Below are 67,238 nucleotides of genomic sequence, written 5' to 3'. Positions count from 1 at the left end.
GAACAAGTCACTCGATGTCACAGTCCCTTTCACTAAGTGCATTGCTGCCAGCATCATTGTAATCTACCATGTAAACAGATGAGCAACTGAGCAGTGTTGTGGATATCGCAGCTCTCAAGGACAAAAAGTTATATTTGTCTGCTTTGTTTTTCAGATAAAACTCCAGATTTCCTGCAGTGTTTGATCCATCTTGTTACAGTTTGCCTGGAGAGGAGTACATTGTCAAATGCTTCTTTGAGTCCATCAAACAGTCTTTGATAGACTTCCCATCAGAGAATAGCTTACTGTTCTTTTTGTGATTTTAGTGGAAATCACAAAGCGGGTCTTGGCTGCTCCATTTCTGGATGTGTACTTGATAAAACTTGATAAAAAGTCCTTGTTGTTTTTGCAGTTTTGCAAGCAAAGCCAATGATATTACAGCTCTGCAAGTTCTTGCATTTCTCTGCATGTGTAGTCTCATTAAAGACGATTCAAATTGTAATCGCTAAACAAAGCAATCTGTTTTCCACAAAGTAAGTACATGACTTTACCTCTTGACCTCGGTAAATGAATACTTAAAAGTCCATGTTCGTTAAATACTCTGCATTCAGATCAGCTTTTAGGTCTGGCAAATGCTCATAAATGTGCGTTCCAGTGCATTTAGAGTGAAGCTGACCTGTATTGTGATTTTCCACAAAATCACAGAAACAAGCCATTCTCTGATGTGGAGTTTATCAGCTATTGTTTGGCGGCTGAAATGGGACAAACTGCATGATGTGTACTTATTTAAGTCTGAATCCTAATTTCCTGTTGGGCTTTTGCAGATCTGTGACAATCATGATGACAATATATAGGTTTAGAGAATGGTCAGTGACCATCTGGCAACTTCTGGCCTAATGGGCAAAAATGCATATTCCTTGACCAGTTACAAGTGGTTGTTGCAGGTTGATTCCAATCGCTGGGAAAATGATTGCTAAAGTGCCATTCACACAGATCTACAGACCACTCAGTTACCCCCTGGGAACCACCTATCAACAGGGAAAAAATGGTGCATTCCCCAGTCAAACTCTTTGCCATTGGTTTGGTTGTTAGCATATTACTGCAGTTGTAACTTGAATGGATGTGGCAGACCTGTCTACAAACACTGGCGAGCTATTCTCTGAGCTGTGGTGAAACTGATAAAAGTGCAATTAAAAACTAGCAATGGAGACTGTTTGCCTTCAAAGTAAAAATTCTGCCCTAAAACACACTTGTTAGTTTGAAGGCAAACCTCTTCCATTTCTGGTTTAAGTTGAGCTTTTTCAAGTAGTAGTAGCCTGAGATTAACTTCAGCAGAGGTTGAGGTTTTTGAGCTTGTGGCAGCTTAGGTGAAGCAAATGGTGTGAGTTTTTTTATAGCATAAGCTTAGATGAATGTGTCCATTCTCCTGACCTGTGAATGTCATTGTGATTCAGCTCTCTGTAAACAGCGGCTAAAGAATTTAGCTCCTATGAAGCTACAAATTAACAGGATGAAAACTGAAAAGTGTTTGTGAAGACACACAACAGACCATGACTGACACTTGGTCTCTGACTGATTTTCATTGATTGTTGCTATATGCAAAGTTTTTGCACGTATGACGAGTGTGAGAAAAAAAGAAAGAAAGAAAGGAGTGGTAACTTGGCAGTGAAGGCTTGAGGAAAAAAACAAATCTTCCTCAGGGGTTTTCATAGAGTTGTTATGGCCTGTACTGACGCTCATTAGAGAAGACAAAGACAAAGATGCTATTAAAATCTTTAGATCCTCCTACTTTAACCATTCCTGGGCTCTTCCAGGAATGGTTCAGTTACTTTCCCAACAACTGATTAGTTGGTATAGCTGGTGATTTCAGTTGTGCTGATTTCTAATCTCTATCATATCGAGAGGCCTGTACTATGAAGCAGGATTTCATCTTATCTTGGTAACTTGAGAGTTAAACCTGGATTTTCTGTACTATGAAACTACTTCATTTGTCTGGGTATATCACCTATTATTCTCATCTCTAGATTAGAGGTTAACAGGTACAAAATCTTGCCTATCCAGTTCTCAGAAAAATAGCTTCACAATTGCTGGAAGATACTGCAGGCTTCTGTGTGCAGAGAGTATGACAGGGCTAAAGTTTTTAATGGCCTTTCAAGTAGTTCTCCTTCCCTGATATAAAGTTTCTTAGATGGAATTTTATTCCTTGATTGATTCTTTGAGTACAAATAGATTTGCATGTAGACTAAGCCTGCATTTCAAATCTGTTTTTATTTTTATTCTTTACTTGCTCTCAAACTGATAGACACCACTTGGGAGGCAGCAAAAAGAATAGGTGTTGTCCAGTCTTACTGACCAAAGCATGCAAAGCACTAACATATTGATACAACACTTTTAATAGAAAACTATTTAAGAGCTCTCTTATACTCATACTGATCTCTGAAAAATAACTGAATAATTCCTGGAAGACCCTACGAATGTTGAGAGCGCCTGAAGGGTTTTTACAGGTCTAACAACTTTAAAACAGCCTATACTGACTAATTGGTTTTCTGTAAATAGCTTTCCATTCCAATAAGATCCCAGGAATGGTGAAAGAGTGGAGGATCAGCGTCTGCTTCATAGTACAGGCCTCTGTTTGGGAGGAGGTTATGTTCAGAACTTTTGGCTTAATATCGGCTGAACGCGCCAGATTTTCACAAATGTTCTTTTTATGGCATGTTTGAAGTGCAGTATAGATTCTGTGCTTGGCAAATACTTTTTTAGTTAAGCAGCTTGTTAATCCATAACTTACTAGCATCACAAATGAGGCCAAGTTGTAAAGTTACAGCAGTGGAGGCTGTGCCAAGCGTTGTCACTGGAATGTGAGAATGCTTGGCACAATGCTTGAACGCACAACAAGAAGAACTATTCAATCAATAAAGTCAGTTTAAACTTTATCTAAAGTAATTTCCACATCTCCTTTTTGTTAGGTTATGAGACAATATTAATGTGTAAATGTATCAAGCTTTAAATTTCAGAGCTGACTTATTAGAAACAAACAGCAGCGGTTCCAGCTCCTGGACACACAGAGCTGTCCGACAGTGGCTTAAAGCCCCAAAAAAGCCCCAAAACTATATACTTTAAATACGGCCTACAGTTAAACTCATGGTGATTTTAAAGGCCTGGAAGGTTTGCTGCTGACTGTCCAGCCAGCACTGACACAGAGAGGTGAGCAGTGAGGGAATAGGACTATGGTTGAATGTCTGGCTCAGCTCCACACCGATTGGTTCTTGCTTTCCACATAGAAACAGGGGAAGATTTGTCACTGGCTTGTAAAGCTCGGGGTTGGTTTTGTTGCCAGAGAGGTGCTGGAAGGATGCCAGCGTTCTTCTTTTTTTTTCAACAAACTCCAGATGTTTCTGGCCACATCAATGAACATTTTACAAGATAAAATAGAAGTTAAAGTTCTAAGCATCATCAGATTATTTTTAGTCAAATAAATAATCAGTAAGATGTTTTTTTCCAGAAAAAAAGGTAATTAAGGACAGAATTCCTGCTGCTGGCCAAACTAGACTCTGATTTATTCTCAGAACCTTACACTTATTGATATTTATTTTTATTTTCTGCAGATAACATACATGACAAAAAATGTTCCTGTAAATGGCAGATAAAGATATCAGTGCCTAAAAATCTGCACACTAACAGGAGGAAAATAGAAGTCTTTGTGAAGGTACACAGCAGACCATGTCTGACGCAGGACAAACCATAGCCAAAGGGAGGCCTGACATCACTTTTAAAATTCAAGGCATGCTGTCTAAACAGGTGGAAATGTTTAGTGTAGCCTGCACTAGTGTAACAGGGTAAACCGGTATTGTGTGTACATTAAAACTGGCAGTGATTTTGGAGCGTGTATGTGTTCCACTTTTGCAATGAGCCAATGGCTGTGGTTGGGCGGGGTTAACTAGAGGCAGGTGTATCTATTTGTACTTCTACTTTTATATACTTATACCACACACTGCAAACACTGCTGTCACATTTTGTTTTTCTCTGTACAGGTATGTTACATAGCCCAGATTTAAGATGGTTTAGATTAACATCAATGTGTTTATAGCAGATGTTCTTGGACTGTGTGTTTTGTTTCTTCTGCAAATGGGATGCTATATATTATATTATAGCTGGGACTGTTTCTGTTGACTATTTTTTTCTAATAAATTATATTTTAAAATATTAATGAGAGTATGTCATTTTTCTGCCCTCAGCTGAGTCTGTGTGTTACACCAAAAAGCAATTATGATAAGTGATTTCCATAAGGCCCACTAGATTTGCACTGCAGCTTTATTTTAAGGTACTGATTAACTACAAGTGTTCTAAACGTGTATGCATTTGTATGCTGATTGGGGAAATAACATTATTTAATTTTCTCTGGAGGTCCCTTGAAGGTTCCGCAAAACTAACCTTGAGCAAATGTACATTCAGAAAGTGTGTGTAATCAGACTAGTAAAATGAATCTGTAAGCATGCGAGTATAATGGCTGAAAAGCCTTAAAGTTTTGCATTGAAAATGCAAACAAGTCACCAGTTGCAGCTCACCAAGCTTTCCAGTTGGCTGGCTTTTTATATGTAACATTTGCTACACTTCTGTGGCAGTTCCACAAAATTTTTGTAGTAAAACCAGTTCAGTACTGTCCAATCAACACATGTACAAGTTGGTAATGTAACTGTTTTATAATATTACCTTTAATTTATCCAGCTGTAAATGTCACTGAGATTGAGAATGTCCTTTTCAAGAGTAATGTCAGCAAGAAGCGAGCAATAATTACAAGTAACAATTGAACATAAACACACAAATACACATGAAGCTCATTACATCCAGTTAAAATGGGTACAATTCAAACTGACCTAAGAGACTTTGGCAAGCTGTATGTGTCTTTACAATTCAAGCAACCATCTTAGAGTAGCAGCACACAGTCCACAAAAGCAGCAGCTGACCACTGAAGAATACTGAGAGCAGCAGCTCTAATCATCTAACAGCTGGCTGACTGCTGGAGAGCCTTGGATGACAAGGCTCAATTGCACAGCCACTAGCTCTGGGAGGAAAACCAACACCGATAACTAAATGTAAATATGCACATGAACAATCACAATATGCCACTTTACATTAAAATTATCTATAACATCTATGTCTTTTTACTTATTGTTTTTTTTTTTTTTAATTTGACTAATAATGGGCAAAGCCATGGTGTGCGAGAACACGGTAGCGTTATTAAATGTTAAGAAAAATAAAGCTGCCCACATAATCGGCACTTTATTCACACCGAGTAAATAAACAGTTTCTGGACTTTAATACACAAGAAGGTAAACTTTAAGTGGCCCTGTCTCCTGACAGAAATATTTGCATAGCCCTAAATCATAAAAATATAATAATCATAAAAACAGATCTCTTGGGGCCCCCTCCTGGCAGGTTTATGTAAATGAAGAGTGAGATGAAAGGTCACACAAACTCGTTTCCTGTCTACAAACAAATTGTTAACTGAGAGGTAGTAGCGCACGAAGGAAACACCAGCTTAGTCTTAGAATAGTGCCGACTAGCCAAAAGCAGCTGGCTGACCATCTGCAGCATTGATATAATCTACAACTCCAGAGGCAGCATACCATTGGCCACTTTTAGATCTTGGTACTACTTCAAACTCGTAATTACTGTTTCATAGTAAACCCTTTGGTTGAAATTTTCAATAACATCACAAGACAACCATAAAAACCAGTTAAGCTGGAGGCCAGCCCTCATCACTCAGTGGAGGCTAAACATATACAATTCACTTTTGTTACACGCAATAGATAATCTTGGTTTATTTTAGTGTTTTATTTGTTCTTGAGCAAACTGTGTTGGTTGAGGTGAAAGTTAAGCTTCATAACTTTATGATTTTATTTGACTTTATTGTCTGAAGTGCTGTCAATATATTTTGAATTGGATATTTCACTTGTCTTTATTCCCTGACGTACACGTTTTACATTTTTTAAAGGGTTTTTTAAAAGTATTATTTCATTCATTTTTTTGTTTTATTTTAAAAGTTTACAGTGCTGTGAAAAAGTATTCACCCCTTTTCCGACTAAAAAGCTGTCCAAACCTACTTGGGGCTATGAAAAAAATTAAAATAAATAATACCCCTCTCATGAATTAACGTTGATTAGAAAGCTAATTTCCATCACCCAGGCCTGATTACTGCCAGGTCTGTTAAATCAAGAAATCACTTAATTAGAATCCATCTGACAATAAAGTAGACTAAAAGATCTCAAAAAGCAACACATCATGCCATGATCTAAAGAAACAGCTGAGAAACAAAGTCATTTACATGTCTGAAAATTGTTTAAAAGCCATTTCTAAGGCCTTGGTACTCCAGCTAACCATGATGAGAGCCGTTATCCTCAATTTGGAACAGTGGTAAATCTTCCCAGGAGTGGCCAGCCTACCAAAGTAACCCCAAGAACGCATCAGCGACTCATCCAGGAGGTCACAAAAGAACCCAGGACCACATCTAAAGGACGGCAGGCCTCACTTGCCTCAGTTAAAGTCAGAGTTCATGACATAACAATAAGGAGATTGGGAGGAACATGACATGTATGGTAGAGTTTCAAGGTAATCATTCAAGGTAAAACGCACTGCTAACCAAACCACAACCCATCTTGATGATCCTCAATACTTTTGGAAAATTATTCTGTGAACCGATGAGATCAAAGTTGAACTTTGTGGAATGTTTGAGTCCCGTTAAATCTGGTGAAAAATAGGACAGCATTTAATTAAAAAACAAAAACAAACCCAAAACATCACACCAACAGTAAGACATGGTACTGGTAGTGTGATGGCCTGAGGTCTGCTTTGCTAAAGCTGTAGTTACTTATTATTTTGCAGATTCAATGGATTATTATAAATGAGCTATCAGCAGTATCTAAGTAACACCTGTCATCGATTCAATTATTATGGTCCAACAACACAGTGTATATGATTCTGTCAGTCATTCTACATAATGAGTACATTTACTTGTATTTTTATAGCTGATCCACTACAGTGGTGTTACAACTTTAATTTAAGTAAATAGTTTGGGTGCTTTCTTCCACTTTGAAAGCAACATTTACCAAATCAAATTGGGTTTAAATTCTTGGGAAGCACCATATTTCACCACAGCTGAATGTCTGTCTCCATCTCACCATCTCCCTAAATCCTTTCTCCCACACCAACACTTTGCCTTCACTATGAAATTTTGTTATGGTCCTCCTCTTTACCTGCTCCATATTCAACATCCATTCTACAATATATCCACTGTCCCCTCCCCTCTGCACATGTCCAAACCATCTCAGCCTTACCACTTTGACTTGCCTCAGAGGCTCAACCTCAGCTGTTTCATTTCTTACCCTGTTCAACCTGCTCACAGTGCATTTGCAGTGAATTGTAAATATTAGTCAAAATGAAATTAAGCCCAACAAGGAACTGAAGGACACAGTGGAGCTGAGCTGAACTGTGATGCTCCCACACTGCTGTCTCAGTCCTCGGGAGTCTGGACTCCCCTGAGAATTTACCGAGTTCGAAGGAGAGAAACGCCCGTGTGATATTTTTATCATGAGAAAACAAGACTTCCGCAAAGTAACTCAAAACTCTACTACGTGTACAATGTAACTATTTAAATGACGTCAGAGTCGCTTAATTTATCCGCTCTTTGATTGGACGGTGTGTGTTTACGTAGCAACGGGCCGGAAGATGTCGCTCGGGCCAGTCCTAAAAAACTTCCGCCTTAAGTTGTAGAGAAAACACAGCAGCTAAAAAGGCTATCGACGGCGTAACCATCCCATTTACGAAGTCAGACAAAAGGTAGATACCTGCTCACATTTTTGACACATACTGTAATGTACACATTTCTCCTAAACCAGCCGGTTGGCGTGTTTTAGGATCTCAAAATATATAAATCCAGAAATTACCAGAGCTAGCACGGAAGCTCGGCTCTTCACTGCTAGCAGTTCGCTACCATCGATATGCTCGGCCATAGGCCTCAGGTTGATATCTTTACGGGTAGATCGCGATAAATATAATACTATACCCACCAGTTTGTTGTTCTGACTCTTGATTTTAACAGTCTTAAGAAAAATAGGCAGCACAATATAACGTCTACTTTATATCTACTCGGTTAGCTACGTCCAGTTAGCCGAGTCTCAAATACCTGGGCTTGTATACATCCAGTAAGCTGCTTAAGTGGTTGGGTTTGCCAGCTACCATCGCGTTTGGTTGAAAAATAATAATATTAGTCTAGTTTATGTCTTTGAAAAAAAAAATCTAAACATTTTTTTTAATGTAAACGTAATGACATCGAGAGGTATTTGGCTAGCCTAGCTGAATACCCCAAATGGTATTTAGGAGGCTAATGTCTGATCTACACCTCCAAACTTTTTTTTTGTTGTTAATGTAATTCCTGTCATTCCTTTTGGACTTTTTACATATTTTGATATGAATCAACACAATTATGAAACGGGTGGTGTCTTGCTTGTAATAAGCACTTCTTAATTCCGTCAACTGTCATATATTTACGTTGCTGTTTGGTCATTGAAGGTTTGCTGTCATCAACCAGGTAACTGTGCCACTCCCCTTCTCCAGACTCACAAAAGAGCAGTGTTTGAATGGCAATGGCAGCTTTATTTATATAGCAAATTTCCTTGTACGTAAACGTGCTTAACACAAATGATGGAAACATTAAAAACCTGTGTAGGTAGGTTTGACAGTCTCTTAAGGCAGTCAATATGGCTAAATAAAACTTTATGGGAAAACCCAAGGTTTTGAGTCAGCGAGCAGCTTGTTCCAAAGAACAGGAGCACAGTAGCAGAAAGACCACTCGGCAAACTTGGATCTGATTTGAGAAATATTTAAAAGATTTGCACCTGATGACCTGAGAGGTTTGATTGGGTTAACATTGAGTCAGAGATAGGGAGGCAAGCCATTGAGAGCTTTATGAACTAATAGAAAGCTTTTGAAATGACTTCAGTATTGGTCAATAGTATTAACTACTAACTAATAGTAATATGGTCAATGTGGTTTTCTTTTTGTCTGAACATTATAGAAAATGCTAGTTAAACAGTATTGAGTCGGCATTGCAGAATAAATATCTGACATTAATGAATTAGACATTACAGTGCATAAATACCAAATACAAATAGAGGTTATAAGGAATGTGTCATAGTGATTTTATAAGGTATATTTATTATATTATATTTATTTCATATGTTTGTTAGGGTGTTGAGAAGTTTTAGTTGTGGATCTACTTTTATAAATCCAGTCTCTTCGTTTACACTGTTTTACTGTCTCACATTTTTCTTCTTCAGGCTACTGTACTCTGGAGTTTGGGTGGTTTTGAGCGTGTGTGTGTGAGTGTGACTGGTTGAGTGTATGTGTGAGTGTATGTGAGCTGCAGATTCTTCCTCACTGTTACAACCAGAGCTGCTCCTCCCTGGAGGATGACAATGGAGGAGATGAAGAATGAAGCGGAGACAAACTCCATGGTATCCATGACGCTGTACGCCGTGATGTATCCAGTTTTCAATGAGGTAAAATATCACATGCTGGGGACAAAGGCGCTGATAGTTTGCCTGGACATCCCCCTCATCAGGAGACGTCCAGGGAAGCTATCAGCATCAGCATGCCTGTATGAGAAACCAGAGACCCAGTAACGCATTTGAAAATGTATCCATATAGCAGGTGATTATAATAATGAACCGGCATAGCAGAAACAAAGATGCATATACAGTTCTGTGAACAAGTATTTGCCCACTTCCTGTTTGTTTTTTGTTTTGTTTGCATATTACATACAGTTACATGTTTCGGATGAACAAACAAATGTAGATATTGGAAAACGATAACAGAAGTAAGTACAAAATGCAGTTTTTAAATGATGATTTAATTTATTAAGGGAGAAACTCAACTTTGATTAACCACATTTTTTGGAAAGCTGAGTAGAATGTCACTAGCCACACCCAGACCTGATTACTTGGTGAATCAAGAATCCCTTAAATAGAACCTGTCTGACAAAGTGAGGTAGGCTAAACGATCTCGTAAAGAAACACATCATACCAAGATCTTAAGAAAGTCACGAGATGAAAATGTCAGTCTGGAAAGGATTATTCACTTTCTAAGGCTTTAGGACTTCAGTAAACCAAAGTGAGAACCATTATCCACAAATGGAGAAAACATGGAGCAGTGGTGAACCTTCCGAGGAGTGGGCACCCTATCAAAAATACCCCAAAAGCACATCAAGGATGTATCCAGGAGGTCAGATGAACCCAGAACAACATGAAAAGGACTGCAGCCCTGATTTGCCTCAGTTAAGGCCATTTTTCATGTTTTAACAATAAGAAAAAATGGCATATGGGAGAATTTCTAGGTATAAACCGCTGTTGACCAAAAGAACACAAAGGTTTGTCATGTCTACCAGAGTTTTGGAAGGTTTGAGTCCCGTTGCATCAGCATTTCATAAAAGAACATCATATCAACAGTAGGGCTGCCACAAACGATTATTTTGATAGTCGACTAGTCACCGATTATTTTTGCGATTAGTCGACTAATCAGATCATGCATCCATTGGACGTAAAACGTACAGCTTATTGCACCAGCATGCATCTGCTCTTATATAACTATCATTAGCTTACAGCTTTAAGTGTTTAAAGTATGTGCTAACTAAAAATAAAGACAAGATGATAGTTTATTAAATTTTAATGAAATTTGCAGATTGTTTCGGTGAAGTTTAATAAACTCCTTGCTATCTAAAATATAACGGGACACCGGAGTATATTCTCGAGCATCTCACACTTCTGATAACCAGTTGTCTGCTTGGCGTTTATTCAGCTGTGTAAAAACTATAACTTTAATCTCAGGCAAACCGATTTACTCAGGAACAAATAAAATACAAAAAAAAAGCCAAACAATAACATTTTTAAGTTATCTAAGTGACTTATGCATGTTTAACCTGAGTAGCGAAAGACGGCGGTGGGTTTGAAAACGATTTGCTGGGAGTCCGGTGTTCTCAGCGGCTCTAGTGAGCCTTGCCCCCGGCTAGCTATCGAGCTAGTGGGTAACAGACGTCTCCGAAAACTTCGGAGCGCTTTTGAAAATATGTGGTGTCTTGATAAACTGAGCAGATATTTGAGGTTTACACAGCTACATTCTCGCCTGAAAATATGTTAAACGTTTATTTTGTGACCCAGAAAGAATAATAAGAGTAATATTAAAACTAACTAGCTGCCGCCATTGTTGACAACTGAGCTGGGCTGCGTTATGAATTCTGGGACAGAGCTACTTCTTCTTCTTCGGGGTTTAACGGCAGCTGGCATCCTTGTACATGCAGTGCTGCCATCTTCTGTTTCAGTCCGTTATTACACTCTTAAATCCTGCTACTTATTCCTGCGTCTTTTGGGATCTTACAAAGCTTCAAACTACGCGTCGACTATTAAATCAGTCGTCGACGATTTTGATAGTCGACGTAATCGTGACTAGTCGACTAATCGTGGCAGCCCTAATCAACAGTCAAACATGTCTGAGCTGCTTCAGGACCTGAATAAGTTTCTGTAGTTGAGGGAACCACAAATTCTGCTCCCTACCAGAAAATCTTGAAGGAGAATGTCCAGCCATCAATTCATGCACTGAAGCTCAAGCTCATAAAAGCCAAACAAAAAATAAAATGTAGGTTTTGTGGTGGAATTGTCGAGACTTTAATCCTATTGAGATGCTTTGGCATGACCTTAGACAGGCTGTTCATGCTTGAAAATGGCTTACTTAAAAGAAGAAAAAGGAAAAAAATAAAGAAGTTTTGCCCAAACCTATTAGGTTTAGGGAGCAATTACTTTTTCACATAGGACCAGATGGGTTTGGATTGTCTAATAAATTGAATCTTGGGTTATCTTCGTCTAATATAAAGAGTTGTTTGATGGTTTGAAACATGAAAACATGACAAATATGCAAAAAATTTACAACTCAGGAAGGGAGAAGTACTTCTTCATAGTGTTGTATATATATGCCTTGTCATTTGTTTTAGGCTGCTAAAATGCACTTCTGTGATAACCTCAAGTCTCAGAAACCAGTCTGTGTCGTTTTTATTTTTAGTCATACTTGGCAGAGGTAGTGTGGAGATATTTGGGTTATTTAAAGTCAGACAAAGAAGCAGAGCAGCATACACTGCAAACTGTTGAAAGCATAGATGCACGTAATTCCATAAATAGGTTTTACCATCTGAGGCAGTGCCGTCCTTACACCATTAATTTGCATTATACGTACGCGTGTAATGCAGGTCTTTACCATTCATGTCATGCATTCTAAAGAAAAAGCAAACCAACACAGTGATATCTTGAATGTAGCAGCCCACTTTACTGTCAACAGGGCTGCCACGATTAGTCGACTAGTCACGATTACGTCGACTATCAAAATTGTCGACGCGTCCTTTGAAGCTTTGTAAGATTGCGAAAGACTCAGGAATAAGTAGTAGGATTTAAGAGTGTAATAATGGCCTGAAACAGAAGTTGGCAGCACTGCATCTACAAGGATGCCAGCTGCCGTTAAACGCCAAAGAAGAAGGAGAAGCAGTCCCCGGTATCGTAGCTGTGTCCAAATTCAGCGGCCCCATCCTTCGGAAGATGCATTTGTAGGCTGTCCAAATTCGAAGACTTCTCCAAATGCGGTCGACAAATGCGTCCTCCTTTTTCCCAGATTTGAAGGATGGGTCAGGTGTATCTTTCGTGGCCCAACCTATCCCAGAATTCATAGCGCAGCCCAGCCAATTCCAGTTTCCAACAATGGCGGCAGCTACTTAGTTTTAATATTACTCTTTCTGGTTCACAAAATAAACTTTTAAGATATTTTCAGGCGAGAATGAGCTGTGTAAACTTCAAATATCTGCTCGATTTATCAAGACATCACATATTTGCAAAAGTGCTTTGACGTTTTCAGAGACGAGCTGACCGGCAGGACAAGGTTCACTAGAGCCGGCGGGAATAGCGAACTCCCAGAACAATGTTTTCAGAAGGCCCACAGTCTTTCCCTACTCGGGTTAAACATGATATATAAGTCACTTAGATAACTTAAAAAATTTGTTGTTTGGCTTTTGTCAGTGTTTTATTTGTTCCTGAGTAAATCAGTTTGGCTGAGATTAAAGTTATAGCTTTTACAGAGCTGAACAAACATCAAACAGAAAACTGATTAAACAGAAGTGTGAGATGGTAGAGAATTTACTTCAATGACCTGTTATATTTTAGGGAGCAAAGAGCAGATGTTAAAATTTTAATAAACTATTATCTTGTCTTTATTTTTAGTTAGCACATACCTTAAACACTTCAAGGTGTAAGCTAATGATAGTTGTATAAGAGCAGATGCATGTTGGTGCAATAAGCTGTACGTTTTACGTCCAATGGATGCATGATCTGATTAGTCGACTAATCGCAAAAATAATCGGTGACTAGTTGACTATCAAAATAATCGTTTGTGGCAGTCCTAATTGTCAAACACTTTAATGTTGGTAAGCACAATAGAAAATGTTGGATTTAAGCAGCTGATTAAAGTCACTAACTCTTGTTACTAGGTCCCAGGACGTAAACATTTCTCTCAGATGGCAATTTCTCATCTATACACAGTGTCCACAGAAACGGCTGAACAGCTCTTATACTTCATTAACACAGAGGTTTTATGGTTAGGTCATATATGCACATGAGCCTCACTGCCCACTTCAAAGAGACATTTCTGGACTTCTTGTACCTTCTTTTTTTTCTTCATTTGTATTTATTTATTTTTTTATTGTGTCAGAGCAAAAGCAAAGCGTAATTGAGTGAATATGACGCTTTTAGTTTGTTCTCCTTTGTTTACATTTGAAGGTTTCTTAAATTTTCCACGAAGAGTGTTCTTAATTTTTAATTTATTTACTTGTGGGGTTGTTTCCCAACAATGTAAAACAGTTTGAATCTATACAAAATATGTTATACTACTTTTTAAAAAAAGATTTTTAAGTGTTGATACCTACTTTATTTATTTGGAATTTAGTTTTTCCACTTTGTTTGCATTCTTTAACTTCTTTGACTTGAAGCTTTTGCCTGGTTAGAATTGACTTTATTATATATACCTGTGTCGTGTATTTAAATACAGTTGTGTAAAGTTTTACAGTATATCATGTGTAACATCAGACAGAAAATAAATAATATTTAAAGCAAAATAAACTTCATACATCAGGAGTAAAAAGGAACCTTAAAGCTAGAATGAAACGGTGGCTTAATTGATACTAATATCGACTGATATGGAAAAGATCAATGTGATCAGATTATTTTTCATATCATCCAGCCCTACAGAGTGGCTGTGTTTTTACATAGAGCCCAGCATTCTGATTACACTCAGCTTAAAAGCCCAAACATATTAAATATGGTCCATATACAGAGGCTCAAAACTTCAGTCCACGTCAAAGGGGTGTCTAAGTGTTTTTATAAATGTATCAAAATAAAAATTGTTTTTTGTAAATGATTAAGTGATTATGTGCTCTCCTTTGATGACATGATAGATACCCACCTACAGGGAGCTGATCAAAGACATACCAAAACTAAACTTATTTGATGCTTTTCACACGTAACTACTGTTAAGTTTAACACAAGACTGTATAAACCTGACCTGACATCTTTAATCAGACTGCTTTAATTTAGGATGAAAAAAATGTGTATACATAACCTGTGATGGGCGCAGCATGTCCAGATTTGGCATCAACATGTTTGCTTTCCCCCCTTTTTAGCTGGAGAGGATCAACCTATCAGCAGCTCAGACTCTCAGAGCAGCCTTCATAAAGGTAAGACTGTGTATCAGGCAGAAGGCCCGAGACATGAAGTATTGCTCACACCTTCAAATTTTGCGTCATCTTTGCTTGTTATACCTAGGCTGCATTCCAGCTCGCGTGACACATTGCAGGTGCATCTGCTTTTTGTCTGATGCCCTCACCAATTATGAGTTTGTTGCTTTGGCAGAATAACAAGAGGCATGTATTCTCCTTGACTGGCGTGATAACAGGGTCATTGCAAAATGTGTGTCTGATGCAAACATACAAAGATAGAAGCTGCGTAAGAGTTGGATGTAACTTCTGTTTGACTTCTGAAGTATATTCAACCTGCATTCTTTTTAATGACCACCAGGGGGCAATCCATGTGGTTGCAAAAGGATCCACACCTATAGAAGTCTGTGGTAAAATGGTCTTTAGATTTTATTTTTCTGATGAGAGTGTGGGTTCAGTCACTCACTTTGGGTAATACTGAATAAAAAGTTAAGTCAGTTTTGTAAATTTTCATTCTAATTGTTAGATATGTGTATTATCCAGGATATGCTCATTGGCTAAGGGCAATTTCTATTGTTTTTAACTCGGAAGTAGTCAAAATCAGCTGTGTGCTTATCTGATTTATTTGTTTATTTTTGGTGAAATACAAAGTCCAGTTTTTTTCCAGATTTTATTTCTACTACCTTTTAATGTCGCAGGATAGGTTCTTTTTCCTCGTTGTAAAATTAATTATGTTACTGCTTTCATTTGTCTGTATTTTTCCTTTTGTTTGTTAGAAATAGAGCTGGCCAGAGATGTGGGGAAAAAACTCTTAGCACTCTTACCTTTGTTATCAGTTATGCATTAGGTTTTTTTATGTTCCTTAAACTTGAGCACCTCAGTTTTCATACTTAGTGTTTAAATGAATTAACTCAGCAGGTATTAATAGAACATGAGAGGCACTGATATTCACACTCGTGCTGTGATTTGGATACCAGCCTGCAGTGATCAGAAGAGGTTTTTGTTAATATCAGAGCAACCTTCTGATTGCACTAGGATAATAGAAGCACAGTGGCCAGGCATAGATTGCTTCTATACCACTCCAGATGCCAGTTATGTTAACTGTGTGTGTGTGTGTGTGTGTGCAAATGAAATATTAATAGAGTTGAAGCTGCTTTATCATTATGCAAACCAAAGGGAGATTTGATCCCCTTACAGCTGTTTTACTTTGGCATTTGTGGGGCTTTTGTTCACTTGTCTCTCTGATTAGGCTCTCTGCTGCCCTCGCTGCTTCCTGCCTTGTTGAATTATTCAGGTGGAGAGCTTTTGTACATTCATCTGAGCGCGTCACAGGGGACACCTGACTTTCAATACATTTCTGACTCTGTCCTATGCACCTTCGGCTAAGCCCCCCTGGTGCTTTTATTGGAGAAGACAAACCGAGCGCCTTGTTTGTCTTGCTCACCTCACATGTATGACTCTCCTCTTCTGTCAGGCGGAGAGGGAGAACCCCGGCCTGACTCAGGACATCATAATGAAGATCTTGGAGAAGAAAAACGTCCAAATCAACTTCACTGAATCCCTACTGCGCATGGCAGCTGATGATGTGGAAGGTGAGTAGAGAGACGGCATTTTCACACATGCGCTGCAGCTCTGAAATGTTCTTGACTTCACCTTGTAAATGTGTTATATTCTCAGAAAGGCTTGTGTTGTCACATTATACGTTGACTCACAAAGATACAGTCATGTGTCCTCTAATCTTGCCAAAGCAAACTGTATTTGCAGTACTGACAGCGTGTCTAATGATTCAGAGAAACTTGATCGTTTATCGGGATGTTGTGTTTTAAGTGGGAGAGGTTTTGACTTCAGTCACATATCCTTACCTGGATTATTAAGCATGCACCAGGACATGTCTAATATTTGGTTTAACACTGAACACCTGTTCTGTTCTTTATTAAAGCAAACATTGTTCCAAGACCGTTCCTCCCACGCTTTTGGAAGTTTATGTGTGAAAATGCGTGTACTCTGCAGGACACACCTGAGGGTTGAAACATAGTCAGCTGAGTTTCTAGTTAGAAAGTTAAAACTAGAATTGATACTTCTGTATTTAGGGCAGGTGCTTGCTATTTGTTGTTTACATACAGTCAAATAAAATACACCAAATAAAACTGGATTCCAGATATTTGATTTGCCAAGGACACAATACTTGGTCAGGATTTGATTTCCTTTTCTTTCTTTCTTTCTTTCCTATCCTGTTTTCCATATCCAATTCTAAAGTGTTTTGGTTTGGCAGCTTATGAAAACATAATTCTACATCCCATTTACACACACACACACAAAACAGCTTTATTTTTGCAGTTGATAATAAGACACCTTTATGCAATTCAAAATCTGTAGAGAGCCATGAATTAGTTTTTCTCTCTGGTGCACACAGATGTTTATGAGAGGAAAATGTTTCTAGGATGCTGTGCTGCTTAATGGTATTTTCATGCATCTAATTGTGCTAATGTCAGTGCAAGTATGGGCTTGTGTTGTTTTTCGATACAGCCTCACTTTAGGTGCTATGTTAAGATGCTCTGTTAGGTGCTGTAAATCGTCTAGTCTTTGTGGGTGTGCTAAACACCTTTTTTTTGTGTGTGTGTTTCGTTTTTTTTTTTTTGTTTGTTTTTTTGTTTTTCATCTCACCTGCAGAGTTCATGATTGACCGACCTGAGCAGGAGTTCCAAGACCTAAATGAGAAGGCCAGAGCTCTTAAACACATCCTCAGCAAAATCCCAGATGAGATCAATGACAGAGTACGCTTCCTCCAAACTATCAAGTGAGTGCGAATGTACACACACACTCCACCAGCTTTACAACCCATAGGGCCTATGCAACATAATTCTTTTTGGGGTTTGTTTAGCTTTCATAGCAAAACACTCTTCATACAATAGAAATATTTGCAAAGGCCAAATTACAAATGAAAGCAGAATTGCACATATGCAATCTTACCATTCTTTCTCTCCACACAATTGGAAATGGGCACCATAGTATTTGCATACTACTATAATGCAGGTGTTTGTGGTTGAAATTTTCACTTCCTCTTCCTTATAAGACGCGTGACTCTTTATCTATATATTTAATAACCATTTCAAGAATCATACATTGAAATTTGCTGAGTTGAGATCTATTTTTTTTTTGTTATAACTGTTAATTTATAACAATGCAGTGCTGGATTTTTTTTCTATGCTCTAATAAACGTTATAGGGAGATTGTTCAAAGATGGATAAAAACTGGTAAATATGCTCTTTTATGCTTGCATTCTTCTTAAGGCCCATTAGCTGTTTTAAATTTTCCGTCACATCTTCCAAATGGACACCTTACGCTTTTCCTGTGGCCCTTTTGTTTGAAATTGTGTAGTAAAACACCTGGAAAATACTGCTAAATTGGACGATTTTGTTTTGAAAATTCTACAACAATCATTGAAGACCTTTGGAGAAATATTGAGCAAAATGTTCAAACATTTTTCACAGTGCATGATTCCAGTTTCCTAAAAAAGATTATTGATTTAACACAATTCAGTAGGCTACACACTGAGTTTGCATAAATTCAGTATTGCTAGTATCTGACAGTGTGTCTAATGATTCAGTGAAACTTGATTGTTTATCGGGATGTTGTGTTTTAAGTGGGAGAGGTTTTGTCACTGATTCAAGTGACTTCAGTCACATATCCTTACCTGCGTTGATATCGATACTGTCGATATTTAGATCCATCCAACAAGCTCTAGCAGACACCTCTAATAGATGTTGGAGCTATATCGGGGGAAGGGGTTGAGGTAGTGCTTGATTCCGATTTTATCCTTTAGCTTCTTGGTTGAATTTGCGTTGGAAAAAAAAAAAATACAGAACTCTCACTAGTGTTTCATCTTACTTCACAGAGACATTGCCAGCGCCATAAAAGAGCTCCTGGACACAGTCAACAATGTCATTAAAAAATATCAGTACCAGAATCGCAGAGTGAGTAATGAATACGCTACAATTACTACTACTTGAATTATTTCACATTTTTCCCTCATTTCAAATGGATGTTTTTGCTTTATTTTCTACTCGGCAAGGCCCTGGAACACCAGAAAAAGGAGTTTGTGAAATACTCCAAAAGTTTCAGCGACACCCTCAAAACATACTTCAAAGATGGAAAGTAAGTATGGCACCACGTGTTATGCCTCAGCTAATCAGTACCCTGTTTTTGAAGACAGATTCTATTTTGGACAGAGGTGGAGGTAAATAATAGATCCTTTAAACAGACAAGAAAATGGAGCATTACAATAATCTAAGCAGGTGAAGATGAAGGCGTGAACAAGCTTCTCCAGTTCACTTTTGAGACATCAGTTCTGAGTTTAGCAATATTTTTTAAATGCAAAAAGAAAGAGTGGTTCAAAGCATTTGAGGGGAAAAGGCTCCCTGGAGCAATAGTTAGAAACTCCGTCTTGTCTGTGTTGAGCTACAAAAAAAGAATTTGCTATCCAACCATTAATGGCATTAAAACAGTCAGTTAAAATGGACAGTTTATCCAATTCATAAGGTTTAAAGCAGAGGTGCAGTTGAATGTCATCCGCAAACAGATGATAGATAGTTTTAAAAATACTAATAGTATGGCCGAATGGCAGAATATAAAATGAAAATAATAAGAGACTTAAACAAGAGCCCTGCGGAACGCCACATGAATACCCAGCTAAAGGTCCCAGTGAAACCAAATGTGTTCTATCTGGACCACTCCAAGACAGCACATGTGGTTTACATGGTGGATGAAGATTTGATGATCAACTGTATCAGTGGCTGAGCTAAGATCCAGCAAAACAAGACTTCAACAGTCACCCGTATCTACAGCTATCAGAATTTGAGACTTTAGGGAGAGTTGTTTCTGTGGAGTGTAACATCCTGAAACCACAGTTATCTGGAATATCGGGCTTCTCTAACACCTTGTTTAAATGTGTCTCAGCAACCTTTTCAAATATTTTAGCAATGAAAGGAAGTTTTGAAGAGGTCTATAACTTGTGTGTAGTGCTGTTTGGATAACCCCCTGTTTAAAGCACTTGGGGGGACAGTCTTGCGTCACAGAGCAATTTATGAGTGTGACCACAGAAACCCCAACAGTCAAAAACTTGGGGTTATATGGTTGTGGGTAAGTTGAGGGTTTTATTTCTGTTTTATTTCAGTTAATATTACAGATATAGCCACTATAGAAATTGGGTGAAAAGATTCCATATTTTGGGATGTGGGAGATTGCGATTGAAGGGGCAAAATGTTAACGTTACTGCAGTCCTTATTTGAGAAAACTGGTGTTCGTGGTTTTGTAGGAGAAACAAGCTCATAGTTCGTTATCATCAGATTAATAATACCTAATGCAAAGTGTTCCAAGGTATGACTTTTGTCCGTGCAAACAAAGTGTCATCCTGTTTTGTGTCAACCATGGATAAAGTTGTTAGAGAGGGTCACAGGAGCAGGACTTCTACTCCTGTTGTTTAGATTTGAATATCCTTAACCAATTAGATAAGGGAAGGCAGCTTTTCCACTCTTGTTCCAAAGTTGTTGTTTACTCTGTACTGTGTATGATGTTCTCCAGTGAGTTTTCACAAGCTATAATTTTTCTTTGTTTCCAGGGCAATAAATGTCTTCATCAGTGCAAACCGGCTCATCCACCAAACCAACCTCATACTGCAGACCTTCAAAACCGTGGCCTAGCCCCACACCCCACCCCGACCCCACCCAAGAAACCACAGAGCCCCCCCTTCTCATTGTCCCTTGGGGAACAACTGCTAAAATGGCAGAGGCTTGAAGAGCACCTCACCCATATATGTAAATTAGAGTTGATTTTTAGGGTTGGGGTCGATGTCATTGGAGTCGAGATTCTAGATTCCAGTTCAAGAGACTGAAAAGTGCCATTTGTTTTTTTTTTTCAATGACGATTTTCCAGTCTTGAAGTGGAACTGAACAGGGGCCCAAAGTCTTGGTTAATTGATTTTATTTGGACAGTTTTAATTTATAACCCAAAACTTGTTTGGGAGGTGGTGAGGCGAGGTGTTCATTAAAGACTAATTGCCATTTTTCTAATATATTCATGTTGATCATTTTACTTTTAGCTTTTCAGTCATGGCTACACATCTGAGACTACATCCAGTAGGGATTGTTCTCAGTAGTCTATACCAGTTTTCTCTTCTCGCCTCCTATTTGTGTCATTTTTGCCACGGGCTGTATGGATTGACAGAAGCACCTGGCTGCAGGTCAAACAGTTGCGAGGAGAGGAAGCAGAGTTGGACATTTGAGAGGCAGATTTCGTTTCTCTTTATTATCAGAAGAAAGAAAGCCAAAAGACTTCCAGCACAGTGTGCGCCTTACCAAGTCCTGTAACATTCCCTCCTCTCAAGAGTGTAATGAAGTGGAGCCAGTCCCTGCTGTTGAGGGATGTAGAGAGAAAAGAGTTCTGTATTTAACTGGTTGCAAATGTTCAATAAATAGTTTCCAAATGATGATGCTTTTTTATCTGTGTCCGTGTCCAGTGTGTGTGGGGTCAACTTTTCTGTGTGAGTGGGAGAGGATTTGCTTTGCAGTGGCATGGCCTGAAAAATAGATGTGGTCACATTGTTTTATTCAAAAAAGGATTTTACCATTTCAGAACAATGATACTTTGATAACGGTGCCAAATGGTCAGTTTGAAAATGGTTGCAGCTTTGTGGCTCTGTTTGTTTTCTTTTTTTCCCCACTTGTCAAAACAGGTTTGCTTACATTTCTTTAAGTAGCCTTGAGCCGTTGCTGGAAGAAGATATGAGGGATGGGATTTCTATTAATCTCTGTACTTTCTCAAAAACAGTGAACCTATCAGATCAGGGGTGGGGAACTCCAGGCCTCAAGGGCCGGAGTCCTGCAAGTTTTAGATATCAACCTGCAAGTTTTAGATATCACCCTGGGTCAACACACCCGAATCAAATGATTGGTTCATTACCAGGCCTCTGGAGAACTACAAGACATGTTGAGGAGGTAATTTAACCATTTGAATCAGCTGTGTTGGATCAAGGACACATCTAAAACCTGCAGGACACCGGCCTCGAGGCCTTTAGTTCCCCACTCCTGTATTAGATAAATCAAAGAGAAGCTTATGTGCCATTTTAATCTATATACAGTAATCACCGGATTAAAAAAAAAAAAAAATTCTATTGATGTCTTACAGCATAACGACCACCTAAAAATGTGATCGTGTTATTTACAATAGTTAAATTTTGAAATATTTCTCGGTATTTTGGCACAAACCGTGTAATGTAAATTGCAATGAATTTGATCTCTATACATCCAACAGCCATGACATTTTGATGAGCAGACCCATACTGCAGTTCGCCTGCCGAGATTACATTTGTCAATGTGGTAACAATACTATTATAGTACATATATAGTGTACTATACTGTCATGCTACCTGGCACTTTAATGTAAAGTATTTCCCCAAATTTCTTACATTTCATACTATCCATAAAAGCTTATTTGTAAAACTACTTTTTCCTACAGCAGCTAAATGAAGCTAATACTAGAACATCTTTTTTTAAATGTTGGTGAGTGGAAATATAAAAAGACATGAAATGTGAATACGGGAAAATTATTACTTTTTTTTTTTTTAAGTGTCAACCACCCACAACTGTTAAAAAAAAAAGCTGTTAAAAACCCCTCAAACCCCCACATACATTTTTTTAAAACTGTCTTCTGAATACACACCGATGGCTTTCGAAAAGAATGAATCGCAATTCTCTTTTGTCTTTGTTATACACACTTAAACATTAAATGTTACTGGTGGGAAACAAAAGTAATCATTTGACTTAAATACCTCCAAACCTCAAATAATCATTTGCAGTAGTTACAGAGGAGACCTGTACAACCAGAGGAATACATTAATTCATCCAACCAACCATTCATTCATTTATGAATTCATCCATTCTTCCCTTATCCTAGAAAATGAACCCTTTACAATGTACCTGATTTGCTCACAAAAACAAAGAAAAAAAAAGCAAAGATTTATGGTTACAGCAAAAGGAATGATCACAGTTTGTTAGCTAAAAAATATTTATATAAAAATCTATTTAAAAATATGCAATTAAACAATAATAATAAACTAAAACTTTGCTGGTAGGGTATAATTACATGGCAGCAACTCATTGCATTTAGGCACATAGACATGGTCATGACAACTCCCTGAAGTCAAAACTGAGTATGTGAATGGTGAACACAGGCAATTTCAGTGAATGTGTCATGGTTGTTGGTGCCAGTCTGGCTGTTGTGAGTATTTTAGAAAATGCTTATTTACTTGGATTTTCCTCACACAACCATCTCTAGGGCTTACAGAAAAAGGTCTGGAAGAGAGAAAATACCAGTTCCCTGAAAAAAAAAAAAAAAAAAAGCCTAGTTGATGGCAGAGATTATAAGAGAATGGCCAGACTGCTTTGAGCTGAGAGGAAGGAAACAGTAACTCAGACAACCACTCATTACAACCAAAGAATGCAGAAAAGCATCTCTGGACACACAACACATCAAACCTTGAAGCAGATGGACTTCAGCAGCTGAAGATCATGGGTGCCACTCCTGTCAGCTAAGAACAGGAAACTGAGGCTAAAATTAGCACAGGCTCATCATAATTAGACAAGAAAATTGGAAAAAAAATTGCCGGTTTGGAGAGTCTCAACTTTTACTGTGACATTTGGATAGTAGGGTCACAAATGAGTATTACAACTCTTCAGGCTGGTGGTGGCAGTGTAATGGTCTGAGGAACACTTTCTTGGCACACTTGGAGCCACTTACTACAAACTGCGAACTGTTCAAACACCACAGCCTGCCTGATCAATGATGCTCACCATGTTGATTGCTTTATGATAACAATCACCTTCTGATGGTTGCTTTCAATAGGATAACACGCTTCATGTACCTCAAATCCTCTCAAACTGGTTCTTTGTGGTTATTTGGTGTTGGGTTAACTGTAATCAATACAACAAAAGAATTAAGGCAAATCTGAAGGCAATCTCATGCTGGCAAGCTGTAGCTTTGGAAGTGAAACAAAAACATTTATAATATCATAATATAATTGAACTTTTACATTTCACAGGTAACATTCAGACCATGACCTTTAAACTGTGGGCATCATCCAGGCTCCGGACTTCAAAAGGACAGTAACAATCAACAACAAACAAATTAATTGAAAATTTAAACTTAATAATAAAAATATGAAGAATTTCCTCAGAGCAAAATACAGCATTGGCACAGCAGTTTGACTTAAAACATACCCAGCTGTAAGAGTCAAGAAATTCACTGGCCTTTCATGATTCTTGGTGGCTGGGCAAAAGTGCAAAAATATTTAAATAATAGATACAACGACAAGAAGGTTGGATTCCCAGAGAATACCTGGTGGTTAAAACCTTCATTATGTGCTATATGATCTGTACTGAGGTATGTGAAATAACAGATGATCACACGAGTTAGCAAAAACCCTTAACCCTTTATGAAAAAAAAAAAAAAGAAAAAAAAAAAAAGAAAAAAAGCTGGACATACTATATACGCTTTGGTGATCCTCTAACTCAGGGGTGGGCAACTCCAGGCCTCGAGGGCCAGTGTCCTGCAGGTTTTAGAGCTCACCCTGGGTCAACACACCTGAATCAAATTAGTTCATTACCAGGCCTCTGGAGAACTACAAGATATGTTGAGGAGGTCATTTAGCCATTTGAATCAGCTGTGTTGGATCAAGGACACATCATGCTCTACCTCCTGAGCTACAGCCACCCCAGATAAAAAATGCTTTCCCCCTCTCTGGTTCTTCCAACCTGACGACTGGACAGATTCTCTGGGACGTTATATTGTTGATTTAGTAAATGTTTTTACTCTCTTCAGGTGGCATAGCCAGGACAATTGAAATATTTGCAGTTCTTTAAGTCAACAGATTTATATTAAGGACTATTTAAATGGTCACACTTATATCACACAGTATTAGAACCACTGTGTCCTTCATACAAAAAGCTTGTAATTATTCAAGGTTGGCAATTAAGCAGTATTCAATAAAGTGTAGGGATTTTACTGGCACTTGGTGCAAAATAAGCAAACTATTCAGAAAACAATGACACAATGAATTCACAAATGCCCCTGATTCAAAGATGCACATTCACGATCTGATTCAGTGTGTTTAACAAGTGTCCATCGTAGTGCCTGTACATCTTATCCATTAGTTCTGTGTCAAGTTCAGCATCCCCACCCTCTTCAACACCTTGTCCACATTGGGAATGAGTTCTTCCTGAAAGTCCCACAGTCGTTTATCCACATTAAGTTGCTCCAGGGTTAATGATCCCTGTAGAGCCACGCGGACATGAATGATCCGACAAACATCTAGTGGAACCTTGTAGCGTTCTCCAAAATTCTTGATCACTTCATGGACTGAAGTCCACTCCACCATTCTGTGACACAAAACACAAGAGAGTTAACTGCTTGGAGTTAAGGGTACACCGATTACTGAAGATCCTGCTCTTTAGGAGTGCCCTGAAGGTTCTTTGAAAGTTTCACAAATCAGTCTTGGGGGACCCTTAGTGAATGTTCCCTGGGTTTTCTGGCAATACCTTAAGGGATGATCTCAGAAAAATTGGCAAAAATAACCCTCAGGTTGTTCGGACATTCTCTAAACTGTGACCTTTAGGAAACCCATAGGGAGCCTTCCCTCAAGGTTCAAGGTTCAAGGTTCTTTATTTGTCACATGCATAGTTATACAAGTATAACACACAGTGAAATGTATCCTGACACGCTCCTCAACATGTGCAAAAAAAAAAAAAAAAAGGGGGGGGGGGGGGGGGGTAGAGGAATAACATTATAAATAAATATATATATATATATATATATATATATATATATATATATATATAGTATATACATTGGGTGAATGTGCAGTAGTAGCAGCAAGCAGGTGAATTCTGTACATTAATATGAATAGACATCTGACTATTTTACAGAATGGACAATATAAACATATTTAAAGTTAAGGTTTCTGTTTGCTGGGTTCATGTTTACATTTAGTGTGTTTCGTTAGTCCTGTATGAGCAATATGACACATTTCAAATCTGAAAGTTCAAGTGTTAATCAAATTAGATGGCAACAAAATAAGAACTTTTGTTAAATGTGTTTTGTACCTGGGACTTAAGGTTTATTGTAATTGGAGCAAACTGTCGTTCCAACCAGTTTTGATGTATCTTGTATGGTTATCATGGTTTCCTAGAAGCTCAATAACTAAGGTACTTAATTTTTTTTTTTTTAACTTGCAGTCAAATGTATTATTGAGTAAACCAAAGAACTGTATCCTAAATAGAGTAAATCTTGTGTCTGACAAATTCAGCTTACCTTGGCCGAACTATCATCTTGTATGGATGGTATATGTTTCTGGCGGGGTCCTCCCTGTAGATGTGCTCCAGAATATTAATTCCTGGCACCCCGTTCCACTGACGCAGGTGAAACCGTCCGCTTGGCTCAAAGTGTTTCTTTGGGAAAATATGGTTCTCAATAAGGAAAACCCCTGCCTTCAAATTAGATAAAAACAAGTCAAATACAACTACTTATAGTATGGGATACTGAATTTTTGATGAACTGTATTTTCAAATTCATTACAAGAACAGCCTACATTTGGATGCTGATTTCGGAGCGTGTTCATCAAAGACATCAGATCCTCGTGCTGGTATGGCATTATAATCTCATCAATGTCATTCAACAGGACGTAGCGAGAACGTTCCATTGATCTGTAAATGCACTCATTAAGTGTGGTCAGTTGGCCAAAGTAATGCAAATCCCCTCCATGCTCTGAGTGAAGCCAGCCACGAGATGGCTTCAGATGCTTGTCAATGGGCCAAGGAACCATTTCCACAAAGCCCTCGTCGCTGTAAATCTGCAACAGGCGATTGAGCCCTGAACCACAGCTGGTGTTAAAGATCACCACTCTGTTCACACCCAGCAACCTGGGGCAAAATAAGGCAAATTAGTTCATCGTTGTCAGCAAACAAAACAGATTGCTATATAAACCACCACAATTTTTTTTTTGTTAACAGTTGGTCATTTTTCTAGCCTTACTATTATATTTATACTGTGTTAGCCCGTACCTTTCACAATAGCTTGCAACTACCTGACTGTTAAAATACACAGACAAAAAATAATATTATAATCATTAAGAGTAGTCTGTGGTGTTTCTCAAGTAGGAGGGACACGGTCTATTCCCAACTGGTTCTGAACAGCTGGAAATCCACAGTTTACGGGGCTAAAAATCCATTTTCCTACAGTGTCTGAAAAGACGTACAGCTCCTGCAGAATTTTAAACTGTGCTACCGTAAATATTTAGTGCCAAGTGATAGACTTCTGAGGGGTAAGACACTGCCCAACTACACTTTTTTCCGGCAGCAACAGGAGTAACAGACACAACTGTACAATGTGATACAATCCAGAGACACTGCATTGAAGCCTTTGCAGAGCTTGTTAGGTTTCATACTGTGTCAGGACCAGGTGCTGTTGCACATTTTTCACTTTGTAGCTTGTTGCCGTACTCACTTGTACATCTCCAGAGTCTGTGCAAACTGAAGCACATTGTTGTAGTCGCCAAAGAGGTTAGAGATGCAGACTGTGAAGTCAAACTGCATGTTTTCTTCCTTCTGTCCAACTGTGTCTTTGTTTCTTATAGGGAGCCATTGATGATTAGATAGACTCGCTTTGTCTGGTGTAGTCAAGAGAGTGACATGTGTCGCATTGCAGTTTGAAGGAATCTGACACATGACATCCGTAGTGACAAAAGGAAAACCATAGTTATCTGGATGCTGTAAAATTGTTGCTGCAGTGGTTTTACTTAAATAACCAGCACAGCAGAAAAAGCAGTGAAGGGGTTGGATGGAGTCTCTCCTAAATATGCCAATGATGCGTATATCGAAATTCTTCACTCTTTGGTCCATGTAGGCTGACACCAGTAAGTGCTTGGTATTGTTAAGCGGCGTGATGGTCTGCTCGGATATCCTCATGGAGCAAGCACTTGGTGGCCCAGATGGTTTTGGGATTGAGTTGTATGTGCTGGGCATTTTCACAGTGAAGACCAAAAATAGGAAGAGTACAGTGATGAAGAGGAGAACCAACTTCTTTTTAAAATGCTTTAACAGCTCCATCCAGCCAGTGGAGATGAAACCAGTTCCCAACCTGTACCAGAACACAGAATTGTGGTTAGTTTCAAAACTAGCAAAATTTGAACTCTGATGAAAAACCTCCAAAACTGCAGAAAAGTAGAACAATTTCTACTTTTCTACTGCAGGGAAAGAAAGGTGGTTTAGTAGCTTTAAATCTTAAAAGAAAAAAAATATCTAGAACTACCAAATGTTTACATTACTTCAACCCAGTGTCTTCTTGCTGCGTAGTCTCAGATTACACAAACAAGGAACAACAATTAAAAATATAAATTTATTACAAAGGTTAGACCTAATGATGTTCTCTGGCCAGTGGTTTTTGCTTGGACCCTTTGAAGTTTAGAAAAGAGAAAACCTGTGTGCTGTCCTTCAGGGACTACTGTGATAAGCTGATAAAGACAATTAAGAGTTAAATATGATAGGATAACTGGGGTGAGATCTGGCCTTAATCTGCCTTGGTAGATATTAATGAAGGACACTATCTATGGAAATTTTGGCTAGTCATAGCTGGACATCCACAGATGTAATAGATACACTTAAGAGTTCCCATTATAGATATCACTCACCATGGACAATGCCACACACAAAGAGGAAACCTAATTCTTATTGACATACTTTATTTCACTAGCTGGGCCCACGTCCTCATTTTAAGTTTGATAGCGTTTTAGTAGGTAAAAGTAAATGCTTTGACATGAATTGAGCTGCGGTTTGTGGAAGGCCTCGAAGGAAACTGGCGATGGCTCCCGGGCCTGGCAGATCCCCATGTACTAAATAGGAGTGAAGAAGTTGAAGAATGGAGAAGGAGGAGGGAGGGAGGGTGGGGCACGTAAACGAGAATGATCGGCTTGCAGAACTAGGGGAACCTATATAGATGACAGCTGGAAGGAGCATGTTTGGAGGCGTGGTCCTGCTCCTGAAATTCCGATACATAATCTCCAATGCTAAATCTGGAGCACTAAATGGTTAAAGAACATTGTTATGCAATAACTGCAAGTTTTCCCTTGAACAGCTGCTACCAAGAAAAGAAGCCTCCTCTGTGTAGCCTGAAAGGTGAAGAGCAAATAAAATCTTTTGTAAAATTCGCATCTGCTGGTTTTGTTTAATTGCTTTGTTCCTAAGGAAACTGAAGGAGAACCTTCCTTTGTTGCAAAGAGGATATCATCACTAGTAAATCACACAAGCTTTATAAGACTTCCATATTTTAGAAAAAAAGCAAACATATACTATTGAAGGCAATGAGAAAATTGTATCTCTTACTGTCATATGGGTATTCCATATTTTAAAACAAATATATACCCAAACCCACGCATGCCAAAAAATCTTTCTGTGCCTATGCAGTACTGTGAGCCACTCCTCATTTCTTTAAACTTTCCTGTCTTGTATTTTCTTTTTCTTATTTTTTGTTTTGTTCATGAGCAATACTTCTCCAGGCTTTCAAAAAGGAAACCCTAAACATTTTCAGTGGGATATTTTCTTGGGTTGTTTGTTAAACCACTTAACACTGACCTGTCAATCATTCAAACATGAAAAGGCACTTAAATCAAGAATGAGCCAGTGTTGTGTCTACACAGACAACTTAGCAAACAACCAATCATAAATTTTATGTTTAAGCACCTTGTTACATGCAGCCTGATGCAGCTGAATCTACACCAACAAGGTCATTCCTGAAGAAATATTAACCAAAACCTTGTCATATCTCAGCATGCTGTGCAGTGTATCCTTAACAATATGAGGAAACTGGACAAGTGGAGGGCAAAAGAAGAAGTGGCAGGCCTAAAAAACTATCTACAGCAGATGAACAGTATCTATTAAAAAACAAACAAATAAACAAACAAAAAAAGAATCCAACCAAGACCTGGCACAGGAGCTGAGATGCATCTAATCCTCCAGTTGATCAATCTACTGTTCAGTGAAGCCTCAACAAAAATGGTCTCAATGGAAGGGTGGCTGTCTAGAAATGTTTGGCAGAAAAGTCACATTTTGTCCAAAACTTGAGTACCTTGAGGTGACTTTAGTTGTGATTTGGCATTAGAAAAAAAAAAAAATTCAAACTGAAATGAACGAGCTCTTGTGATGGAATTTGCTTAAAAATGTGCAGCTAGAAACAAAAAGAAAGAACCACAACATCAAAACTAATACTTGCACAGTCTATTCAGTCAAAAAAAAATAAAATAAAAAATAAATTAAATTCTATAGAAATACTTGTACATACATGGGGCTCATTTGCAGAAAACTACTACCACTACCACCACCACCACTACGTTCCTATATGTGTGGATATGCTGTTTCTTTTTCATTTGGCAATATAGAACTACAACTGAAATTGAAAGAAAATTGAAATATTAAGCAAAACCACCCTGTTCTTGGCTTTCTGCTAAAGTGAATTACTTTTCCTTCTATCAATGCTGTGAGCAGTACATTAAAAAGAAAAAGTATGTCCATGCTTTTTTCCTTTCTGTTTGATCCATGCAATTAAAAAAATGTTTAATAACATTTAATACACCTACGACTAGTGGTGTGTATGGTTGTCCAGCTGCACCATGGCACACAAAAAGGCACGACAGAGGGTGATTAATATGGCCCCCCAAAAATCATTGGACATCCTCTTCCCTCCCTGAAGGACCTGTACACCACTCGCTGTCTCAAGAGGGCACGCAGCATCCTACAGGATTGCACACACCCAGGGCACCGGGTGTTTAAGCTGCTGCTGTCTGGCAGGAGATTCAGGATACTGAGGTCATGGACAAACAGACTCAAGGACAGCTTTTACAACAGGACAATAGCCCTAAGCAATGCTAACAGCTGACCTGATTGGCCATCATGTGCAATAAACATTCACCCATTCATTTATATATTTATTAAGTCATTCATTTTTCTTTTGCTCATACCTTTTTTGCACTTTAAAAGAAAAAACACTTTAAGTTACTGTGTTGTGTTCAGTTGTGCATAGTGCTGACGTGGGACAATTTCCAATTTCGTTTGTACTATTGTACTAGGTATGACTGTGCAATGACAATAAAGCGTTATCTTATCTTATCTTAAAAATATATATTTAAAAAAAGTTAAAAAAGACTGTTCTAGAAGCCAGAAAAGAGAGGTTTAAGACTGGTGGAAAACCTGCAAATAAGGACACGGAGCAGCTGGATGAATTGCTGATGGGAATAATGGAAAACCAACAACCTTTGGAGAACATACGAGATGATGACCATTAAGACAGTTCAGAATGAGGGATTACGCACACCTAAACTGAGTATATTAGTGCACTGATTTAGCCTCTCCCGATCATTTCAGACTATTGTTTGTCATCAACAACTGTATCATTTGATCATTTAATCACATGAACTGTTCTTGTGTGTAGGTGGAAATCAAATGGACAGAACTGCAGAGTTGCAAGGCAACTCCCTAATGGAGCTTCAGGAGGTGCAGGGGCGTCAAACGGCCGCTGGCTATGTCCAGATGTTGCAGAGAAGATCCCTCATGACTGAGGGCCCTCGTCTTTGTGGTAACAACTGGGTTTTTCAACAGGACAACGCTACAGTACACAATGCCCGCAGAGCAAGGGACTACTTCCAGGAGAATAACATCACTCTTCTGAACCATCCCGCATGTTCCCCTGATCTAAATCCAGTTGAGAACCTTTGGGGATGGATGACAAGGGAAGTTTACAAAAATGGACAAAAGTTCCAGGCATCTTCACCACTTGGAGAAATGTTCTCACTCACCTCAAGGAAAGGCTTGCAATCAAGCATACAGCAACAAATTTTCGAAGTGATCAAAAATAATCCTAGAACTACTCATTACTGACTTCATGTTTGGGACTTTGACTTCAGTTTAGGAGGGGGGGCTTTTTTGGAGGTGTGGTCCTAAACTTTTGATCAGCTGTAAAACCACCTGTTTCAGTTTAATTGTTTTAACTGCATCAAAAAATGTTTTGTCTCACTCCCATTTCTTCTCGTTGCATGTTGAAGCTCTACTTGGAACCTTGTTAAGAGCCAACCATGCAAAATAAGATTTTTTTTGCCATTTTTCAAGACATTTTAATCTTTTGAACGGGACTGTATAAGAGATATTTAAAGTTATCAATTTTTCCTATGCTGCATAATTCCATAAATCTTGCTTTATACATTTCATGTCTTCAGTATGTATCTACAATTTCGAAAATAGTAAAAATAAAGAAAAACATTAATGAGAAGGTGTGTCCAAACTTTTGACTGGTAGTGTACATTTTCTGGTAGAGAGGTAACGAGCTGTTAAACTTATTTAGAAAAAAAAAATGCCCACGGGAATACGGAGGAAAAACACAGACATGAATGTAGCTTACATTTGTGGATCTGTGCAAAGCTGGCAGTGTTAAATTTGTTTCAAAACCCCCACGTGGGCTTGTGATGTATTATATTCTAACCCTTTTTTTTTTTTAACCCTAACCTTCACCAGCATACCCTCCGCATTGATTACTCCGCTTACTGCCACAACATCATCATGCAGTCACTTATATTAATGCCACTATTAAAGTGTGGTAACCTGCTGCAGTATTCTCCTGAATGATAGGTGCTGGCCACAAATGTGCCGATATAGGAAGAGAAGAAATCAAAACCAGAAACAAATAGTTTTTCCAAAGTGTTTTTTAACAAAGTCTCCAATTTTTAAACAGCTGCAACATCGTCCTCTGTATAACTGTATCTGAGTTTCTGTACTGGAATATCATTAAAAACTAACACACTCAAACATTTGTGTCTTCAACCCAGCTGTGACACAACCCGCCAAGTTACGAGAAATCGAGAGCCACACAATCGGCTGCAAATATTGTGACGAATGCCTCATGATGTGATATCAAAATCAGCGAGCGACACCCATGACACAGCTTGCACAGCAAGCATAAAAACAACATCATTAGCCATTCCTGGGTCCACTCTTCTTTGATTCCCATAGCCAAAACAAACACTGTGGTATCACTGAGTTAAAAGTGGCCCAAATTATTTCATCTTCAATAAAATGATCAGTGTGGCTGCCTCCCAGCTGTTACAGTAACATCAACATCCAGGCATGCATGAAAGAGTTTGAAGTTAGCAGGAAGTTAGTTTGCCAGTTTCCATCTAAAGATGAAATGTCATGTTCTGACTGACGGATTTCTAAAAACACTTAATTAAACAGCACCAATGTTTGTATGCTTTATGAAGTTGGGCTAGCTGGCATAGAATGGTGTGCTACCTGGTGGCTAGCTACAGAGCTATGGTTAAGATAATACAAACAAATTTGCAGAACGAAGATTGAGGATGAACATTAACTTTTTCACCCCGAAACCCCTTAATATGAGAGACAAATATATATATATATATTCAACCATATAACAGATGTACAGGCTAAGCCTACGCTTGAAGCCACTGAGGTGTATGACTGGTGAACTTGACAAGAAAGTCCAGTCAATAACTCCAGCTGTATTTACCTTGTCAGTTTAAGCAGTCTAAGCAATCACCATTGATTGCATTTGATGTTTCACAGTTCATCTTAAGATCCAACATCATCCAACATAAATCACCGCAGTCACAAACTGTTTGGTCCTTCCAACCAGCAACACCTGACCCTAATTAAATGTTCTACCTTCTATACAATCATTTACAAATACAAAAAGTGACACCTAGTGGCACACATAAGGTAATAAGCAAAACACAAAAATGGTTCCTACACACCAGGCCCTAATTGCAATGGCCGTCAGACATGACAATTCTAACTATGAAGCAAATAAGGAGCCAAATTAAAAATAAAGTGTCAGGTTTATATTGTTGATTGTCATTTATGCTTAGAAAGACATACTCATATATGCTTAGAGTTTTATAATCGATTGCATAATGATAGAGGTCTGATCCTTAGCAGGCTGCAAAGACTCTGTGTGCCTCCCAGAGCACTCTGGCATACACACACATCTTAGGGTCATGAGAGAGGTCGTGCCTTCTCTTACTGTTTCAGTATAAGTTCCTTTTGTTTAGATGAACTGCTGGACTTCCAGGCCAGCAGATTTAGGGAAGTCGTTCACAGGGTCACATCTTGACCCCCCCACGGTACTCTTTGTTCACATGTATACCTATGTAAGATATCATATGTTAATGAACCTATGCATATTCATGTAACCTCAATAAAGAGCAGAGTTACGAGGGAGCAGACGAGAGCAACTGGGGTGAGCGACAGGAACACGCTCGTCACAGTTCTGTCCCTCGTGCACGAGATCAAAGAGCTCTGCTTGGCGTCCAATGCTTTTTGCTGTTGTAGTAGAATTGTCTCGTTCCAGCGAGGGGTTTGTGCTAGACAGACCCATCATAAAGTACTTCCATTTTAATAATAATAATAATAATAATAATAATACATTTTATTTATAGGCACCTTTCAGACCCTCAAGGTCACCTTACAGTAACACGTAAACAATACCATAAAAAACATAAGAAGAACATTTTAGACACACACAAAAAAATAAAATAAAATAAAAGCACTTAAATACACTTTTAAACTACAGGCTAATGTAAAAAACAAAGTTTAGTTACAGGGATTTCAAGAATGTTGGTCTTTGTTTTTAAAGTCCATTTTTATGGACTGGGGGCAGAAGAACCCATTAAAATAACTATATCTCCAGGTTTTAGATTTTTCCTCTTTTGGTTGTCTTTTTGTCTCTCGTGTAACAAAGGCAGGTATTCGTGTATCAGGAGGATGTGATTTGGAGTAAATGGCTCTATGTCTTTTGGATCACCAGACAGCTTTGTGATGGATCAATCAATTACAATTGCTTCAACTTTACACAGAACTGTATTTAATCCATTGTTGTCGAACTGTTATTGCTGAAGAACTAATCTCAAAATCTTTCTGACCATATGAAATTCCACCACGATGTAATGCTCCAGGAGGAGCATTATGCCAGTCTGAGTACTCACAGCCCTGCCCATCGGGGACTGTTATGATATGGGATATTTTGCAACAGGGTGGGATTTACCACTTTGTCAGCGCAAATCCTTCCTTATCCCAATACAGAATCATTTAAGGTCCTTTGTCCCTATTAAAACAAAGATGATCACTACTTCAGTCAATGCACCACTTTTGGGATGATTCCAGCCTGCTGAGCTCAGCAACAGAAATCCTATACAGATTACAGACACGTCAGACTCAAAATTTATGCAGCACTTGATGATGAGTTGTAGCATACCATTCTCCTATCTAACCCTGCCATGCCACTTAGTATCTATGGTACAGATGAGAACTTGACAAAAACCGCCAAGGTCTACAAACCATCAGTGGCTCCCCTATATCATTATAGATATCACCTGCAGCCTCCTCAAATGACCTTTGATATTAGTGCAGCACTCACAAAATACAAGTACCTCAAAGACCTTCCATTGCAATCATTTGAACAAGCACATCCAATAGTGCTCTTTGTTGCTGATCACACTGACCTTATAAAATCTACAGCACCAGTTTGTCTTGGAACCCCGGGGGTCTAGCTGCCACTAAGACTCGCCTAGGATGGGTGTCACAAGGGCCAACTCAGCTTATGCAAACTCATCTTGCATTGCAACAATGTTTCCTCTTCCTTAGCCCTGTGGCGTTAGATCTTAAGAGAAATGTGGAAAAGCTATAGCACCTTACCGCCGTGAGAACCAGGTAACTAGATCCCTAGAGGATCAAGAAATTATCAGCCTTCGGGAGACCAAGATGACCAGAGTAGAGGTGAATGGGATTCCTTGCCATGCTCAGCACAGGTATAAAGTTATATATAATGGTATAAACTGTGAGATTATTATATTATCTTATGCCACGTTATACCCCTAATTAAAGATTGTGAAATCATTATGTAGTTTTAGGTTGCATTTAACTATTGACTTAGAAGAAGGTGACAACTATTACATTTATTAAACTGATTTGTATTACATTAGACCGCCGATTTATTGTGAATGAATGATATTGTTTTATGATGCATGATACTGCTGCGTTATAAGAAATACTGTTTTCAGAGAATCATGGCCTTATTTGTCTGATTAGAAAAGAACAGAACATACTGCACAGGAAGCCAAAGTCATAACTTAGGCTCACTGAGAGAGAGAAAGAATGTGGATGTTTAGGTTTTATGACTTTGGAAGGGGGCTGAAGCTATAAGAATGTGAGAAATGCTCAGACACGTCCAGATCTGCTGTTACCCTCTTTGGCACATCTCCCATCTGGATGTATTGCGCAAGAGTGTTTGTATGGAATAATGATAATTGTATGGAATAAAATGATTGTTGATTGAGAATTTATACACCGAGTGTTGTTCTTCCTTCAGCCCAAAGATTAAAAAACTGAGAATTTAACAAAACCTTTATCATGGCAGAAATTTTGAACAGTCATAGCAAGACATCCACAGATGCAATACATAAACCTAACAAGAGCAGAGTTCCATTAAAGATATCACTCACTAAGCCATGGATAATGATACACAGAAAGAGTTGCTATAACCTCCACATTGGTCGCCTTGCGTGCTCCTGCAACATCATTACATCAGTTCTATTTATGCCCACTGTTAAGGTGCAGGAAGCCACTGCAGTAGTCTACTGAGGGTTAGGCGTTGACACTCAGACAATACCACTACGGCACCACTGATATAGGAAGAGAAGAAGTCAAAACCAGAAGATAAGACTTTGGTAAGTGTTTTCTTTTTTTGCAAAGTTATTCCAGAAATGATTAAATATAATTCCAGAAAGTCACTTTTTTTTTTTAAAGATTGCTGCAATACCTCCCTCTGTATATCTCCATATCTCAGGGCTTCTGTACTAGAATATGATTAAAATGGTGATAAGTGATGCAATCATATACTCATGTCATCAACCCAACTGGGGCAGCCATTGCACAATGCTCCAGGTTACAAAAATCACTATCAAAATGACAGCACACACCAGCAGTTGCTGGTGAGTCAGTGGTTCTTTTCCCAATGTGGAGAATAAGTCCACGTTAGGTACGCTTTCTCTATGCGTGCTCTCAGTAAGCATTCATCATCCACAGAACTAGAATCCGTCAAGCATATTGTTTATAGCAATAATCAAGCAACAATCGTCCTCCACCCTAACCCTCATGTCAGCAACGTGTTTATTCAAAGGTAAAGTGCGGGTTTATTTTTTATTTTTACTTTATTATATGCATTTTGTGTTATTCATTGTGTACTTGTTTCAGAAATATGTATTAGGGTGAATGATTTATATAACGATCCATCCGAGTTTCCATTCGCTTTGACATATGAGTATTTTGGTTTGAGAGCAGCATTGAGGACTGAATCACAAGCGTAAACCAAGGTATTACTGTAACTGCAAGTATTCCCTTCTACAACTGCTACTAATCAAGAAGGGAAGCCTGTACAGAGCCTGAAAGGTGAAAAGCAAATAAATCTTTTTTTAAATGTTCCTGTTTTGTTTTTTATTTTTAAATTGCTTTATGACCAAGAAACTGAAGGGGAACCTTCCTTTGTTTTCAAAGAAGATAATATAATGAATAACTCTTCTAAGCTTGGTATATTTAAAAAAGCAAATATGTACTAATGAAGGCAATGAGAAAATTACATTTCTTACTGTCATATAGGCCTTAGGATTGTGAAAGAAATATATACCCTAAACAAAAGATGCCAAAAGTGCCACCTGTTCAGTACTGTACTGTGAGCCACTCCTCATTTCTTTATCCTTTCCTTCCAGCCTGCATTGCTCTTTGACCATTTTATACCTTTTAAAGTGTTGCTGTGTTTTTACCCCCTTTTATGAGCCTGAAACCTGAACAGTTTACATAGTTTTGCAGAGCAAGCATCATAGTGAAAACCTGCATATGAGAAATCTTTTGACTACATCCTGCTGGTAAAGTCACACAAATGTTGTGGGAAATATAAGCAATAGTTTTGGAAAGTTGGAAAGTTATTTAAAAAAAAAAAACATGGCATAGAGTCTCTTTATTTTCTTTTCCAACCTGGTGAGTTTCCAAAAAGGCCAGTTATACTGAACCTTTGTTGTATTATTGTAGAGTTTTAAACTTACAATATCATATACTAATGTGCTATTTTATTTTTTCACAATACAATAGTACATGCCTCAGCATAGGGGGGGAAAAAAAAATCACAACTCACAATAATTTCTGATGTGAGCGTCGGTAGGTTTTCTTAGTGAACATGATCTTTGCCACATCTTTGTGGATTTGCACCATGTGTAAATAGTGTGCATTACTATAGTAACCTTTAAAACACTGACGTATTTTTTACAAGGCCATTATTCAATAGAAAATGATGTGTGCATAAATGTGTGAATAAATTATCCCTTTCACTGAGTGTACCTTCCCTGTTCATATTTGATGCACTATTCAAAGACATGCATGTCTGTGTACTCAGAGCATTCCATAAAGAAGATGATAGATGTTAATTTTATAAATTAAGTTGGTGCATGTCTAAAATACCTAATAATCACATCAAATTATACATTATACATTTCGATGTAGCTTGATTGACACATGATGACGGCATTCTTCGTATAACCAGGAGAGATGAGACAAGAGGAGAGGAAAAGTACAGCAGACTGGTGTGACACCAAAGGAGCAGGAAAGTTGAAGGGTGGAGCAATAAAAAAAACATAAGTAAGAGTTGACAGAGTTTAAAAGGGGCCATTATGGTGCAATAAAAGCAAAAGCTATGAGGCCAGGGCTGGTAAAGTTTTTAAACTGAACTAAGTACCGTCAGCATACTGTCTCACAAACAAATAGCTCATCAAGATTTTTACTTTTTTAAAGGTTTAATTTCTGCTGCTTAAAATAAAAAATAGGAACAAAGAATAAAATAGTACTGCTGGTTTATTTCAGCATTATTCTGAGATCTCAACCTTTAGGTAGCGTATAAGGTTTGAGATATTATATTAATTTCACTACAAAATATAGTAAATACCTTTGAAAAGTTTTTGTTATCATCAAGTGAAAATCAAAAGGATTTCAGAGCTGACCTAAGTCAGTGTTTAAAAATCCAAACAATGGCCCTGTTGTGGGTTGTGATTCTTCTCCACAAGCTGAGTCATAGAGTCCCCCCCACTTTCCGACATGCCAAATCCCACTTTAACCTGGACTCAAAATATCCTGTTTAAGTGTGGAGGCAATGTCAGCCTCTACAGTACAAGCTCACAATTTAAAAAAAGAAATAAATGCATGTATCCTACATAACAGATAAAAACCGAGTCCCTTCATTTGAATAGTATTTGTGTTCTCATGTTTTTTTTTTATTATTTATTATTTTTATAAATTGTTTTTATTATCATATTAAATGGGCACAAGTTACAGTTATCTTTGTACAAACATGGTTAGTAGAATAGTTCTGCAAGGAGCTATTTCTTACTTTCTTGCTTTGAGTACATTTCAGTGGCTGTACTTTTGCACAGTACTTCAACTTTTCCTGGAAGTGCTTCAACTTCTACTGAAGAATGCCTGAACTTCAGCAGTGAATGCAGACTTCAGGTTACTGCCATAATATGTTTCTTGCAATTCATAGGTGAACTACATAATGTCCCGAGAAAAAATAAATAAAATAAAATAAGAATGCTATACTGTGTTGTAAAATAGCTCGGCGAAATTATAATGCAAATACAATGAAGTCACTAATGTGTGTATGGTACAAACGCTAGGACACAAGAAGCGCTATTTAGTCTCCACGAATAGAAGATAAACACTATTAGTGGTCGAATTAGAATATTTGTATTAATTCAAACATCAGCTTAAAGCCACTATTAACCATTCCGCAGGTAACTCACTCGACGCTGAAGTGTGGCCAGTATGTTCCCCGTTTGTGCCCACCAGTCGAGAAATAGAGTTTGAATCCGTGTGTCTGCAAGTGCACTCGGAGCCTTCTTCTCTCCTGCTCTTTTTCTACTTGATTTTGCTGTCTGGGCGTGACCAAGTCATTGTCATTGTCATACGTCAGAATACTAGCGGAAATCATTCGAAAAAATAAATCGAATAAAACGGTTTGCAAACACGCAGAAAACGCGCAAAATAAATCAGACCGGAGAAGTGGTTCGTTTGTGTGCTGAAAGAGAAATCATTTCCTTCCTTGGTACTAAAACCGTTTTTCTGGAAATAGAATTACGACTTCAAATTTCGACGTTGCTATGTTTTTCCTCACGTGGCCCTATACGCCTTTATTAGAAAAAAGGAAAAAGAACCCAATTAAAAAGAAAAGAGTGAACATAAATATATAAAGAAAGTAGCAATCTAAATGAAATAGTAGTAATACTGTAAATGTTTATGAGCTTCTTAAATCTTGCTCCTCAAATACTATCTGCTATCGCATGTTTTTTTATTTTTTTCTACTCGATTTTTGGCGTTGCCTAATCTCAAAATCATTCCTTACCTTGTTTGTTCTCCTTGCATTTCCTCCTTTCACAATTCTTGGACCTGCGCCCAGAGTCAGCCCTGTGCTTCTATACAACCGTCACTCCCCCTTCCTCATCTTTTTTTTTTAATTTCTTTGGTGGGCAGTAGGTAGGTCCTTTCTATTCCTTTCCTCATATCAGGATTTTGCGCTACCTACAGCTAATTTTCTTATCAGTTCAGTAAAATTATGTTATTTTAATATCTGCTTGTGTGACTGTATCTGTATTTGTTGAACAAGTTCACCTTAAATTCCTAACGAAAACAATTCAGGTGAAGGAAAGAGTTAAAAAATTAAAGCTTTTACTATAGCAACATTATTTGTAAATCTGTATTTTTTGAAAGTTTCTCATTTCAACGTGAACACACAACACATCACACCTTGAAACAGATGAGCTAACAGCAACAGAAAACCACACCAGGTTCCACACAACTGCAGCAGCAACTCTGTCATGCTTTAAATCTGCTTTCAATAATTTCTCTTGTTTTTTTTGTTTTTTTAAAATTATTTTTTAAATTAATTGTTGGCTGTTGTGAAGCACTTTTTGATTTTATATCTTAAATGGTGCAATACAAATAAAGTTTTACTTAATTACTATCATGTCCATATCACATGCACCAGATTCACTGAGAAATGTTTCCCTGTTGAGTCTACCATGAGAATGAAAGCAACTCTGAGGGTGACCGGGAGTCCAACCCAGTATTAGCAACTTAAACGCCAACATGGGGAATAATGTGTTATCAAGCTTCATGCAACACATTATAACATAACACCAAAATCTTGGTGATGGTTTAAAAGCATTCATAGTTGCAGAGCTATGTTGAGAATAATATATGTGAACTGACAGCTATAGTTGTAGTGATAATGAAAGTTACGTAACCGCTGTCATTAGAATTAATTCTGCGGGTTGATTACCCGGTTTTCCACCAGTAGAGGTCCCTACAGAGATAAAAATTACCGACTTGCTAGAATTGGTTGTTCTTTCATCATAAGGGGTAATAACACTTTATCACAGCCACATTTAAAGATAAAATGGGCCATCTGTAAATCATTCAGCTAACCTTTCCACTGTTTCAACATGCTTTCTAGTATTACTTCATCCCATCCAAATTTTGTTTTGCAAAGCTCTTTCTTTTATTTTGTCAGGCAGCAGAACTGGTGCAACCCCCCCCCCCCCCCCCCCCCCCCCCCCCCACACCCAAACCCAGTGGATCGTAAATAGAACTAGATATTGATAACATTCCATGTCTAGTACAGGTTTTTTTTTTGGCACATCTATTTTTAAGTTTAATGAAACCGTTTCAAAACACCACTTTAAATCCAGAGCTCTATCCACAGTTTGTCTCTGTCAAGATTTAGTTCCTTCAAGTCTTTAGCCCTTTGCTCATCTGGGATATTTTACAACAGGGTGCAATTTACCACTTTGTCAACGTAAATTCTCCTTTATCCCAAGAAAGTATCATTTAAGGTCTTTTGTCCCTATTACAACAAAGATGATCACTAACTCTGTCAATGCACCACTTTTGGGAGGATTCCAGCCTGCTAAGCTCAGCAGCAGAAATCCTATACAGATTACAGACAAGTCAGACTCAAAATTTATGCAGCACTTGATAATGAGTTGTAGCATAGCTTGGCCTGACTGACCATTCCTTTTCTGCATTAAGGGGGGTCTAGCTGCCATTAAGACCCATCTGGGATGGGTGCAAAAATGACCAACTCAGCTTATGTAAACTCATCTGCCATTGCAACAATGTTTCCTCTCCCTCAGCCCTGTGGAGTTGGATTTTAAGTGGGAAGGTTATGGCAGCTTAATGTTTTACCTTACCGCCGTGAGAACCAGTAACAAGAATCTGAGCGGATCAAGAAGCCATCAGCCTTCAGATACTTTACCATGATTAGCACAGTTATAAAGTTATATATAATGCTTATATATAATGCTAATATATATAATATATTATATATAATATATATAAACCTTTATCATGGCAGAAATTTTGAACAGTCATAGCAGGACATCCACAGATGTAATACATAAACTCAACAAGGTCAGAGTTCCCATTAAAGATATCACCAAGCCCTGGACAATGATACACAGAAAGAGTTGCTATAACCTCCACTTTGTTTGCTTTACGTGCCCCCGCAACCTCATTATGCAAACACTTCTACTTATGTCCACTGTTAAGGTGCCGGAAGCCACTGATGTAGTCTACTGAGCGTTAGGTGTTGCCACTCAGACAATACCACTATGGCAGCACTGATATAGGAAGAGAAGAAGTCAAAACCAGAAGATAAGACTTTGGCAAGTGTTTTTTTTTGCAAAGTTATTCCAGAAAGTCACTTTTTAAAAAAGATTGCTGCAATATCTCTCTCTGTATATCTATATAGCTCAGGGCTTCTGTACTAGAATATGATTAAAATGGTGATAAGTGATGCAATCATACTCATGTCATCAACCCAACTGGGGCAGCCATTGCGCAATGCTCCAGGTTGCAAAAATCGCTTTCAAAATGACAGCACACATCACAAATTGCAGCATCATTTTTAGCATGCACCACCATCTGACAGGGGCAGGCATTGAGCATAAAAATGGCTTAATTCTTACTGACATACTTTATTCCTTAAATTTGGAGCACTATATGGTTTAAGAGCCCAGTTACACATTACAGTGTAACCTCGGATTGAGAGTAACTTGACATACGAGTAATCTGCAAGATGAGCAAAAAACTTGAATAAAATCTTACTTGGTTTATGAGCCATAATCTTAATATGAGCAAACTTATGGCTGTATACGTATGTTTTCCAGTAACAGCTGAGCCGACCTGAGTGTCATGCCGCATGAGCTCATGTGGAGCTAGCATCTGTTAAGCGTATTGTTTACATTGACCTCCTCATCTCATTTCCCTCAGGTCAGCAGTGACTTTTCTCAAAGGTAAAGTGCGGTTTTTTTTATTATATGCATTTTGTGTTAATCATTATGCATTTATTGCAGAAATATGTATTAGGGTCAATGATTTATATAGAAAATATGTTTAAAAGTGATTTTTACATGAATATTTTTGGAGCTTGGAACCATCCATCCAAGTTTCCAGTATTTCTTTTTGGAAAATTTGCTTTGACATATGAGTATTTATGGTTTGCAAGCAGCATTAAGGAACGAATCATACTCGTAAACCAAGGTACTACTGTAACTGCAAGTATTCCCTTCTACAACTGCTACCAATCAAGAAGGGAAGCCTGTACAGAGCCTGAAAGGTGAAAAGCAAATAAATCTTTTTTTAATGTTCACACTTCCTTTTTCCTTTTTTTAATTGCTTTATGACCAAGAAACTGAAGGGGAACCTTCCTTTGTTGCAAAGAAGATAATATTAACAAATCATCTAAAATTTGTATATTTTAAAAAGCAAATATGTACTATTGAAGGCAATGAGAAAATTAAATTTCTTACTGTCATATAGGCCTCCAGATTGTGAAAGAAATATATACCCTAAATAACAGATGCCAAAAGTGCCACCTGTTCAGTACTGTACTGTGAGCCACTCCTCATTTCTTTATCTTTTCCTTCCAGCCTGCATTGCTCTTTGACCATTTTATACCTTTTAAAGTGTTGCTGTGTTTTTTTTACCCTATTTTATGAGCCTGAAACCTGAACAGTTTACATAGTTTTGCAGAGCAAGCAACATAATGAAAGTGTACATATAAGCAATCTTTGGATTACATCCTGCTGGTAATGGCATGGAAAAAAAACGCCCCATGGCATAGAGTCTCTTTATTTTATTTTACAACCTGGTGAGTTTCCAGGAAGGCCAGTTATACTGAACCTTTGTTGTGTTATTGTAGAGTTTTAAACTTACAATATCATATACTAATGTAATATTTTATATTTTCAGTATACAATAGTACATTAGAAAAATAAAGCATGTATACACTGTTTTCTTTCTGCTTGAGCCATGCCGTCAAAAACTATCTGCTCAAACCTGCAGATTACGGAGGAATTACCTAATGGTTTTGTGTGTAAGGTAGGTAAGGACCCTAGACTAGTGCTTTGAAATCAAACAACAACCATAAACATATATTAGACTTACACTTAGTGGTGCAAATGCAAAAAAACATTAAAAAAAAACACCAAATGTTTATTAAGAATAACAAAAACAGTTTCTTCGATTTCCTATGCACAGTTCAAGGTTTTGTTAAAAAAAATATCAGTTTCTGCGTGTGCGTCTTTGCATTCTATTTTTTTAATTATTGTTTTTAAATGTCTAATATCTTTGCCTCTATTGGTACACAACAGGATTTATAGAGGGGTTATATGCAGAGGTGGCAAAAGTACCGACTTTCGTTACTTAAGTAGAAGCTGTGAGTTCTTTTCGCCAAGCTGAGCCACTACAACTGATCGCAGAGTTCCCACACATGCCAAATCCCACTTCAACGATGACTGTACTCAATATCCTGTTTAAGTTTGGAGGCATCAGTCTCTACAGTACAAGCTAACAACAACAAAAAAAAAAACTGCATGTGTCCTACAGTGAATGCAGACTTTCTTGTAATTCATAAGTGAGCTACATAATGTCCCACGAAACAATAAATAAAAAAAGAATGCTATAGTGTCTAATATAATGTATTAGGGAAATTATAGTGCAAATACAATGAAGTCACTAAGGGGTGTATGCTATAAACTTTAGGACACAAGAAAACGCTATTTAAGTTACATCGAAATCGGAGTTGAAGATAAATGCTCGGAGTGGTCGAATTAGAATATTTGTAATAACTTAAACATCAACTTAAAGCCACTATTCACCATTCAGCAGGTAACTCACTGGAGGCTGAACTGTGGTCAGTACGTTCCCCCGGTTGTGCCCACCAGTCGAGAAAGAGTTAAACTTTGAATCCGTAGGTAGGTCTGCAAGTGCACTCGGAGTCTTCTTCTCTCCTGCTCTATCCGGGCGTGACCAAGTGATTGTCATACGTCAGAATTATTAGCGGAAATCATCCAGGGGGGAAAAAACGAGTCAATGGGAAAAAACGAATTCGCAAAATCGCACAAAACGTTGTGGAGAAGTGGGCTTTTTTTGGGGTTTGTTTTGTTTTATTTGTTTGTGTGTTTGTTTGTTTTTTGGCGTTGTGCAGTTTAGACGCACTCGCCTCTGATCGTGGTCTAAGCTTTATCGATTTCTCTGGCCAGATAGAGCTTTCTGCACCATTACCACACTGTGTTTATGTGCTGAAAGAATTTCCTGTCCTTTTTACTAAAACTGATTCTGAGGTACGATTCCACAAACTCAGAATGCTCATTTCGACCGTTTTTCTCAGAATAGAATTACGACGTTAATCTCGAGATCGTCGATCATTCTTCTTCTCAATGTTGCCTTAATACTCCTTCATAAGGCTAACGCCCCGCCACCCCCTTGGGTTAATTAGTTATCAAAGTGACTAACACATAGCAGAGGAAATATAAACAGTACCATCCATCCATTTTCTTCCGCTTATCCTTATCAGGGTTGCAGGTGTGCTGGAGCCTATCCCCGCTGTCGTAGGGCAACACGTCTGTGGTAGGCTAATGCATGTCTTTGGACTGTGGCAGGAAGCTGGAAAAACCGGAGAGAGCCCACGGAAGTACGAGTAAAACATGCAAACTCCACCATCAGGCCAAACTCTGAAGAAGAAAAAGCCGAACTGCATTCTGTGAGGCAACAGTGTTGCCTCATCCACAAGAAATCGTTTAACGTTGTTTGATTGAAATACCAGCTGAAAGAACATAAGATACATATTTACAAATAATGTTGGACAAGTAGAGTGTATCTGTATTTTTGAAAGGTTTTCATTTCAACGTGAACAGACGTAAAAGATGGGCTAACAGCAACAGAAAACCACACAACAGGAAATAGACAACAGGAAAAGTGGATGATAATGGTTAGAAAATGAAACCTGCAGCAGCAATTCTGTCATGCTTTAAGCCTGCTTTCTATTGTTTTCTCTTGTTTTGATTTTTTTTAATCCATTGTTGGCTCTTGTCAGGCCCTTTGTTATTTGATTTATTGAACTGTGCTGAACTTTGTATCCATATCTCAAAATCTAAGACAACCAATCAAAAAACAACAATTCCCCCATCACTGACTGTTCTTTCATCATAAGGGATAACTCTTTATTACAGCCACATTTTAAGATAAAAACGGGTCATTTCAGTGAATGAGCATGACCACAAAAAATCTGAAGTCACTAAGTTCATGGTTAGTTCTACTTGCATTATTTTAAACTACACTTAGTCATGATATCACATGGACCAAATTCTCTGAGGAACGTTTCCAGTACCTTGTTGAGTCTACCATGAGAAATTAAGTCCAACCCAGTACTAGCAACTTAAACATCAAGATGGGGAATAAAACCTCTACTTGTGTTATCAAGCTTCATGCAACATATTGCAACGTAACACCAAAATTTTGGTGATGGTTTAAAAGCATTCATAGTTGCAGAGCTACGTTGAGGATGAAATATGTGAACTGAAAGCTATACTTGTAGTGATAATGAAAGTAACTTAACGGCTGTCATTAGAATTGATTCCATTGGTCGACGACCCGGTTTTCGACCAGCAGATGTCCCTACAGAGATTAAAATTACTCACTTGCCAGCACTGACTGTTATTTTATCATAAGGGCTAATACTTTATCACAGCCACATTTAAAGAAAATGGGCCATTTCAGTTGAATGAGACATGTTTTACCTTTGTCTGTGAACTTGTTAAAATTAGTGTGGAAAAAAAAAAAGACTTGGTTACTGACTCAGTTCATATTTAGTTCTGCTTGCATTGTTTTACTCACGACAGACAATAACCATGCCAGCTTCTCTGTGAGGCTGTACTTAAAAACCCAGTTGTGCTTGGAGCTAAACGTTAAAATCAGCTCTGGCTAATTGGGACTAAGCAAGAAGCTGACACTAATGGGAATTTCATTTTGAGGCAGTTGTTGCACTATCAGGGACAAAAAAGATATAAATAATATAGTATTGGACTTATATTATTAACCCGTGTGTGGTGTTTGCATCTGTGGGACATTTTTCAGCTTTTACCAAAAGAAAAGCTGAAAAGTGATTCATAAATATTTCAACTTCAGGCTGATTTTGAATTTTTCCAATTCATCTAAAATCCTCCACATAAGGAGGTGTTCACTGATCTAATAGGTTCAGTGTCAACAAAAGGAAGTGGAGTGGGTCCAGATGCAATGTAAACAGGAAGACACAGTACATCTATATTAAGCACAAGAAATACATATCCAAAACACACGGGAAATATATCTTGTTTGGGGCTGATGTGTTTTATAGACTGATGTAAATCCACTTAATTACTACTTGAGTTCACAGTAAAGTAAACATCAACAGTGATGAGAAACCCGCTTGAAGATAGACATGATTGAGTAGTATTTTATCATAAAAAATGAACAGTGCTTTTATAGAGAGGTGTGCTTTAACAGAGTAAAGCAACATATTAACCATATATATGCAGTCCATATTGCTTGAATATGGTACAAAGTAAACATCTGTTATGTATTTTTACGTAAATGCTAGGAGTGTATTGAACCCAATAATGCAGTGGATCCACCAGACTTAAAAAAATGAACAAAAACTGAAAGCTAAACTAAGAAAAATGATAGAAAATCCTAAAAATCCTATCCTATAAACCTAAAAAATAATTTTACATAAAAACATGGTGTCTCAGGTGTTTTCTGCATTTGTACTTACTCAGAATATTTAGCAAGATTTCCTGGACTTTGTTTTTTTGTACTTCTTCCAGCTACACTGAAAAGGACCAGTCATCTCTTTTTGTAAACTGCTACAGTTGTCACATGAGCGTAAGAGGTAACATGTCAGTGTTGGGTTCATAATTTGCTTTTGCATCAAGTGGTTTCTTTTATCTAAGTTTTGTATCCATATCTCAAAATCTGTGACAACCAATCAAAAAAAACAACAATTCCCCCATCATTGGCTGTTCTTTCATCATAAGGGATAACTCTTTATTACAGCCACATTTTAAGATAAAAACGGGTCATTTCAGCGAATGAGCATGACCACAAAAAAATCTGAAGTCACTAAGTTCATGGTTAGTTCTACTTGCATTGTTTTAAACCACACTAAGCCACAGCTCAACAGACAATAACCATGCCAGGTCCTCTGTGGGGCTGTACTTACAAACCCAGCAGTGCTTGGAGCTAAATGCTAAAATCAGCAGCAGCTAATCAGGACTAAGCAAGTTGTGTGTGTGTGTAAGATTTGTATCTGTATGTCAAAATCTAAGGCAACCTTTAAAAAAAAACCCCAACAACTGTTTTTTAACTGACTACAAGATGTCAAGATTTTAGCATTTTAACCCAGTTTGTTGTTTGTACAAGAAGAATGCAAATTGAAAGTCTGCGGCTATGAAACCAGTCAGGAAGTGGCATTCAACTTCCTTTTTATCGCAGGCATTACTTCACTGCATTGGTCAAGCTTGTGCCTGTCTTGTTCCCATTGTTTTTCTTGTGCTCCCTGGTGTGTGCTTATCCTCTGCATGCATTTATTTTCATCATGTCTTTGTAGTTTCTGATGCTTGACAAGCAAGCTTGCTTTTCTCTGGAAGGCATCTCCATCTCTCAGCAATCTCACACACACTACTGTGGCCACAAAATTCACTAGATGCTTTTGCTCTATTTTTGAGTTTCCCACTATCACTCTCTGCCAACTAACAAGGAAATGATTACAAAATGTTATTCAACTTTTTGCATTGTGGCGACAAAATCTTATTTATCTTGATCTGTGAAAGCAATGACACACCTTCTGCCTGCCTAATCTGGACACGCAAAAATAATGCATCACTATCACCTCCAGTCTGCAATCAGTGTGGACTTTCTATGGTGGGGAGTGTTGCTTTGTTTGGTCATAGAGTCTAAACAGCAGTGAAATAACATGCCATTTTCGTGACAGAGTAAAAAGACCAGTGTTTAATTTAACAAGTTCACAGATTTCATACTAAGCTTAGTTTTATATATATCACCATATTTAAGACTAGGGTCAATCTTCTCATGTAACTCTCTGCATGAACGCTAATAAGATTAGCTCACAATGTTTGAAAGCATTCCTGTAACATGTATATAAGTCAGTACAGTGCATGAAGCAAAGAACAGTGATATAAGAATGAAAAAAATGTCGTAAGAAACCAATCTGCGACTAGTATAACGAGGAAGTTTACCATGAGTTTGACAACAGAAGTTCTTAATTAAACAATCCAAGCACGTCTGTAACCTGTCTTTCAGGAAGGTAGCTTCCTATGGCTCCCCAGGGCCTATTCTATCACAACATATGTAAATTATTTAAAGTGTTCATGTTCAAAGGTGGTGCACCTGGCCTGTCTCATGTTTCATCTACAGCAGTAGCTCTCACTGCTCTCACATAATGACTATTTTGTTGTGGGGCGGATCTAGAGAAATCTTCTTAGGCTGGCCACCCTACACATATCCAGTTCTTACATCCTGTAATATGCATTATATGTGGTTAAAATAGATATAAAACATATATCTATAAAATATCTGAAACATATATCTATAAAATATCTAAAATCTGAAATCACACACACACAAAACCCTGATAAAAACCGAGTACGGAAAAAGTTTACTGAAAAAACCACAAACACGTTTAATGAATTATTTTCATAACCTGAAATGCAAATATAAATTGTAAATTTTGAAAACCTGTGTACAAACTTTGTAAACAATTAAGTTATATACAACCATTTACCTAAAATTGCAACCACTGCATCTGCCATTTTTTGTACAACCATTTACGAATACTAAAAACTAAAACTAAAAACTAAAATTAGTCGATATCGCTCTCTCTTTCGCCACCGCCACTCCCCCAAATTTTCCCTGTTCCTAAATCACCAAATCCCACGTGTTGCCATATCATTTTTATCGGTGGACATGGTACACTATTCCCCCAATAGGAAAGGGTGGCATTTTTTCCCCCTTTTTTGCGCTGTCCAAATGCCGTTTTTACCGTTTCTTTTTACACAAAACGTGACGATAGTATTCTTTTTTTAAATTTAATTAATTTTTTTTTCTTATCATAACTTGATAAGACTTGATAGTGGCTTATCAATAAAATGTAAAAACTGGCATATAGTTTGAAGTCTGGACTTTCAACACAAGCCGAAATAGAGACCCTGGTGTTAGAAGATGCGTGACTGCAGCTTGTAGCTATGTCAGCTTAAATCGGTCATGTGATCTGAAGGTGTGGCTGTCCGTCAACCCAGAGGGTTAATAACACTCGCCTTCATTCCAGTTCTAGAGTGGAGCAATCAACCACCTGTGTTGAAATCGGAAAATAGCCATTGTGTTGATTCAAAATGCTTATGATTGTGTGCTCTGGCACAATCATAAGCATTGGTTGCTACTGACAACAAGAAATAAAACCGTTTGCTTTATGGGCTGAAACATTTTTTAGTGGTGCAGGGAGGTAACGCTATGCAATATACTCAGTTTTAGAATTTATATTTAATGTTACTTGTAGCCAGACTCAGAGTGTTAATGCTGGCTAATTTTAATATACAGCATTGTGATAAGCAAAAATAGAGTGGACTTGGGATGGAAAGACATTATTTTAGGCTGGCACATGCCACCCCATGCCACCCCTGTAGGTCAGCCCATGTTTTGTTGACCAGCTTTTTTCTCCTAAAACTTCAATATTTGTGTTTCTGTCCATCATCTATCAGTTTTGCGTCTCTGATCTCAGCAGTTCTGCTCTCCGCAGCACCTTGATCACATTGGGGAGCAGTTTGTCTTTAAAGTCCCACAGTCGGGTGTCCACGTGAAGCCGATCAAGTGGTGGATCGGTCGGAGTACTGATTGGCGAGTGAATGATCCGACAAACGTCTGGTGGAACCTTGAACTTTGTTCCAGACATCTTAAGCACATCATGCACTGAGGTCTGCTGCACTGCTCTGTAGGTGCATAAATACATGGACAATCACACAATGCCTCAGGGTTAAATGAATGCTAGTGCTGAACACTCAACCATTTCTCCCATTATAACCCACCTTGGCTGAACTATTAGCTTGTGTGGATGGTAAATATTTCTGTTAGGCTCCTCTCTGTAGATATGCACCATAATATCAAAGCCTGGCACCCCGTTCCATTGAGGCAGGGGTCCCCATTTACTTTGATTAAAAGGCTTCTTGGGATAGGTGTGGTTCTCAATGAGAAATACTCCTGTCTGTAGAAGAACAGTTTAGGTTTGACAGGTGCAGGAAGGACATTTGAAAATAAATTTAGAAATGCTTAGAAAAAAATGTTACATTTGGATGCTGTTTTTGGAGCGTGTTCATCAAAGACATCAGATCGTTGTGCTTGTATGGCATTAGAATCTCATCAATGTCATTCAACAGGACATAGCGGGAATGCTCCATTGATCTGTAAATGCACTCATTAAGTGTGGTCAGCTGGCCAAAGTAGTGCACGTCCCCTCCGTGCTCTGAGTGAAGCCAGCCACGAGATGGATTCAGATGCTTGTCAATGGGCCAAGGAACCATTTCCACAAAGCCCTCGTCGCTGTAGTTTTGCAACAGGCGATCGAGCTCTGGACCACAGCTGGTGTTATAGATCACCACTCTGTTCACACCCAGCAACCTGGGGCAAAGTAACAGGTTTAAAGGCTTACATTTATTATATTTCATTAGTTTACGCCTTTGTTATTTATTGCATTTAGCTTACAAAAATGCATTCATATCACACAGAGGAGTTAGGAAGCATACATATAACAAATAACTGGAAAAGCAGAGATTTTTTTGTTTGAGACGACATTTGACTTTAAAGCCACAGAGAGGCCAGTTAGGTTTAGGGGCATCTTCTAAAGGAAAACATTTACACAGCATTATAAGGAAGTCTATATCCTGATACAAAACAGATCTTAGATCTTTATGGATGGTTTGGATACTGGTAGCTTTAGGGGTTAGGATGTTTTGTGTGGCCTCAGTCAAATGTGGCCACATTTGGATAAAAACAAACAAACAAAAAAACCCCAAAACAAAAATAAAGAAAGTAGTGCTGTCAGCATTAATCTTGTTAATATGACATTAACGCCATACCTGCATTAATGGGGCAAATCTCCGTTAGCCAGTTAAGGCGGATTGCCCCGTGCGTGGGGCTGGACCGCTAATGTGTTAACAAGCTAACCATATACAGTCTATGCTCCACACTTACATCAGCACCTGCTACATTTTGAAACTTCTAATACTGGAAATATCCACTTTGGTGAGAATGTCAAAGACTCTGAAGTTCAGCGAGCCAACCTTATCCTCCGCTCTTGAATACAGAAGTAGAAACACCACTGAAGAAATTCAGGAGCTTTACAATTAACAGCAACCGTTACACAGAAGTTTGCTGCATAGTTTTCACTCTGTAGCTTGTAGTGCTGTTACTGTACTCACCTGTACATTTCCAGAGTCTCTGCAAACTGAAGCACATTGTTGTAGTCCCCAAACAGATTAGAAATGCAGACTGTGAAGTCAAACTTCATGTTTTCTTCCTTTTGCCTGTCGCTCTTTTGGTTTCTTATAGGAAGCCAGGTATATTCAGATGCACTTTCTTTGTCTGGTGTAGTCAAGAGAGTGACATGTGTAGCGTTACAGTTCTGAGGAATCTGACACATGACGTCTGTAGTGGCGAAGGGAAAACCAAAGTGATCAGAATGTTGTAAAATTGTTGCTGGAGTGGTTTTACTTAAAAAATTTGTGCAGCAAAAAACGCAGTGAAGGGGCTGTATGGAGTCTTTCTTAAATATGCCAATGATGCGTATATCCAAATCCCTCACTCTCTGGTCCACGTATGCTGACACCAGTAAGTGCTTGGTATTTTTGAGCGGGGTGATGGTCTGCTCAGATACTCCCAAGGAGCAAACACCTGGAGCCCCATGTGGTTTTGGGATGGATTTGTTGTTGTTGTTTGGCATATTCACATTGAATAGAATAATGAAGATTAATGCAACAATCAAGGGGAGAGCCAGCTTCTTTTTGAGAGATTTTGCTGCATCCATCCATCCAGCGCAGATGAAGCTAATTTCCAACCTGAGGAGCAGGTGTAGAATCACAATTACAAAGAGAAATGTAAAAATTCCTTAGAAATTTGCTTGCTGCGATGTTTGTGGAACATCAACAAACCTGTTTTCAAACTTTATATTTAATTTAAGTAGCCACTTTGATGTTGTAGGAGCCATTTTTGGGTTAATACCTTATGTTGCCGCTAAAGGTCACCTTTTTTTGTTTTCGTATGATTGGTTCACGGAAAGGTATTTAAGGTAGACGCACATAATCAGCATCAGGTGTGTTGTTAATTGTAAGAAGGCAAACAGTTTGTGACCGCTGCGCTGTTATGTTAAAATGATGTTGGAATAAAGACCAAAAGGACAAGATAAGTACTGCCGGAGTTATTGGACTGTTTAATTAATTCATGCATACCAGTGACATTGCGTCACCCCCGTTAACAAACACCTCAGTGGCTTCAAGCATAGGCTTAGCCTCTACAGGTGTCTTTACTGAAATATTCTTGACAGATGTAAAGACCCAAACTCCAGGTTCATTTTATGTAATAACTGAATCCTGCCTGATTGTTCTCCTATTTAAAAAAGGCCTTAAGAAAGCTCACCTGTGTCCCAGGATACTAGTCAATGTCAACCACTGTACTATTGAGAGCATTCTCACCAACGGCATATCAGTGTAGTATAACAATTTTACCACAGATGGTTAAAAAACACTAAACCAGATGGTAAAAAAAAAAAATTGCCCAATGTATCACTGGCACTCATTTGGCCAGCATAGCCCACTGAATGGTCATTGATCAATGGGCTTTGATTAGTGGTAGTTGATCAATGGTCATGACAATTTGCATATTAATGATCAATGAACTGACCTCACAGCTTACTGTTTATTCAGTGGGCTAGTTTCAGTCATTGTGCAAATGTACTGTTTATAAGGTTGGGGAAACCTGCAGTCAGCTGAGACTAAAGAAGTCACTTGGATGAGTGATGATTCTCCCACTGAAAACGCTACATCCAGATGAACAGAATCAACCTTTTGGGATATACTTACCTGGATGATTGAGCATGCATCAAGATACCCATTTCTTTATTTGCAAGTTCACCACATAATTGATTTGGCAGATTTTTACACAAAAGTTATCTTTTTTACAAAACATGTAAACCACAACGTTATAGAGCTATAGAGTGTCCTCAAAGAAAGAAAGAAAAAACTTAAATCCTATTAAACAAGTTAGTTTAAGAAAATGGAATATGACCCGATATTGTTTGACTTATTGAGTTCTTTTGCAGCACCAAATATCAATAAGATTCACTTTAACTTCCATTTTGAATCCCCCTTCAGTTTTCTGTGGACAACCCATACTAGATGCTCCTTTACAAAATCAAGGGACCCTGTGGTAGAACTTGACCTAAGTGGCTAAAGAAGGGCAGGAGACAGATGCTGTCCAGTGTAGTGAGTGATTTATTCACCATTTTTGTGACCAAACAATATTTACAAAAATAAATAAGAAACTTAACTCCATAGTTAACTCAGTTCAAATAAACATAACTGAACTTAAATCAACAGCAATTTGGCCACATGCATACAGCTACACTGACCTGCTCCTTTCTCCTCAAACACCTGCATTCTTCTGCTTAAATAGTCCACTTAACCAAACACTCTCACCCCTGGACTATTCCATTAGGTAGGTAAGGCAAACATTTCCCTACTCAATCCTATGCTGCTACTCCTTCTAAGCAATAAAAGCTATGCTGTGTAATCAATACATATTACAACGATACATTCATTTCTTTATAAACACTCTAAAATGAGCTTTATTAAATTACAAGGATTCTCCCCCTTCTTCACCTGGTCTCTTCCTGTGACCTCAGATTAACCATGAAGCTATAAATACGGGAAGTGAAACTACATTTCCTCCTTTTGTTCCTGGAAGACAGGTAGGTAAGGTGAATTCAAACTACACAGATTAACAGTTGAAATAAATAACACGGTAACTTACTTAACAAACTTGTCAGAATTGATTTAAACCAAGATGTTATGTTATATAATCTGTAAAAGTGCAAAACATAAACAAACCCGGGATAGTACATGTTTGCCTATTACAGAATACATATTTGATATGGCTAAATCAAAACAAGAATGTTAACTAAAAATATCAGGCTTTTAACTCTGGACAAAAGGTTTTCTCACCCACTTTGTCACAGACCCCAAAGGGTGAAATGTGTGTCATGCCTGTGCCCACACACCCCCTGAGTTCGCCCACACACCCCCTGAGTTCGCCCACATCTGTGTGCCTGCACAAGCATGTTTGCTATTTAAGATAAGGAAATACCAAAAAAAGGAGATTTGAAAACAACATACACTGTTGTTTAGTTTGCCTGACAAAAAAGGTGTTTTTTGACAAAAACAGCTTTATCCCAAGCAAAAAACACCCCCCAAAAAACGTAATAACACTGCTTTGCAGTGCTATGAGGTGTGCTCTGGCCTCTACATAGGACACATGCATTGCAGAAGAGCCACCTCAAAAAGACAAGACTCAGCTGTACACCTGCATTTAATTGGAAATAAATTGTCACCCAGATACAGATACACCTCCAAACATCTGGTTCTTATCTATATATGACACCCCCAGCTCCACAAGCCATTTGTTCTCATTTTTGTGCCCCACACTCCCTTCCCTTTTTTAAATTCATTCACTTCTTATTAGTACATGGCCCAAGAGTTGCCGCCAGTCCACTCTGAGGCCTTCCCCAAACCGCAGCTCAATTCATGTTTAAGCCTTTTGCCTTTATCGATAAAAACACTGTCAAATCTAAAATGAGGACGTGGGCCCAGCTAGCGAAAGAACAATGGTCACTGAGTTTTGTCCTTGCAGTTTATCCTCAGACAAAAAAATGATTAATCCTGAGGGCAAAACATTCAAACCAGTCTGACAAAGAACCAAAAACAGTTGCATCCTTATCCCCAGTTATGACACCACAAGAGCAATGCCTTTTCTTCTTTTTCCCCCCACATTATGACTAAGATTATCAACAGCGACCCTCAGGACCACCTCTGAAGGAGGAGTAGTTAAAAATCTGTCACTTAAATAATCCTCTAAAAACATCTAGTTGCTGTCACGAGATTGTCTGATTAGCTATTTGCATTCCCCAATGAATGCTAACACTTGACATTATTTTGACACATATATTTGCTTACATCTGCACACATCGTACATTTCATCTCTAGACACACCGCATACATTTTCTATATATTGTGTTTTGCTCGTATTTCTTGTACAAAGACTGTGCAGTGAAAATAAAGTGTTAAACAGTAAAGAAGAGTCGAATAGAGATTTAAGTGGTATCGACTTGGAAACAGATCCAGTTTAAAGCATCGAATTAAGGCAATGAGTAGAAACTTAGCTCTAACAGAAACCAGACACGCATTATAAGCCCGTTTGTATTAGTTTTAATACTCCTTTAAAATATAATATTTACCGTTAATTAACTCGAGGAAGTGTAGTCAGGGCGTTCCTCCTGCTGTTGTCCGAGAGACGAGAGATGCATGAATGCTCGTCTCCGCTTATTTCCTACTGCGCCTAGTATCTGATTTTACTACCTCGCCCCCGACACGTAGACGGGAAAAAAACCCAGAAAAAATGGCTTGTGGTGTTCTGTGTATCATGTCGCACTCGTTTCCTTCGCGATATCTTTTCAGGCAGTAACGCTACGCTGAGACACTTCAAAACTACTTTCATTTTACACGGATATTTTATATTTTACTCCACACTTCTGGGTAGATTTTGATGACGTTTATAATATATTTGAGTGGATTCCAGTGCATTTAAATTGTGTCAGTTCATTGTAACTGTGTTCTCATAGTGCAGTGCATTACAAAAATGACATTTTACATATCTGTGGTAAGATTTTGACCTGTTATGAACAGATCTGCAGAAGTCAGGCAAGGATCATGATCTCATATAACTGAACGTTTAAAAAAACAAAAATCCACTCAAATCACATAATCATGTGCATAATATTCCTATTTTTCAACTGTAACTGTGGTTTTGTAACAGGAGGTACAGTAACTTCATTGGATGCTTATTCAGATTGACCGACGCTCTGTACATGCTGTCTTCTTATAGTTTTTAAAAAAAAAAGTATAAGGAACAAAAGGAAAATAAATCAAAACTCATAGAAGAGACTAAAGACATGTCATGATCCCCCATCCTCGCCTTGCTGACCTCCCTGTTTCTGCCTTTCTCTCCACTTCATCCTCTCTGCCTCAGTCCTGTTTTTCCTTGTTTGTGTGTTTACATGTGTGCGTGTGTATCTGCAGGACAGTGGAGTTTCCCACAAAACTGTTTTTCGGTTCCGCACACCTGCTGGCATTGGGTTGTTGAATGACTCAGACTTTGGTGATTGTCATACATTTTGTTTGCCTGCAATGAACTTACTTGCTCTTTCTTGTGTGCAGGAGTCTGTGAATAAGAGGTGTGGGGAGTGTGGTGAGCGATTGTAAATAGCAGGTGAGCTAAAGTGGACAGCAGTCTCTGGAAGAAGAATCACTGGCACCTGGGATCAGGATTGATCACTACTGTGGAATTGTGGTTTTTGGTGACTGTTGTTATCGCTTTTTATCATGATAAATAAATTCACATAATGTAATGACGCGGCAGGGCTGAAATAAACTATTAACATGGGATAACACAGCTGTGTTGCATTCAGGTGTTAATGTGTGCCAGGGAAATCTGGAATCACATCTTCAATTTATATGTAATTCAAGTAAGTATAACCAAAGAAACATAATTTATTAGAAATTTACCTGTGAACAGAAGAAAATTCAAATGACCTGATTATTAGTAGTATTTGCTTTAAAACATATGCATGGATGTAACTAATGGTACCACAAAGAAAGCTGGGATAGTATGTTAAGCAAAGTTACACCAGCAATGTCTAAATTAAAGCATTATGGTCAACTGTAAAATAACAAGGAATAAATTATCAAGGGACAAGTGGTAAATGAGTTCAAGCATAACCACTTTGTCACAGACCACAATATAAAGCTTTTGTAAGCCAATAGTATGTGGTATTGTATGTTATATGTATTCATCAAAATGGGCCAAAAAATGGTATAAAGAGCTTAATGTTTCAAAAAGTATAAAAGTTATGAGCACCAACAGATATAGCACGCATCTGCAGTAGGAGCAGAACAATTTAAAGTTGAATGGTGAAAATCAGATGAAAACTGAGGGAGTAGTTAACCAGCATAGTTGAGACTTTGCAAATGAGTCTGTGTGTTGGTCCATCATGTACGTGCTCTGCTATAGAAGTCAGCAGTCTTACTCTCCCCATACAGCGCCAGTTCACAGCAACAGTCACTTCAGTGTGCTTTATATTGTAAGGTAAAGACCTTACATCAATGTAGAGACAATCCCAGCAATTAGATGACCCCCTACTTGGTGGCACTGGAAAGGAAAAAATCCCCTTTAACAGAAAAATCTCTGCCAGAACAACATTCTGAGAGAGCAGGATTCTGTCATTATTAGTTGGGGGTGAGGGGAAGGAGACAGGACAACAAAAGATGCCAGAGAGGGACAGAGATGAATAATAACCAATGCGAGTTGTTTATTTGTCCAACGAGTAAATACAAAGAATATAAAAGGAAACGGGAAAAACTCTAACCTAAACCTGTATTGGGAAACAGTACTAGAAATACTAGAAAGTGAAGCCACAAGAGAATGTCCCCTGTCAGAGCGTTAGACTCCAAAGGGAGACTCGGACAAATACACAGGCAGGCGATTAATGGAAGGTGGAAACACACAGGAACACAAGAACTAAATAGCAGGAAATTAGTGGTTGAACCTGTCTGGCTTTATTTGGCTTCATGGATAAATAAAGCTGGGTATCATCTAAATTACAATGAAAATGTATGTTATGCCTTCTAATAATATTGACTAAAGGGACGATGTATAATGCAAATATAACTGGTTTAAGCACCAAACCCTGTGGAACTCCAAAATTAAAGTATGAAGAAGAGTTTATGAAGAAGTTTATGAAGAAGATTACTATTTCAGTGAACAAACTGGAAGCAATAAGATAAATATTATTAAAATGATCTACAGCATGCTCTGTTCAGTATAGGAAAATGATATGGTCAGTGTTGCACTGAGGTCTAGCAGCACAAGCAGTGAGAGGCTCACCACTGTCAGAGTGCATAGCAAGGCAAGGCAAGGCAAGTTTATTTATATAGCACAATTCAACAACAAGGTGATTCAAAGTGCTTTACAGAGACATTAAAAACAAAAACAAATAAAAAGCATGATTTAGAAATGATTAAAACAAACAAACAAACAAACAAACAAACAAACAAACAAACAAACAAAACAGTACATAAAATCAAAAATCAGAACAGTAGATAAAATCAGTAGTTAAAATGTAAGTTTTGAAATTTAATCTTAAAAGTGCGGATTTGGTGCTTTATTCAAATGCAGCTGAGAATAAGTGAGTCTTCAACCTGGATTTAAATAAACTGAGTGTTTCAGCTGATCTGAGGCTTTCTGGGAGTTTGTTCCAGATATATGGAGCATAAAAGCTGAATGCAGCTTCTCCCTGTCTGGTACTGACACTGGGAACTGATAAAAGACCGGATCCAGATGACCTGAGGTATCTGGAAGGTTCATACTGGGTCAGGAGGTCACTGATGTATTTTGGTCCTAAACCATTCAGAGCGTTATAGACCAGCATCAGAACTTTGAAGTCTATCCTCTGACGGACAGGCAGCCAGTGTAAAGAACATAATCAGTGTCACTTAATTTCTCCTGGACAGTGCCCACAGAACTTTGCCTGGAGAGAAGATCCAGGAACAAGTAGGAGAGTCAAAACTGGAACCAAACTGGATTTGTGTTTATGTTTCTAGATTATTTTATCCATGTCTTACTTGAATGAATACATGGATTAGCAGAAATGTATGTCTCCTCTTTCCATCTGTACAATGTATGACTTGCTGGATTTAATAAAAAAAAAATAAAACATAAAATAAACTAACAACCAAACTGCAAAGTCCAGAAATCAGTGGAGGATGGCATTTTTTATATGCAGTATGTGTAAAGTTTCACACACTGTATTCGAAGCATGGGTACAAGCATATTTACTAACACTATAAGGAGAACAGCTGACTCTTTGTCCATTGTTCCTTTTTGTTTTTCATTGGAAGTTATGCATGGTTAAATGCACTCTTTGTTTGTCTGACATCCATCGTAACAAAGGGAAAGCCAGAGTTATCTGTGTTTTAAAATTGTTCCTGAATTTGTTTTATTTAAATAACCTGCACAGCAGTAAAGGCGGCGGAGGGACTTGATGGAGCCTTCTAAATATGCCAGAAACATGCATATTCAAATGCCTCATTCGTTGCTCTGTGTAAGCTGTCATAAGGAAACACTTGGTACTGCCTAGTGGGGTGGTGTCTTCTCAAATATTCTCCAGAGGGAATCTTTGTCTAATCACTTTTCCTTGTCAATGATGAGGTATGTTCATTAATTTCAAATAAACTACAAAATGTGCATGATACTTTTCCCAAAACGTGTTTTTGCTGTGTAGTTTCAGGTTTCCACTTTTGTAAACAAGAAACACCAGTAAAAATTTCGTCTTCTTTTTTTAAACAAAGATTAGACCAAATTAAAAGCCATTCATAAATTATCCAGCTCAAAATCTATCCTTTTTCAAACTATTAAGAGTTAAGTTTAAATTTGATGGGACTTTTTTTCTCCAGTGAGACCCCACATAAAGGTTCAAAGGATCTCACGTTCTTGACATAATCTCAGCCAGTCACATGGATAATAGCTTAACTGCGGTGAGGTCTGGCACTAATTTGCCTTGGTAGATTATTAGTGAAGGGCATTATGTATAAATTATGTGTAAATTCAAATGATTTTTGTCTTAAGTAGGGAGAATGTCTTTAGACACTACGATGTGTCATGTAAACAACTGTAAATATGCTCTTTCAATCAAGTAGCACACTGCAACACAGGACCTTGTTTCAGGTCTTGCAGAATGCACACATTTTTTTGTCCTGGCTGTGCAGACATCAACTCAGAGTAAGGTCTGTAATGCTTGAGAACTTTTTCACAACAGCCATTTTGACCAATAACCCACAGATGTCAAACATAACCGTAACAAGGATTACAGCAAGTTCCCATTAGAAAAGTGTCTCACCAAGCCACAGACTGTCATGGTCCTGGTTCAGTGACTCAGTGTTTTGAATTATTAATAGTCTTTGATTTCATTATTATTTATCGTTTTTAGTCCCTTGGTTTCTGTTTCTGTGCTCTGCTTGTGTTCCTTGTTCCCCGTGCCTCCCCAGTCAGTCATGTTTCAGTGTCAGGTCTGTGTCTTTGTGGATGTCTCTTGTGTTTCCTGTCTTACTTTGATAGTCTCGTGTCCTGTGTTCAGTGGTTTGAGTTTTGCTTTCTCCTGTCTCATTATGTCTGATTAGTCCCAGCTGCGTTTCCACCTGTTCCCCATCCTCTCGTTAACCTTCCTGTGTATTTTAGTTCTGAGTCTTCCCCTGTTTGTTGTCGTGTCGTACAACTCCCCTGTTGCTGTGTATCCCCTGTGAGCATTGCTGTGCCTTTTCCTAGTTTCTCAGTTTCTGTTCCTTGTTTCTAGTGTCTAGTTTTTGATTTTGTTTTTTGTATTCAGGATTTGGGTTTTTGTACAGCAGCAATAAAGCTGCCTCCTTTAGTTCACTCTTTCATTTTGTGTGTCCTGGATTTGGATTCTATCCTGCCTGACACACAGCCAAACCGTGACACAGACAATACCACAACCCACACTCAAAAGTGGAAGTCAAAATCTTTCCTGTAATCCTAAAATTGAGCGTGAATTATGGATTAGTAATTAGTGAATTTTTAAAGTGCTATATAAATAAATGATTATGATGATGATGATTAGTAATGTAAAGTATATTGAGATTAAAGAAAGCTTTCTACAGGAGCCCATTTAGCTCAGTGGGATGAGCAGACCAGCATGTGCCGCGTGCCTGAGAGTGGCCGTCCTGGTTCAAGTCTGACCTATTGCCGCATGTCTTTCCCTCTGCTTTCCTGTCAGTCTTCACTGTATCTATCTAATAAAGCCAGGAAAAGTCCAAAAAGGGACAGCTTTCTTTGACAGTCGTTTTGTAGCATTGGAGTTCTGAGTAGTATGACAAATGGCATTTATAGGCAGTGGGTTGCATCCATGTAGACTAATACCAGTAATTGCTTGCCATATTTAAGTCCTTCCTAACAATAACCAAGCCACAGATGAAATAGACTGCCGACCTGTGGCAGGATTTGGAATCATAGTTACAGAGAAGGAGAAACGCGAACGCCTCCTGTCATTACTGCTGCAAATCTCATTAAAAGACAAGAGCAGTTATGGGAATACTTATATAAAATTATCCTTTGGAGCTTCAGTTTCTATTTATTCTAAGTATTCATTTGTCATCATTCCTTATTATTAGGAAAATGAATAATCAGTATAAGGAGAAAGTTGAAATGAGCCTTTGCGGCCTGCTGTGCATTCTTCACAGAGGTATGGAGACAGGTGAGCTGAGAGAGACAGAGAGTGAAATGCTGCTTATTTTAGTAATCAAAGTGGTGCTGGGCTACACTTACCTGCTGACAGAGGCAGAGATAATTTTCTACCTTTGTATTCTTGAGTGGTATAGTTCATACACTGCAAGACTGGCTGTCTTTATTTTTCATAGTTCTGAGCTCATGTCTTGAAGTTAATGGACTTGTGTTCTCATCTGTTATCATAAAGGTAGGGCTGTAGAAGATGTACATTGCATAAAAACAGTGATACTCTTTTCAATTTTGTTTATGTATGTCAACAATTTAAACGATTAGTTACATTTACTCATTTAAGTTCCAATGAGTTCATGGACAGCTGTCATAAGTGTCTGCCAGGTGCTCCTGGAAAAGATTTGACCCTGAAAACTGCTTGGGTAGCAAACTAAAGAGGTGTCTCCTCCAACCCTTAAATGAAGCAGATAATACAAGAAGTTAGACTTTAACCCATGAATCTGTGAATGATAAAGAAAGGCCTTTAACACTGGAAGCTCCACTGTCAGACAAATCTAAGGGTGCATTTAGGAACAGTCAAGCTGAGGTTAATTATTACACAGGTACATCTGCCCTACAAAATCAGATGCATGCTGTATGTTTTACAACATACTCAGCAGTTTTTGTATGAAAAATCAAAAACGCATCGCGTCATTGTACAGTGGATGACAGATCTGTGTACCATGCAGGCAATTCAAATCATATCCTCTTAAGAACTGAGGAAACAAATATCTTTCAGGTTAAATGTTTCCGTGATGTCCTGCCTTTTTGGAGCTAAAAGAAGCCAACCAAACACACAAGATATCATTGGAAAGGACAGGATATCCTGTATTGAGCACATATTAGGGTAGCTAATATTTAAAGATGTTAAAGATGATATAAATTAACATGCTGGGTTTCAGAAGGATATAGCACCAATTCACAATAATAGCTGTCTTGTGGCGTTTTATATTGTAAAGGCCCTACAATATTAGAAAGAAATCCCAACATTCACACGCCCCCCTATGAGCAAGAACTTGGCAACAATGATAAGGAAATGCTCAGGCAGACGCAGGCTCAGTGAAGGGCAGCCATCCGCTGTGACCAGCTGGGGGTGAGGGGCAAGGGAAGAAAGAGCAGACAGACAAAAGGCAAACTATGGAAAAGTGAGCCAGAGTTTACTCATTACTAATGAGTAGCAGGGCAGGACAGAGTTTACTCATTAGTAATGAGTAAACGCATTAGTTTAACATGCTACAACGAGTTAGTGTTTCACAGCAGAGTGGTGACAAGAGACCATAAAAGGAAAATTCAAGTGACTTCAAGTGACTACAGATGAAAAAAATCCTGGAGACACGAAATGGGTGGACCCTGCAACAAACTCCTCTGTAGTGAGTATGAGAGTGAAAAATAAGCCTGTTGCAACATAACTAAGGTATGGTTCAGAGATGCCTGATAGTGCAATGCCCTGCTGTCAGGCCTTCTGCCATTCTACTTTTAAAACTCTAGGAATCACATGTAAGCCTATAAGTAAGCCTCACTGGCCAGTTTGTTAGGTACAACTGTTCGACTGCTTGATATTGCAAATATTTAATCCAGCTCAATTTAGCTGACCCTGTGGACTCCTTTGAAAAAATAGTTACAAACTTTTCTGTTTAATCAGTTATTTTTGTTCTGTTTTAATATGTTTCTCTTTTGATATTGTATTTCCCAGAGCTTTGTGACTTTTGTCTGTCAAAAGTACTATAAAAACTGAACTTTACTTACTTGGCAGCAATTTGATGCATTTAGAAATTCAAGAAGACGTGCTGACACTTAAATCAAGATTCAGAATGAGGAAAAAAGGTGAATTAAGTGCCTTTGAATGTGACATGGTTGTGACCGGGAGCTCTGAGCACTTCATAAAATTCTGATCTACTGGGATTTTCCCACACAGCTAGGATTTATAGAGAACTTTCTGAAGAAAAGAATTTATCCAGTGAGTGGAAGGTGGATAGGTGAAAATGTCCTGTAGTGATGGTAGAGGGAGGAGGAGAATAGCCAGACTGCTTTGAGCTGATAGGAAGGCAACAGTTACTCAAATAATTATTTTCTACAACTAAGATATGCAAAAGAAAATTTCTGAATTCACAACACAACACTTCAAAACTTGAAACAGATGGGCTTCAGTACAGCAGTATAATCACACTGAGTGCAGCTCCTGTCATACAGGCTCAGCAAAACTGGACAAGAGAAGATTGGAATAATCATGCCTGGTCTGGTCTGATGAGTGTCTGTTTATATTGTGACGCTCAGATGATGCGATCAGAATGGAATGTAATCAACGTAACGGCATGGATCCATCCTATGTTCTATCAGTCTGCCTGAGAATTATTCCTGTCCATGTCCATTCCTTTATCACCAGTTAATCCATGTTATGATGGTTACTTCCAGCTGAATAATGCCCCATGTCACAAATCTCCAATCATCTCAAAGTGTTTTCTTTAACATGACAGTGGGTTTATTGTACTCAAATGGCCTCCACAGTCACTAGATTTCAATCCAATAGAGCAAAATCTCCCATTCCCTTCCCTGCTGCGTGTAAATGAATGGGAGATTTGCTTCATGGATATGTGATGCTGTGTGATGCTGTCATGTCTATATGGACCAAAATCTCTGAGGAATGGTTCCAGTGCTTTGTTGAATCTATGACATGACGAATTAAGACAGTTGTGAAGGCAAAGAGGAAATCCAGCTCAGTACAAGTATGTGTACCTTATAAAGTGCAGTATATCTTTATATGGTACACATCGCTAGTACTGCAGTACTAGCAGTACTGGGTAGTACTGTAGTGTAGTGTAATTCATAAGTCAAGTCCAGCTCGCCCATAAGTGTCATGATTAACCACACAAAGTCACGTGATAATTGAGACTGAATATTAGGCAGAGCTATTGGTTTCATCCATTTACAAGAAAACTCTCATAGAAATTGTTTCTTGTACTGAACTGAGCTCCATTTAAGGCAGCTTTTTCAAGCTTGCTTAAAATCAGTAACATTTTACATAACAGCTGTGGTATTAACAAGTTATTGAACAAGTGTGCTTCCTTCCCACTTCTGCTTTTATGAGGTGAAAACTGAAAAACATTAAAGCTGTGGGCTGCAGAGCTAAACAGTGAGCTCTGACACATTTTTATTATTACAGCTGCTTTCAAGAATTTAAAATATGCCACTCTCTTGAATGAATAACAAGATGCATCGGCATTTGCATCTGGAAGGAGAACAATTATCAAAGCAAAAACCAGTGATTGATATCAGGGTTGAAGCTACAAGGTTGCATTTAAAAGGAGATATATGCAAACAACAAACACGACAATGCACATCCCTGGGGAAAATGCTACTGCTCATAATAAATCATTTTCTTGTTTGTAGATTACTGAATTCTGACCTGCTTCTCATCAACATCCCCTTAGCTCCAAAAAATGAAAAAAAAAAAAAGAACAAATGAGTATATGTCAAAATTTGTGGGGTATGCAGATTATCAGTTGTAAGCAGGACCCAAATGCAGATGTTTGGAGGCGAAATACATTTAACAAAAAGTGCGCTGTTTATTAAATAAATAAACAGATAAAGCTTAAAAAGGAGAGCTGAATACTAGACTAGAACTTAAAAATGAGGAAACACAATAGTGACTAAGGACCACTAAGAATGGAGAACAAGAAAAGGAACATGGCATATACTCTAACAAAGGACGTGGGTAAACTAAGACAATATATACATGCAGGGCGATTAGGGAAAGTGGAGACAGCAGGGCAGAATAAAACAGGACTGAACAGAATCACAACATAGGAAGCAAAAATCACAACAGCGGACCAGAAACACAAGCTTACCAAAATAAAACAGGAAGCATTAACATAGATGGACATGGAAAAAAAGGCAAACAAACATAGAGACATGACAGACTACATATAGGAGATGCTAAGAAGCACATACATAGACAAGACTAAGATGAAAAAGACATGAGAGGGAACTAAGACAAGAGACTAAGAACTAGAAACACAAATAACTAAATTAGGAAACACTGCAAATACTAAACAATGAGGAACTAGAAGGTAATCATAATCATAACTCAGTATTGGATTAAGAACACAAACACTCAGAACATCTCAAGCCAAGTTTCTCTTTGTTAATACAAAGAAACATCAAGGCAGATGGACACTGTAGGCTCTGAGATCTGGCTGAGATGACTGGAAGGCTGGACTTTCTCAACTTCTTGTAAGCAAAAGCAGAGGCAGTTTGTTTTTGGCTTTCTA

At 38.2% G+C, this 67,238-nt stretch overlaps 3 protein-coding genes across 6 annotated transcripts; 1 reads left to right on the top strand and 2 right to left on the bottom strand.

Moving 5' to 3' along the window:
* Positions 1-7,686: 7,686 nt before the first annotated feature.
* LOC134645914 (programmed cell death protein 10) lies at positions 7,687-21,257 on the top strand. The gene is made up of 8 exons (XM_063499544.1): positions 7,687-7,815; positions 9,315-9,536; positions 14,741-14,794; positions 16,248-16,365; positions 17,444-17,570; positions 18,669-18,747; positions 18,846-18,928; positions 20,391-21,257. The coding sequence occupies exons 2-8, from the start codon at positions 9,447-9,449 to the stop codon at positions 20,470-20,472; spliced, it is 633 nt and encodes a 210-aa protein (XP_063355614.1). The 5' UTR covers positions 7,687-7,815; positions 9,315-9,446; the 3' UTR covers positions 20,473-21,257.
* Positions 21,258-24,218: 2,961 nt separating this feature from the next.
* On the bottom strand, positions 24,219-45,842 carry LOC134645351 (uncharacterized). 4 transcript variants are annotated; one of them, XM_063498761.1, is made up of 5 exons: positions 45,796-45,842; positions 27,326-27,958; positions 26,412-26,742; positions 26,135-26,310; positions 24,219-25,203 (listed from the first exon to the last, which is right to left on the bottom strand). In XM_063498761.1, the coding sequence occupies exons 1-5, from the start codon at positions 45,804-45,806 to the stop codon at positions 24,975-24,977; spliced, it is 1,380 nt and encodes a 459-aa protein (XP_063354831.1). In that variant the 5' UTR covers positions 45,807-45,842; the 3' UTR covers positions 24,219-24,974. The 4 variants fall into 4 exon arrangements, with proteins under 4 accessions (XP_063354831.1, XP_063354832.1, XP_063354833.1 ...); XM_063498762.1 differs by lacking the exon at positions 45,796-45,842 and adding an exon at positions 45,151-45,238; XM_063498763.1 differs by lacking the exon at positions 45,796-45,842 and adding an exon at positions 45,132-45,191.
* Positions 45,843-51,061: 5,219 nt separating this feature from the next.
* LOC134644650 (uncharacterized) lies at positions 51,062-53,299 on the bottom strand. The gene is made up of 4 exons (XM_063497737.1): positions 52,779-53,299; positions 51,648-51,978; positions 51,390-51,565; positions 51,062-51,293 (listed from the first exon to the last, which is right to left on the bottom strand). The coding sequence occupies exons 1-4, from the start codon at positions 53,297-53,299 to the stop codon at positions 51,062-51,064; spliced, it is 1,260 nt and encodes a 419-aa protein (XP_063353807.1).
* Between the last annotated feature and the right edge of the window lie 13,939 nt (positions 53,300-67,238).

Source organism: Pelmatolapia mariae, linkage group LG16_19 (genome assembly GCF_036321145.2).
Source record: "Pelmatolapia mariae isolate MD_Pm_ZW linkage group LG16_19, Pm_UMD_F_2, whole genome shotgun sequence".
Lineage (NCBI taxonomy): Eukaryota > Metazoa > Chordata > Actinopteri > Cichliformes > Cichlidae > Pelmatolapia > Pelmatolapia mariae.
This window is presented reverse-complemented; position numbering and strand designations above follow the sequence as displayed.

What these genes read in the sequence shown, in the direction of transcription:
- LOC134644650 (XM_063497737.1), bottom strand. Translation starts at nt 53,299, where the DNA reads ATGCCAAACAACAACAACAAATCCATCCCAAAACCACATGGGGCTCCA. An exon ending in GAGACTCTGGAAATGTACAG is followed by an intron (nt 51,979 to 52,778) that starts GTGAGTACAGTA and finishes ACTTTGCCCCAG; the next exon opens with GTTGCTGGGTGTGAACAGAG. An exon ending in TCCAAAAACAGCATCCAAAT is followed by an intron (nt 51,566 to 51,647) that starts GTAACATTTTTT and finishes GTTCTTCTACAG; the next exon opens with ACAGGAGTATTTCTCATTGA.
- LOC134645914 (XM_063499544.1), top strand. Translation starts at nt 9,447, where the DNA reads ATGACAATGGAGGAGATGAAGAATGAAGCGGAGACAAACTCCATGGTA. An exon ending in TGTATCCAGTTTTCAATGAG is followed by an intron (nt 9,537 to 14,740) that starts GTAAAATATCAC and finishes CCCCCTTTTTAG; the next exon opens with CTGGAGAGGATCAACCTATC. An exon ending in ATCAGTACCAGAATCGCAGA is followed by an intron (nt 18,748 to 18,845) that starts GTGAGTAATGAA and finishes CTACTCGGCAAG; the next exon opens with GCCCTGGAACACCAGAAAAA.
- LOC134645351 (XM_063498761.1), bottom strand. An exon ending in CAGACTCTGGAGATGTACAA is followed by an intron (nt 26,743 to 27,325) that starts GTGAGTACGGCA and finishes ATTTTGCCCCAG; the next exon opens with GTTGCTGGGTGTGAACAGAG. An exon ending in AAGATGATAGTTCGGCCAAG is followed by an intron (nt 25,204 to 26,134) that starts GTAAGCTGAATT and finishes TTTGTGTCACAG; the next exon opens with AATGGTGGAGTGGACTTCAG.